This window comes from Elaeis guineensis, chromosome 2 (assembly GCF_000442705.2).
Source record: "Elaeis guineensis isolate ETL-2024a chromosome 2, EG11, whole genome shotgun sequence".
Lineage (NCBI taxonomy): Eukaryota > Viridiplantae > Streptophyta > Magnoliopsida > Arecales > Arecaceae > Elaeis > Elaeis guineensis.
Window position 1 is genome coordinate 70,777,368 of NC_025994.2, and position 72,089 is coordinate 70,849,456.

The following is a 72,089-nucleotide window of genomic DNA, read 5'->3' on the forward strand; positions in this document are numbered from 1 at the left end:
CAATTCATGAAAGCATGGATCCTGGGGTGTAAGTGATGCATTGAAGTATAATCAATCTCTTGCTACATATTTGGTAAATACGTTTTTTAGGGTTATCTTATAAATGTCCATTGATATACAAATGCATATAAGTAGCTTGATACTTTGCTATCACATTCTAAAACTATATAGTTTGTTGCCAATACAAAACAGACTGCTTACGACATTGACAGGAAGAATTGAAATATCATATATGGGAATCTTAAAGGTGGAAAACATAAGAAGCAAAGTAGAGGGGTTGATTTCCATTGCAGTGATTACTTTTTGACCTTAATTATGCTTTCTTTCTTGGTGTCAGCTTACTCAAATATGGACATGTCCTAGGTCAGCCTCCATAATGTCGGTACAACTCAAGATGTATATGTGACTATGTTATTGGCACTATGGCTCTCCTTCACCTTTGATTTCTTTCTAAGATCAAATGCTCAATATTTTTATGATTATTACTATCATTCTCATTGTCATTATATCCATAAAGGTCAAATGCTCACTTTCTACATGTATGAATTTTGGGTCAACTCCTTTTCTTTGCGAACATGACCTGGATACAAGACTGCCTCATTATTGTGAGGTAGCATTTGGCTCTTTGAACATCTCTCTATTGCCGAGCTAGTTCGCTCATGGTAAAGTTCATGTATGTTCTGTTTAAGTTATCACAAAGAGTTTCCAGTTTCTTCCTGTAGTGTGATAACTAACAATTTTTTTATATCCATTAAGCTTCTTTCCCCTCTCTCTTGTCTCACTTTTGATGTTTGCCTTGCTATTTATCCAACAATATATTAGCTCAGTTGTTAGCACCTCTTCCCTTAGGGCTAGCTCTTGTAGGTGTGTAGGATTCAAATCAATCTTTCTTCATGAGGATCCCAAGAAAAATCTGAGTCTTATGTTGTATTTTCCCTGCTCTTTATTATAGTATGAGGGGTCTTGCAATTCATACTTTCGAAGTTTGGGTATCTGTATCTCTAATTATGGGAAGGTTCTGGCACTTTTTCTAATTCTACTGTTAGGCTAGTAAGAGTTATACCAGTAATTTTTTTAAGTTTTTAGGTTGAGTTCAGGAAGCTTTAAGTTCTGTTTTGCTCTTCACAAAATGAAAGACAGGAAGGAAATTAAAGTGGGAAGAAAGGAAGAGAAAAAAGAAACAAAAGATTTTGAGAAGATTGTGAATTTTTAAGAATGGATGGTTATCTTCATCATTGGCTTTGGATTTTGTTTTTTTAAATTTTATGACTGAACTACTATGTATTAGAGAAAGTTTCTGCCCTTCACTTTCTCCTTGGTTTTTTCTTCTTAAATTGTATTTTATCAATGTACAAAGGTAAGATTCCTTCTAATGAACTTTCTCTACTTTTACTTTCTTGCACACCTAATTAGAGACTTAAATTGGTATTTATTAATGTCAAGTCCACCCAAATCCGAATTTTGCTTCTTTTTAAATCATTGGAGTTTGTTCTTTTTCAATATATGGAAAGTTGTGTTGGTTTATTGTCAGGATTAAGGTTGAGAGTCTACAAAAGTGAGGTAGGTATCATCTAAGGATATCATACAACTAATAAGATCCAAGAATCTTTTTTTTTCTCCCCTTTCTTGAAGAAAGTACTAGTGGAGAAGCCATTGATTATTCTTCTTAGAAACTTCCTGAGAGGCTTATTGCTCCTTTATGATTTGTTTGCTTGTTTTTTATTCAAGCTCTTGAGTTTGGAATTCAAAATTAAGAAGAAAAATTACTTAAAAAGAGTCGAGCATGAATGAGATGTTCTGTAGTGGAACCTGTAAATTAGGAATTGATAGTCAGCATGTGGGAAATTACACCTTTGAGTGGGAAAACCAAGGGGTATCTGAATTTTTATCAAATATTTTAGGGGAAAGTTTGATGTTTTATGACATTGACTTTGGTAGGGGAATTGATAGTATGGCCAAGAAAGAATTCTACTTTTGTCTTGCATGTGATTGAGATGTGGCCAATCATGCAACAAAAGAAGTCAATTAATTTGATTTAACAGCTACTCAACCACATGATATGATATTCATGTGGGGGACCAATTGAAATCTAATGGGGATCAGGATCACATGCTTTACAGGTAAAAAGTATGTTATGTACTTGTGATGTGTTTACTCAAAGTAGATTCTTGTAAGGGCAGCCAGGTATTGGAATGATCGCATAGGATCCATGTCTTAATTTATATCAATTTGCGTAATTTATTTGCAAAAACTCAATTTTTGTTGTGTATACATATGCTTTTAGTGTGGATGTCAGTTTACTTGCCAAAATGGGATCATCAAGTCCACAAACTATCACCTTTGAGTGCAAAATCCAAAACATGCTTAGAGTACTAAACTGAGAAGCATGCTACATGCACACTGATGGATTGCTGTCAATTTCCAAGTGCAGGTACTCTGTGCCTTAAATTTCTGAGGTTGTTGCTATATTTTTTGTCCAGTACATGGCTAACTCTGCCAGTGACTACACTTTCACACACAGAGCTACTATGGTGTCTATGGCTCCTATTAACATTCCTTTACTATTTTCCCTTGTTTTCTATCCTTTTAAGAAACAAAACCTTGATTTTAAATGTTCAATAGAACATTTTTTAGCTTCTACAGCTATATGCTTGATTTATTTGATCGCTACCTGTTCTTCATGTTAGTCAGTGCATTGTATTATTTGAATCTACACATCACTGAAAAACGCTAGTATGCTGTAACCAAAAAGTAAAAAAAGAAACACTTGCATACTTGGATATTAGCAGACCTGATGACCGCCCCTATATTACCATCCATAGTTTTTTAGGTTCCATTTGAAGAGCTAATACATGCTTAGGAAACTTGTGAATGGGAGTAGGAACCTGTGCATCTCAGAATGAATAAAGTTGAAGAGCAAAGATTGAAGAATATCATTTTATCCATAACTATCATAATGTTCTATTTGTCTTCAATTCCTGATATGCCTGTACTGCAGTGCGGTCAGCAAATGTTGAAATCACCTAAATTCTTCACCAATCTGTGTGAAGTATTTATAACTGCACCTGATACAGATGATAGATAAGAAAAGAAATTTAAATTTTACAGCTCAAGTTTTTACAGCCTGACCTGGCATATGTTTCTTGTTTAGGAAACTCGTTAATGGGAGTAGGAACCTGTGCATCTCAGAATGAATAAAGTTAAAGATCAAAGATTGAAGAATATCATTTTACCCATAACTATCATAACGTTCTATTTGTCTTCAATTCCTGATATGCCTGTACTGCAGTGCAGTCAGCAAATGGTGACATCACCTAAATTCTTCATCAATCTGTGTGAAGTATTTATAACTGCACCTGATACAGATGAAGATAACAAAAGAGATTTAAATTTTACAGCTCAAATTTTTACAGCCTGACCTGGCATATGTTTCTTGTTTATACATAGTGATTAGAACATGACCGTTGCTTCATAAAAAACATCTTACTTCTCAAGTTATCAGTGCCTGCCCTATCCCATTATTGTTCATACCTTGGCCCTGGAACATGTGCAATAGCTTATAGAGAATCAAATTATACATCTGAAATTATCATTATTTGACCTGGCATCCATTGCTCATTACTTTCTGCGGTGTCGAATGAAATTGTGTTTTCATGTAGAGCAATGATATGACAATACTCCATCTGATGAATCCTGACATGAAACAACATTATTTCCCAAGTAATTTACATTAGGAATGAAGAGCCATGTGCCTGGGCGATGGGGTCCATCTAGTCCGATTTTAATTGGAGACATTCGCAACAGGGAATGAACATTGCATGTTGTACTCATAGCATTATCGTTTCATATTATACACATCCACCGATTGCTATGGTTGTGCTATTTAACAACAGAATCTCATGTTGATGCAATTTTTTTTCACCCAGCATCAAAGCTTTTGCCTCTCTGACAGTCTTAGTGGTATATATGAATTTATATTGGGAAAATTTGTGCAGTCATTCCTTTTTGGGAGGTCAGTGTTCATGTGCAGGGTATGTATGGTGGCCATCTGCATACCATAAAACGGCGCAATGCAGCCTTGGTGTAAACATGCTAGAAGATGAACCTCCATAAGCAATATACCTTTTTCATGCACATACAATATTCTTTTGTATTGGCGCCAGTCTCTGGCCCTTCGCTACTGCAGGTGCCCCTTCCTTTGGTGTTTCTTTCAGGTTCAGTGCACGTACCACAATTGATTTACTATTACAGAGTCTAGCCATATTTTGATTATGGGAGCTATCAAAAGAACGATTAATGGCTTCCTAAACATAGTCAGATCATCGCAAACCATTTTTCTCAATCTTGTTGCCACACAGTTTTACTTCTGATGTTGAAACTTATGGATGATTCTTGTATTGCTTCGGTCTGTAGTCCATATGCATTGCAATCTTCAAGTTGTGGTTTTGACCATGAATTAAAGAATGTTAGGAGCTATAGAGATGCATGTTGGATAATTTTTCCCAGTTCTACAGGGGGCTAACATATAGGTTATGTCAACAACCTGACCAACTAATGGGAGAAGGCCAAGTAGCTTAGTGGCCTGCTTGACTGTATTGTATGTGCCGGTGATGTTGACATAGCTGGAGGCTTGGGGCATTATAGCAGAGGCAATGAAGATTCTCTAATAAAACTAAAACCATCGAATGGGAAACGACTTGTTTGGTGAAAGGAACACGGCCTACCAGCTTGCAGCATTTAAACAATAACTCAGTTGAGTTCTTTAGTGTGGATCACAAAGATTACTTGCTTATTTTTTTGTGAAGGGTGAATCAAAGATGCTTTTTCTGGTCCTACTTTCTGGAATTCGTGTGGAGAAAAGAAACCGTACACTGACTTGCTTTGTTTTAACTTGCATCTTCTCTATTTATGGCTTTTCAGCATTTTATAAGGTTCTTTTTGAAGGTGGGGATCATGGATCCAATCCAGCACTCATTTCTTTATCATATGTTCTTTATCATATGTGAGGAGAAAAATCATGCACCAGGACTCAGGAGTTCTGCAGTGTGGGCCAGCATTAGAAGCTCATATGTAATCTTTTGAGGTCAACAGGCTACAGGCTTGCAAGTTGGGTAGCGTTCTCCATGGTTGTTTTCCTAATGAGGGTGCAGGCTCTGAGCCTATGACTTCTAGATGAGGCGAAATCTTCAGTTCCTTGGTACAGGGGATCTCCTGGTCAACTAGAGAAAGTCAAACATGTCTTCGCAAATAAAAAAGAAGAAAAACTGAAGTCACACATTTTTAATTGAATCAAACATTTTTCTTTCTCATATCAAAGGAGGAAAACTGAAAGTCAAACATTTACATTTGCTTGAAAAAAAGAGAGAAAGTCACATTTTTAATTAGAACGTGACACCCCCTTCTCAAAATGGGATCTGGAATGTCAAAAATGAGTGAAGATTAATTTTGAATATTCCTAGATGCAACTCAACCTGATTTGGGACCTTAAACACTTCATACTCTAACATCTGCCTTATTGCATGGTCTGCATGAGTGAGTTACATATTTAAGGGCCGCAAACACTGGTTAAACAATCAGATTAAATTGCCATAATTCTTGAAATGGCCAGACTAAAAGCATGAAAGGAGTGTTCTTTGAGAAAGGAAGGAAAATTGATGATTCAACAAAATGTGCTTATTAATTTCTTTTCGATAAATAATTTATTTTTCTTGGGAGAATAGGAATACAATGTATTAATAGGGTTGGTAACTTTATGCATGACTTCAATCTTGTTTGAATCCACATGAAATAAATGGGTTAACATAGAGGTTTCTGATGTCAGTTTGTTTCATGCCTATGCTTGTTGAGGTCCACTTGTTTTAACCTAATGGTATGGTTTCAGGTTTGGGTTTAAAAGATATCAGAAACGAGAAGGTCTGAAGCCCACTCAGATTTTATTAAGTAGATAAAATCTGGTACAAAGGAAAATTTATTGAGAAAAAAAAGTTAAAGTAAGAAATGTATTGAGGATACAATGAATGTCATAAACATCATAATTAAAAAACAAACTATGCAATTGCTGAAAAAATAAATACTGCATCTCTTTTTTTTCTTTTTTTTTTTTTATTTTTTTTGCGGGGATTTTGGTTTGGGGGAGCGTACGGGCATGTGGGGGAGAATGTCCTTTTCTTTTGGTTATCCAAAACAACTTATATCTAATAAAGCCAAGAATAGCAAGTTGGCTAGAAAAAAGCTTAATTAGTTAGGTAATGCTTGATATGTTGTTTAATAATTTATGACTTTAGTTCAACAAAACTCCTGTCTACAAATTTTAATAAAAAAAGTTATTTGTGATAGAACACCCATTATCACATATCTGCACAGACCTCTCACTTTTTTTTTTTTCTGGAAAATGATTGGGAAAATTTTGATATTTAAAATAAAATATCCTTTACTCTAGCCCCATCTCTAATTATATAGAACTTTGCAGACTTGTTTATATTGATAATTGGTGTGAAAAGACAAATTTATCCCTTCTCTAATTTATGTAACCTAATGTAAATAAGCCTGACAGTTTCATAAAACTCCATAGAGGGTTAAGTTTACACAAATAAAATGAACGAAAGCTATTTTTTATGAGTGAGGGATGGTGTACTTTTTTCACATCCATAGTTAGTTAAACCATAGCAGACAATTAAATTCCATGTAACTCAGAGTGTAGCTAAAGATGGTGCGGTGTTTCATTTGTTCTGATTTTTTTTTTCTGGGTTATTATGTAAATATATGAATTAAAAAAAGTAGTTTTGCAAATATGTGATAAGGTAGGTTTGTTATGCATGACTGTATGACTATATGTTATTTATACAAGGAGAATGCTTTGTGCCATTCCTGTGAGTTTTTGGTCATTTTGAAGGCAGGGCATAAGTTTGTGTGTTGTTAGAGATAATTTAAGTACATCCTTATGGTTTTGCACTAGGTCTAGTCATTACTATCTTAAACAGGTAGAAAAATTCTTTAATGTCATTATTGAAGTCACGATGTTCTTAGCCATTCCTTCCTATCAATGGGTGCCTCTACTAGGCTATAAATGTCTCTCTCTTTTATCATCTTCAATTTCTATAATCTTCAACTCTGTACTCTTTACATCAGCTTGTTTATAAAGTGAATGCACAAACTAATCTCATGTATATTGGGATATGTTGCAACTAAAAGTTCATGGTTCAGTATGTGAGGTATTGTCTGCTCTGACGCATGAGTTTTACTGTTTTGTCCTTCAAAAAGTACTTCACGTAGGATGGATGGTCACTTCCTATATAAACCAGAGTCCTCCTTGACTCACAATCAATATGGAACTAATGATGCTCTCCTTCTTACACCACAGCAGAATTCATCTACCATTGTCGTTTGTTTCAACTATTATAGTGCTAGTAACACTGTTAACATTCCCATTAGTGAAAAGCCACGTGTCTCTGGAAACTATTGACACATTGCAAATGTCCATAGTGATAATTTCAAGATAAGCATAATGTTTTGCAGAAAACATGTTCCATATCTAATATCAAATGCACCATGTAACACTTGCTCAAGAATAACCATGCTAACATTCTAATCTAGATTATGAAAGTCAGGAGTTGATTATGAAGGTCCTCATGCCATGTTATTAACTGATTAATTTAGTAAGAACTTGATTTTGTTATTGATTTTCCGCTAATAGACTTCTCTCACCACATGATACATAATTAAATCAGTCCCAAATTTGGCAAATGCAGATCTCGAAGAAAACAGTGGCATCTCTACCACTAGTTATAGAATCCACTGTCTCATCTAAGATATGGACATCTGCGTGTGGCAAAATCATGAGTCCCCACGTGTCGACTTGCAAGGGAGGCCAACAGCTATCATCTATAAAACTAAACACTCCAACTTAATAATTTAACATTGTAGGTAGACTAAATTAATGACTTGCATATTGTTCAAGATATAAAAGGTCTTCAAAATTCTCACACCAATAAAAAATGGTCCTTCGGGTCATTGTTTAAGGAGGCTGCCAAGCCTTTAGCAAAAGGAGACTGCCAAGCGGGTGACAGCTCTCAAATTCTCTGTTATTCCAATGGTCGTGCGCGCCGGTCGGCCAGCCAGTATCAACCTCAACCTCTAGTCCAGTGCTGGAGAGAAAAAAAAGAAAAAGAAAAACACAAACAAGGAAAGACTTCGATTCGTATCCTGTTGTGTGTTTATATTTCTAATGCCATGCTCTTGTTTTGTATTCTAATAAACATCGTGCAATGGCCGGCTAACCATTTGAACCTTCCTCGATTCTCTCTCTCTCTCTGATCTCTAACACAGCTAAATGTAAGAAAAATGAGACCAATCTTATCTGGCTAAATCATGCAGAAATCGGCCCGGAGAAATCACCGGAATCTTAGTTTATCTAACTTGTGACTACCAGTGCTTGTACCCAAAAAAAAAAATGATGATCAGCGAAGAACCAATTTAATCATAAGCTATATGCATCACAAGGCATCTCTAAAATAATGGTCATGGGCAATTTATCAAAGATTAATTGATTCGAAAGCAAAGTTTTAATAAAACTATCCCGATTTTCCATAGAATGGGATATACCGCCTTCCCATCCTATATATCCCAATATCTAAGATGAGATGTCATAAGATGTGCTGATTAGAATGCTGAGATAATAGCAGAACGGTCATATTCTAACACATAGGATAGTATGCTACTTCAGGATTTCAAAGGACATTCTGTCGGACTTAAATCTTGGCTTTTTATATCTTACTCCAGGATTCCAGAGGACACACTGTCGGGATTTGAATCCTTGCTCTTTGTACATTGAGATGTTTACCAAATTTTAGTTTTCACGATGAATGAAACTAGTCATTATTTCCATGATGTTTGCTGGACAAAGATATATTGATTCACTCCCAAAAGCCCTACGTGTGTGAACTGCAATGCATATCCTTTTTGTATTGGATCTCGTGGCATTTTATGTGATCTCACAAGAATCGGGTTAAGGTGTATCTCACCCATTTGGTTAGGGGATGCATTTTTTTTATTTTTTTTATTAAAAAAGGTTACCAATATTTTTACTAGTTAGAGAACGATTAAGGTCCCTTCTGTCCTCTCATTTCTGATGACTTCTTCTTTCTAATGTTATAAGATCCATTGTGCTATAAAAAAAAGGATATCATTAGTCTCATATTGATTAGAGTCAAGAAAAAATCTAGCTTATATAGAAAGGGACCATCCTTCTCACGTGAGACGTTTTTTAAAGGATAAAATTGTGAGGTCCAAAATAATCCATACAATCCCAGACTATAGGCCATAGATCAAAACGGACAATACCTTACGTGCCCAGCTATGAGCTCTTGATTATAATAAAATTAATATTAACTAATTAACTTGTTTATAGAGAAAATACCCTAGCTAGCTTTTTCAAAATGGATTCACAAACATTATAAATTATTCATGCAACAGTGACTACAACATGCCACCCATCCAAGGAATATTGTATATTAATTAACTAAAACTACAATCAGAACTTTCTTTTTATTCATGTATCTGCAAGTGCACGAGAAACAATGACACCGTCAGTGCAGGTTGATTAAGTGATACATAACTCAAAGACCGAGGTGTTATCTTCTAAATGCATCCACGTGTTGGAGTTCTGATCTCTAATCACATCAGTGATAGGACTTCCGGACCTAGAATTATAGCATGGGCTAGTATTCTAAAATGTTCGAAAGCTTTCTGCTAGGCAACAATGTTGAAGTACTACTAAACTCTTTTGGTTGACATGTAGAATGCACCAAAGCCTTTAAGCCCAATTCCTTTAACTGTTTTGACAGAATGTATGCTATGAACTTGGAATCATGAGCATCATTAATCCATTGCAGTAGATTTATCATGTCCATGCATGATCTCTGCTAAGGTTATAAATAGTCAGATTGATCTGTGATCCGATCCACATAGACTTGATTCGAACCATTTTGAAGGACCTGTGGATCCGGATTGGGTTCTAAAATTAGACCTATTCCATTTTTTGGGTCGGATCTGGATTTACTGAATTTTAATCCGACCTGATCCGATCCAATTCGTGGAGACTTTTAGATTGATTTGAGTCTTTAGATAAATGATCCGATCCAACTTCACCCGACCCGACGTGAACACATCCCTTATCTCTCTTTATTCCTATATTACATGAATTTTAATTTTGATCAAACCTGCTTTAATATCTGTTGTTCTTGAAAAAACATTCCACTGATTTTTAGATATTTATCTTTTAAAATTTTATTAAAATATTTTGAATTTGAATTAATCAAGTCAGGAGCAATGGTGAGGAAAATGTGATTAGATTTTTTGGATTTTTGGATGAAGAGTGTGAGACATGGAGGCTCTAATAGTCTCATATATCAATATCAACATTTGTAGTGCAAATAAAGTTTGTTTATAGATCTTCTACTTATTGATCTTGTTATTTATAACTCAAATCCGAATCATTCCAAATCCGGACCTGATTTCATGGATCGGGACAGGGTTATACATGAATTCGATCCGATCAGAATGATCTGTTGGATAAAAAAATTTGATCAGGGATCCAATTTGACCTGACCTAATCTTCTGTTGGGCTGGATTTGGGTATAATATTTAGATCCGATCAAAAAATCAGATCAAATTGGGTCACTCATAATCCAGTCCGACTCATTTGCACCCCTAATCTCTTTAGCTTGGTGATGGCAGGTTGGCTGGTAATATCTGTTTTTGAACATTGAAGTCTCCTGGTCCATCGAGCTGAAAGCATAACTAATTGGTCACTGGGTAGGCAACTAGCCCTCCAGGGGGATAAGGATCGGATTCAGCAGACACCCTATCCTTTTTTTTTTCATCTACTTGAGAATATCATAACCCCTCTTCACGATCATGCCGACCTCTCTCCCAGCGTCCTTTCTTTATTCCTACCAACAAAATTCTGTACACAGTTCATTCAGAATACTCTTCAAAAAACCTCCACCTTCTACTATTGCCAGATCATGGACTTCTCACTCAGTACCATCTCATTCTCTCCCTATAATTTTTGTTCCAACCATGCTAATCACGAGTTGTGATCATTTTTGAATCATGTAACCTACCTTTAATTAGGATCTCCTAATCAACTTCTTAACCAGGATCTTTTGGTAAGTAATCAATTTATCTACCCACAGGCAGCTCCAATTTTTGGCAAGCTTTGGTGCAACAGCAAAATTATTCTATTGTGTCTTGGATATCATGGGTTTGAAATATGAAAATAGTCTGTCTGCATGTGGAGGTAAGCATATTTGAGTCTTCGAAACCCTATAGTGGCAAGAGCCTTGTGCATGTCCTTTTTTAGGGAGCTCCAATTTTTTTAAGCCTATAATTGTCCATGCCTGAGTTGTATCGCTTGGTCGACCCCACCAAGGGCTCATAATTGTTGATGATCATAGACTAAAAAATTTGCAACTGAAGTCAATTCTATGTTGTTCATATTCTTTCCAAATTCTCCCATATATATATAAATACCTTTCAAGCTTTGCTATACCTCGCCATGCTAAGCTCAATTTCTCCTCTGGCCAAACTCCCTCTCCTTCATATCTACCGGTCAATCCTAACGACTTTGGAGCCTACAAAAGTGGTTCCGACGGGGAGTTGGAGTTCATTCAATTCAACAATGCCAATTGAGGAGTCTGAGATAATGGCACAGTTGCTTGGTACCTACCACTTCCCAACCGAGCATGATCGTCATGATCCAAGCTTTGAAAATCCATCAATATCTTGGTCTTCCGATCATGTTTCTGATTTGTACTATTGTCTGGATAGTGCTAATGCTAACACTAACAGCAGCTCTTACTACTGGCCTCAAGGAGATGACAGTAGTATCAGTACTAGTAGCTTCTTTGCTCCCCCTTCCGAATTTGGGGGCTACTATCTGAGTGGATCCAATGAGGTCTGTGGGATCAATACTAGCTTTGCGTCCATGGATTATTGCATGGAGGGGAAGCAACTAACTACCCCATCATTTGAGGTGGTTCCCAACCCCACAAATATAGATCCCATAAGCTTGAATGACATGACTAACAGTGATGCTATGGGAGACTCCTGCATGAATATCTCAGAGTCCACTACTCCTGATCAAATGTCACAACCCAAAAGAAGGCTTCATGTGGGCGAGGATGATAACCCTGCTGAAAGTCCTAAGAAGAAGGTTCAGTCTTCAGTTCAACTGAGTATAAGTTCTTTCAGCTAGTTTTAAGATTCTTTTGGATTGGTAACTATATAGAGTTGCACTTGCTTTTCATTCTGATCAATATAATTCAAATGCAGGTCCATAAGACTTTGAAGAAGGCACAATCAAAGGGAGCTGAGAAGAGTTCTAAAAGTGACGATGAGGAAAAGAGCAATGTTATGGTGAATGGGCAGAGTTCCAGTTGCTGCAGCTTAGATGATGACTTGAATATTTCCCAAGAACCTAATGGAGGGGGCAACACAAGTCCAAGCGCAAAAGGATCTCCTGCTCTCAACCTGAATGGCAAATCAAGAGCTAGTCGGGGGGCAGCAACAGACCCACAAAGCCTCCATGCAAGGGTAACATATTTGTTAGTCTAGTAGATCCATCAACTCGATCTAAATCAACTTGAAAACAACTCCGTCGATCCTTAAAAATAAAATAAAATAAAATAAGACAACAGCTTCATCAGTGTAATATATTTGTCATTTGATTACAGAAAAGGAGAGATAGAATCAATGAGAGGCTGAGGATATTGCAGAATCTTATACCTAATGGAACAGAAGTGAGTGTTTGGATGGCAATGCTTGTTTTCATCTATTGTATTTTTCTTTGTTTTATTAAAAAATCCTCAGGAACAAACTATTGATAGCTAAAGAGTCTTATTGTCATCGTCTGACAGGTAGACATAAGTACCATGCTTGAAGAGGCTGTTCAATATGTGAAGTTCTTGCAGCTCCAGATCAAGGTAAAAATCACATCTGGAGAACAAGTCAATTGAATGACTATTGGTTGGATCTAGATCTGCATCAAACTGTATAATTTAATTCTGTAGTTAATCTACAATTTACTAGTATTCCTATTGAACACTCACCAGAGGCACATGATTAATGATATTTATCTTTGTTGGTTAATCTGTGCAGCTTTTGAGTTCGGATGAACTATGGATGTACGCTCCCATGGCTTACAATAGGATGAACATTGATCTCGATTTCAAAGTCTCTCCTCAGCAACAATGATGCCAGATTTATATGACTCAGATATCAGTTGCTACTAACACTTAAAGGGAGTGGTACTGGAGTTGCTGTTAATAAATCTTCTAATTCTTTATTTCAAGAATCCGTTACCATCCTTTAATAGTTTATTAATCCTAATGAGCCATTGGGATGGTAATCCTCATAAATTATAGCAATGGATATTATGTTCTGAATGCTTTTTCTTTCTTTTCACAACAATTGCTGGAGTTGGTATGTAATTATCAAGTCATAATTTATAGAATGTACATGGGATGAAGTCTCCAATATACAAAAAAAAGGAAAAGAAAAAAAAAAAAGAGAATAAAAGATAAATATAAATGCACTTCATTGAAATAAAATCTTCGTCTAGAATGTTCTCAAAAATTATATATATATATATATATCCAAAAATTATTCTATCCAAAATGCCATCTATCCCTGTGTGCCCTCTTTTTTCTGATGTTGCCACCACCCAAGTGTGATTTGGTGATTCACATGCTAACCAAAACCTTGTAGACTAAATTATCATCCTCATTAAAGATTAAGGTATTGAAATATAGTCAACATTGGGAAGTTGATAGGATATTTAACTAATCTACAGGTTAATTATGAGACTGACAGGGTTGTTAACAAAAGTATTATTGTTATTTGTTAATCTCTGATTTGGTGTCAAAATTATGAGAAAAAAAAAGAATTCAATATATTGATTTAAATTCTCTGTTTACATCGTATAAATAGACTATAGGAAGGAACAAAAAAAAATATACAATGAATCAATTCAGAAAGATTTGAATTATGATTTGATTTTTACCAAATCAGAGATTACTATATCTGACACCCTCCGGCAAACTCAAGATGGATTTCAGTAGAAAATCATATTGAGTTTGAAACAAAAAGTAGAAAGTCGAGAGTCAGGATGTTGCTTCATGAATAGATCAGCAAGTTGATCTGAAGAAGAGATATGGCAGAGCGTGACAGTTTCTTGACAAACATACTGACGAGTGAAGTGGCAATCAATTTCAATATGTTTTGTGCATTTATGAAAAATTTTATTATGAGCAATTTGAATGGTATTCTTGTTATCACAAAATAATGGAGTTGAGCTATCTTGAGGAACCCCCATTTTGGAGATCAGCCAATGAAGCCAGACGAGTTCAGAGATAGTATCAACAAGAGCTTGATATTTTGCTTCGGTGCTTGAGTGAGAGACAATTGCTTGTTTTTACTTCTCCAAAAATTAGAAAATCACCAAGAAGGATGCAAAAGCCGGTTATAGATTGTCGGTCATTAATGTCACCGGCCCAGTCTGCATCACTATAAGCACGCAACTAAAAATTAGAGGTGCATGATAAAAGAATATCCTGAAAAAGATGACTTTTTAAGGAGCGAATGATATGAAGAACTGGTGCATAGTAACCAGTGTGAGGTTTGGCCATAAATTAACTAACAACATGAACTGCATAAGCGATATCAGGTCGAGTTGTAGTTAGATATACTAACCCACCAATAAGTTCTCTGTAGAGTATGGGATTGTTAAGAGGTTTTTCATCATTTGTACCAAGCTAGACATTGACCTCTAAGGATGTTGCAGCAGTTTTATAATTAGTTAACCTTGCACGAGTTATGAGATCAGAAGTATATTTAATCTAAGAAAGAATTAGGCCAGAGGATTGAGTAGTGACTTCAAGACCTAAAAAATAGCCAAGAGAGCTCAGATCTTTCATCTAAAATTTACTATGCAGTGAAGTTTTTAGTTTCAAGATACCCTTAGAGTCATCTCTTGTTATGACCATGTCATCAATATAAAGGAATACTAAGATGATGCCTCTATTAGTTCTTCGAATAAACAATGCAGGATCATATGAGCTTTGAATAAAGCCAAAAGATGAAATGATAAAGCTGAACTTGGAGAACCATGCTCTTGGTGCCTGTTTAAGCCCATACAGTGCTCGACGAAGATGACATACTTCGTTAGGTTGGTGAGATACTCCAGGTGGTGGGTCATATAAATCTTTCCTCAAGATGATCATAAAAAAAGCATTTTTAACATCCATTTAATGAAGCTCTCATTGTCGTATAGAAGCTACTGCAAGGAGGGCTTGAATAAAAGTCGTCGAGCAACTGGAGCAAAAATTTTTTCATAGTCAATGCCATGCTTCTGATTGTAGCCTTTCGTCACTAAACGAGCTTTGTAGCACTCTATAGATCCATTTGAACGAGTTTTAATCTTAAAGATCCACTTACATCCAATAGCTGTCTTATGTGGAGGTAATTCTGTAAGATCTCATGTATGATTTTGAGCAAGGGCATTCAACTCTTTCTTAATTGCTTTCTGTCAAAGAGAATTAATGGATGCTTCTAGGTAGGATTTAGGCTCATGATAAGAATGTAAAGTGGAAATAAAAGAGATTTTATACCCAATGAGATGTACATTAGATGTACGTTGTTGTTGAGGATATCGCCGTTCAATTGTCAAAGCTAGAGGTACTGGTGCAACAGTCGTGAGGGGCTCAGTAGGATTAGCTTGTAGTAGATCATCATCTATAAAAATATTGTTATCTACTTCTAGTATTGTAGGCTGAGATGGTTGTTGAGAGTTGAAATCAAAGAATTTTGTGAAAGGAATGTGTTTCAAAATACCATATTTCGTGAGATGCGCAAGTGATTGGCTTTGGGATCGAAACATCGATAACCTTTTTATTCTATTCCATAACCTAAGAAGACACATAAGCTGAAGTGAGCAGAAAGTTTATCTTTTTTATTTGGAGGAAGTAGAACAAAACAAGCGCATCCAAAGAATTTAAGATGATTGTATGTTGGATATTTGCCAAATAACTTAAAGAAAAGAGAGATCATTCCTATACTAGTATTAAGGAGTCGATTGATAATATAAACACGGTTAGAATAGCTTCTCCCCAAAAGCATTTAGGAAGTCCAGAGGATAAAAGAAGGATGCGAGTGATTTCAAGAATGTGTCTATATTTTCTTTCTGCTAGACCATTTTTTACAAAGATTGTCCCTTCTAAAGACAGAAAGTTACGGAACTCATTTGACATGTATTCTTCCCAGAATCTAAGTGAAAGACTTTGATCCTTTTTAAAAATTGGGTATAGACCATTTTTGCAAAGTGTTTATATTTGAGAATTACTTCTGAATGAGATTTAAGCAAGTAGATCCATGTATAGCGAGAAAAATCATCAATGAAGATAATATAATATCTAGATCCACCTATAGTAGGATCACGAGATGGTCCCCAAACATCTGAGTGCATGAGATCAAAAGGAGCAGAAAAACTGTGAATGCTATTATTAAAAGGTAACGTAGATAATTTTCTAAGTTTGCAATGGATACAATCAATATTTTTGTTTGCAACATGGCCTAACAATCCATTTGAAATGAGTTTATTTAAATAATAAATTGAGACGTGACCTAATCTAAGATGCCAAAGATGAGAAGTTGTTATGATAAAGTGACCATTGAAAATTAAGGAGTATAGAGCCAAACAATCTCGAAGAGGCGATTCACTTTACGGCCAATCCCAATGACCTTCTTCAATTGTTGCTCCCAATAGTTAGAGAAAATGCATTCAAGATCATTTTCAACAAGTTGATCGATAGATAATAAGTTCACAGATAGGTTAGGAACATAGTAAACATTACGTATAGATAGGTGTGAAGGTATGTTGGCATGTCCTATGTGACTAGGAGCAAGAGTATTTCCACAAGCAGTAAGTATATTGGTTAATGAGAAATGGATGCTTTAATAGAAAGATAAGAGGCATCAAAGGTCATATGATTAGAAGCACCACTATCAAGAATCCAAGTAGAAGAGTTACCTGAGGTGGCGGATAAGGCAGAAGCAGAGGAAGAGGTAATATTACCCTGACGAGCAAGGGCTTTAACAAGAATGTCCTCCACTTCAGTAGCTGTGAATATAGAAGTAGATCCCTTATGATCAGACTCGTTCACCAAGTCAGTTGTGGTACCTACAGCAGTAGTTGGTCGTGATGGTGTAAGTCTTCTATTTTTTTTAGGACATTTGGTTGCAGTATGCCCAAACTCATGGCAAAAATGGCATTGAACTTTGCTCCAGTCTATTTTGCCATCTATAATGAGGAAAGGAGCAGTGCCTTTTGATGAAGGGGTAATGTCTTTATTCTTAGCAAACAATATCGCTTCTTGATGATGTTGTTTTGTTGTCAGAAGTCCCTTGCATATTTCTTCAGAAAGAAGTTCATTCAATGCACTGGATAGAGATGGCAGAGAATCTCTATGAAGAATTGAGGCACAGACAGACTCGAATTTAGGAGAAAGCATTGTCAAGAGTTCGAGAAGTCTGTCAATGTCTCGATGTTTTTCATACTCCATCATATCTTCCTTATTTTTGAGTTTTGAACCTATCTGATCCAGTTGTTGCCATAGCACGGACATACGAGAGTAAAAATCTGCTACCGATTGATCAGTAGTTTGTCGAAGGGAAAGCAACTCTTGTTTTAACTTATATTCATGAGCTGGATCTGGGGCAATATACCTTATATGAAGATGATCCCAAACTTCTTTTGATGTTTCATATTTGCCAAATTCCATGACAATATTGATACTCGATGTATTTGAGATTTATGTGATAATTTTGTGATTGTTACTATCTCAGTCATCAAGTCGAGCAGTAAAGGCTTCATCAATTTCATTATCTTTCTTTGTTGGGAGAGGTATGTCACCTGTCACATATCTCCATAGTTTCTTTCTCTTTAAAAAACTAGTCATCTGTTGAGAGTAAAATGAATAATTGGTCTCATCAAGAATGACTTTCACAGGTTGAGAGGATTCTCTCAAATCTTCGTTAGCCATGGAGAAGTAGTCAAGGCTAACAACAGGGAGAAGCAATGGTAGAGGAGGAGAAGAAGATGCTCAAGAGCCTGTCATCACCAGTAGCGCCGTCTGCAATCTAGATCTGTGATCCCAGAATTGATGCCAGATATCTTCAAGATCTAGAGATGACACAGGAAGATGGCAAAACAGTAGTAATGACGTAAGATCAAAGCTGGGGCAATGCGGAATTGAGGGAGGAGCACCGAACAGAAACAGCAGCGTGCTGGAAAGGTCATGCAAATGAGGATCACAATCAAAAAGAAAAATAATTCCACAGCTGGAAAAAAAGGAGAAGAAGAGGAGAGATGAATCCCACGGCTGAGATTAGATGGAATATGGAATGAATGGCTCTGATACCATGTCAAAATTATGAGAAAAAAGAGGAATTCAATATATTGATTTAAATTCTCTGTACATGGTTTACATCGTATAAATAGACTATAGGAAGAAACAAAAAAAGAAATTATAATGAATCAATTCATGAAGGTTTGAATTATGATTTGGTTTTCACCAAATCAGAGATTACTATATCTGACAATCAGTTTAGGAAGGTTTGAATTGTGATTTAATTTTCACTAAATCAGAGATTACTATATCTGACGATCAATTCAGGAAGGTTTGAATTATGATTTAGTTTTCACCAAATCAGCGATTACTATATCTGATATTATTAACTAATTCATGCATTATCCATGCATGTGCACCTTGAGATAACCTTCCTGTCAGAGCCTGGAGGTGAGTCAAGATCATGGTTTGAAAAATGTGCTTTGTTCATGCTGTCTCTAATTTAGAGATCTAACAAATATCTATATATTGCTTATGTTATAGTTCAAATGCCCAGTATTCTTATGAAATAAGATAGAAACTAGCCTTTGAACTAAGTTATTGGAAAGGAGTCCTTGCATGAGATGCGGCTAAAGAAAAAAGAAGCACTAATCCAAATTAGTAACCTAGATAAGAGATTGTGCTGTGCTAATGCATCAAAAACTTATAATCTGCTTCCTGTACATATCTATCGCATTTCATTTCATGATCTGACCAAGCTTGGCATCTTTATTGGTATAGAAGAGTTGAGTTTGATATTGCTATCACTTTGATATTCCATTCGGATTTCACCTATCCTAGTTCTCAATAAAGAAGAAGAAGAAGAAGAGGAGGAAGAAGAGGAATTCAAATGCTTATATCTTGATCACTCCTTATGTAGGGTTGTAACCAATCCGAACCGCTCATTGCATTACTTGATTGACTACAGTTCGTTCAAGCTCCAGTCAGTTAGCAAATGAGTCAGTCTGAATGACATGAGCCTGTAGCCAAACTATAGGAAACTCAGCTTGGTTGAGTAAAAGTTGAGCTAAGAGATCATATAAATAAAGCTCGAACAATTAAGGACTCATTAGGTTTGTAGAAAGAATTTTACCTCATTGGAATAATTTTTTAGAAAGCTAATGCTTGACTATATGATAACTGAAAAAGTAGCTTTTACATATTTAGTTGATCATAGAAAAATAATATAGAAAATATACTCTCCAAAATGACTTATATTTGGTTGGGCATCTACTTTAAAATATTTGTTATGCCTTTAATAAAGTTGTGTAAAATCTCTATAAAACATCACATACATAATTTTTAATAATTTTTAAAATATTTTTAAATCTAAAATATTTAAAAATATTTTTTATATATTTAAAAGTATCTATTAAAAATATTTATTGGGTTGAGTTTTAGAGTTCTAACCATTTTTAATAGTTAGGCAACTCTTTATATTGTGGTAAATTTTAATAGTTTAAGATTAACTATTAAATATAACTATTTAGAAGATCATAGTGCCTTAAGGATATTTTTTTATAAAAAAATTATTGTTAGTTCTAGCCCATGGAAAACTATTATTTTTAATGCTTTGAGTTCTATAATTGTAAAAATGGGCAACCAAACCATTCTTCTTGTGATTGAGTGAGGATAGCCCAGGGAAGATAATCTTGAGAGGAGCATCCCAAATCCAAGGATCTTTCTAGAATAAAGTGTCTCCCATTTTCAATTTGAAAGAAGATGCGATTTTAGAACGATGCATGGTAAAGCATTAACCACATCATGCCACAAGCTGGAGCACTTTCTAGGGGATCTCCAACAAATGAACAAACGAACCCTCTTGTAGCAAGCAAGGTTGATTTGTTTCTTCCAAAGACCATTGTCATCAAGAAGCATCCTCCAACCCATTTAGCAAGTAGTGCGCAATTCAACATCTGAATATCCTTAATATACCAAGGCCTCCCTCCTCCTACTGTAGACATACGGTTTTCCAACTAACTTTGCAAAATAATTCACTAGTGGATGAAGATCCAGATCAAAGAAAGGCTCTTCGTAGTTGATCTATTCTTTTGATAACCCAAGATAGCATGAAGAGCGACAAGTAATAGATAGGTAAAGAAGCGAGAATTGAGTTAATCAAAGTAAGCCGATTGGCAAAGGATAAGAATGTGCTCTTCCAAGTGGATAGTCGGGACTCAACACGTTGAATAAGAGGCACCTAGTCACTCTTGGAGGATCTCTTACCACTCAGAGATAATCTCAAATATTTGAAAGGGGTTGGTACCAAAGAGCAATTAAGCCACCATATACAAGTCAATGCGGATGAGATGTTGTCACTGACTATTGATATAGAGTTTTTATGGTAGTTGATGGAGAGACCAGAATCCATTTTAAAGGAGTATAGGATAAGTTTCAAGAATGTAATGTGATCTTTTTTAGCTTGAGCGAAGATGATGGTGTCGTCTGCATACTGGAGTATCCTGATACCCCCATAAATCTATCCATTAAAGATCCGAGTAGAAGAAGCAAAGCTTAACATTATAATGAAGTGGATCCACTACAAGAAGAAAGAGGGAGGGGGATAGAGGGTCTCCCTGTCTAACGCCACGATGACACACAATCCAATCACCATTCAAATCATTAATAATGGCCACAATTTTGGTGGAGAGGAGGATATTTTGAATCTAGTTGATCCATTTCATTGGGAAGCGACAATGGTGCAAGACGTCAATCAAATAAGATGAAATGATCCGATCAAAAAGTTTGGAGAAATCAAGCTTGTAAACAATACCATCCACCTTTGATTTTCTAGATAAATGAAGAATTTTATTAGCACAAAGAAAATTATTAAGGATGTACCTGCCTCTTATGTAGGCCATCTATGCTGGGTCAATAAGAGCCTTCAAGAAAGATTGAAGTCGATTTGCCAAGATATTGGTGAAGATTTTAATATAATTATGAATTAGACTTATAGGACAGAACTTAGATGGAGCTCTGGCATCTTCTTTCTTTGGGATGAGTGTGAGGGTTACATAATTGATTCTAAAGATGTTTAAGTTGGAGGTGTGGAGTTGGTGGAAGAACTGCAGAAGATCTGACTAAATGAGGTTCCAAAAATGTTGGAAGAAGCACATGATAAAACCATCTGGTCTGGGGCTTCGATCCTCTTTGAAGCCAAAGATAGTTTTTTTGATTTCCTCAAGTAAAAAAGGTATGTCTAGGCTATTAAGATCAATATCAAAGTGGGGGTAAATCAGATTCAAATCAAGATGAATCTGTGAGGAAGATTGCATATCAAAGATATTACAAAAATATTCTTTGAAGGCCTTCTGGATTGCTGCCGCATCTATGACCTCCAAACTTCATTTTGTGCAAGGGATCCAATTATACTTTCTTCTCAAGCCAACATATTTGTGAAAGAATAAAGTATTATTGTCACCTTCAATCAGTGACTTTATTTTTGACTTTTATTTCCAATAGATTTTCTCAGCATGATAAATTTGCTTCAACTGGTTTCTGCAAAGGTCCCTCGCATTCCTCTTATTGTTGGTAATGAAAGAGCTTTCTTCATTTTTGTCAAGGTCATGAAGCATATCAAAAAATGAGTTTTTCCTCTCCTTGGCCGCCAATTTCATCTTTCTGGACCAATATTTGAGAACAACCTGAGTGTCTTGCAATTTCAACACTAGGTTAGCAACTGAATCATCCAACTAGCCAAAACATCTCCAAGCATTCTCAACTATTTTTGTTATACCTTCAAAGTTGAGTCAACTTCTATCAAATTGAAACTGGAGGGTGGCACCATGGATAGCAGCAAATTTCAGCAATATTGACACATGATCAGAGGATGGGTTAGGACAAGCGATCTGGACTACATGTAAGTAAAGTTTATCCCATTCAGTGAAGATAAAAATTCTATCTAGCGTGACAAAAATTGGGTTATCTCTGCGATTACTTTAAGTATAGTCATGGCCTTTGTGGGGGAGATCAAGAAATTGATAAGATCTAATAAAGATTCAGAAGGTTTTAGAGAGTTTTGAGGTTTGTGGAAACCCACTTCACTTATTAAGCCTATATGTGGCATTGAAATCGCCACCAATGATCCAAGGTCCAAGCAAGGTTGATCTAATTTCTAAGAGTCCATTCTAGAGCGGTCCTTTCAAAGGTTGGTCGATTGGCCAAAAAAATACACAATAAGATTCAAGAAATTAAATACAAATTGGGATTTAAGGAGTTCATCTACTCCTCCGAGGATTAAGAGTTTAACTGCTCATGGGTTGGATCTTGCTCGCCGCTAAAGGCTCCATCTTCTTAGTTGGAGAAGAATATGAAGAAAAAGAAGAACCAGAACCTCCTTATATCGCCACAAACTCTCTCCCAAAACTCTAAAATCTGGCAGCCTCCCTCTCTTCCTCTCTCTTTACTTCTCTATAATTTTTCTTTCTTCTCTTGGGCAGTCCACACCTCTTTTTATAGCTCTCAAGACCTCCTAAAACCTAAGCACCCTAAGGTCTTGGTTTCTCTCACGCCTCCTTTCTTTCCTTGTTAAGCTTTGGCACCCCAAATCCTAGCCTCTTCATAAACCCTAGCCACCCCACATTTCTTAAAACCCTAACCGCCCCTCTCTTTCCTTCTTTGGCTCTTGGCGCTCCAAACCCTGGCTTTTCTTTTGCTCTCTTGTTTGGGTAGCATCTCTTGATGGATGATGGAGATTTAGGGACCTTGCTTCGCTCGTGGTTGCTTGTGCTTTGCTAATGGTTATTTGTTGCAGCCACACACCTCTTTCCATATTTGCTCTACACCTAAATTTGTTATGAATCTTCTCCATTCATCAAGCATTATGATCCTCAGGCTTGGATGTGCACATGACAGGCTTGGGCTTAGACTCGAGCTTCATCTTGGATTTGGTAACTGTTGGGGGTCTTTGCTAGTTGGTGTGTGATTAAATCTTGATAATTAATAATTTTTAAAAATATATATATAAAGTATCTAATACTAAATAGTAGATATTAAATATCAAAGATTTTAATATACTTTTTATATCATATTAATGCATTGATCACACTCCCTAACTTGAACTTTATTTATCCTCGAGTAAGAAAAAAAATCAGTATCATGTACTTTCTTACTTAGAGATGAGTGTTTTGTCAGGCAATTTTAAAGGTAAATGATATTCAGTCAGAAAATTAGTGAAGTATGTCATCGAGGTATTAATACTATCTAATCAAGTGGTTAAGCAGAGAACATAAAATTTTTTAGAGCCTTTTCTAGACTGACTCCCCTCTCCAAGATGGGCTGATGTATTATCTTCATGCACTTTCATTCCTTCATTTTTTCAAAATATACAGTCAGTGCAATGCCTTAACCCCTTACATTTTCTCTTTGATTTTTATAATAAGTTTTAGGCCAATGACTCCCAAATCAGTTGGCTCTAGGGCATTAGGTGTAGAACACTCCTCGAACTTACTAACTCGAATCAAACAAGCTATGGATTAAAACTGACTGTACAATAAGGTTTCTTCATATTTCTCACTTTTTGATGTGAACATCAATGCTTACTTAAGTAAAGAAGTCTGGTTACTTGGTGAAAAATGCTCAAGACAAAATTTATTTTTTTATATTCTATGAAGAAACTTTTGCATACATCAATGTTTTCCATTCATTCCCATAAAAAATATATTCTTCATTGATGCTAATAGGGAGGGTTAGGAATGCTCAGAAATTGATTTTCATTCTAGACCTAACCATTTATTGAGTTTCTTAATATTTGATTCCTCAATATTTCAAAAATCTTCTAAATTGTGTATTAATTGTTTCTTAAAATACATGATTAATCTCAAGTCCAAAGCATAATTAGGTACATAATCACAAACATATTTGAAGATTTATTAATTTATCCCTTCTCCAAACTTAAATGATATTGAGTAAGAAAAATAAAGTATGACAAATAAAAGAAAAGAAAAAGAAGAGATGTCACCTGGGATAAGTATGCTTTTGAGTTGATAGGTGCCTTCATAATTTCAACCCAATCCCTACAAGTAAATATAACTTAGTCAATTTATTATTATTTTTAAATCTAAAACAATTAAGATGAAGAAATTGGGTTATCTCCCAAAAAATACTAAGTTTAGAGTTTTTAACCAGACTTCATGAATTTTAACGTGTCTCGTATATCGAATCCACCAAGTTGATGGTGTCAATTTGTCCTTCGTTGCTAGTTCCAGCTATGTATGGCTTTAAATGTTGACCATTGACTTTAAAAGTGATGCCATTTTAGGGATCCTGAATTTCAATCGCTCCATGAGGGAATATCTGGGTGACAATTAACGATCCATCTCCAACAAGAGTGAAATTTATCGAAAAAGAGGTGTAACTTCTAATTGAAGAGCCATACTTTTTGATTGGGCTCGAAAGATGTTCTTGAAATATATTTGTTGTAGAATGTCTTGGTTTGAGCCTTGTAAATACAGGAACTTTCATTGGCATCATTACGTAATTCTTCTAGTTTATCATTAGAACCCACATTCATCATGTCAAAATTGAACATCCTTATAGCCCAAAATATGCAATGTTCTAATTCAACTGATAAATGACATACTTTCCCAAAAACTAATTGGTAAGGAGACATACCAATAGGGGTTATTGACATCTTGAATGTAGTATGATAAGCCTATAATGCATAATCTAATCGAAAGGACCAGTCTTTTCTATTGGGCCTAACTGTTTTCTCTAGAATGCTCTCAATTTTCTTATTGGATACTTCTACCTGACCACTGGTTTGGGGGTGGTAAGGAGTGGCTACTTTGTGCGTGATACAATATTTTCTTACTAATGCTTCAAAGTGCCGGTTCATAAAGTTTGCACCCCCATCACTAATGATAACCCTTGAGAAGCTGAATCAATTGAAAATATTACTTTGAATGAATTTGATCACAACCTTGTGATCATTGATCCTTGTGGCTATAGCCTCTACCCATTTGGATACATAGTCTACAGCCATTAGAATGTATATGAGGTTGGAAAGGATCTAATGAAGTCAATCCCCCAAACATCAAAAATTTTAACTATTAAGATAGGGGTTAGCGGCATCATATCCTTCTTACATATATTTCCTATTTGTTGGCACCCTAGGCAATTATGGCCAAATTCGTATGCATCTTTAAAGAGTGTTGGTCAGTAAAATTCACTTTACAATACTTTTATTGTAATTTTTCTCCCACTAAAATATCCCCCATATGCAAGAGAGTGGCAAAAAGTAAGAATGCTTTGAAATTCACTCTCAAGGATACATCGACGAATTACTTGGTCAGGACAACACTTGAATAGCTCAGGTTCTTCCCAAAAATAATACTTGACCTGTGAAAAAAATTGATCCTTTTCGTACTTCGATCAGTAAGAAGAAATCTATCCTATAGCCAAGTAATTAACAATATAGACAAACCAAAGAGGATGATTGGAGGAGAGTGCAAAGAGTTGTTCATCCAAAAATCCTTCTTTGACCATGTCAGTACCTTGCGTGTGTTCAACTAAGATTCTAGAGATATGGTCTGCTACCATATTTTTAGAATTCTTCTTATTTTAGATTTTCAAATCAAATTCTTGTAGCAGAAGAATCCATCTAATTAATCGAGGCTTGGTATCTTTCTTAGAAAGTAAATGCCTTAAAGCAACATGATCAGAATATACGAGAACCTTGGATCCTAAAAGATATGATTGAAATTTATCTAGGGCAAACACTACCGCTAGCAACTCTTTTTCAATGATAGTATAATTGAGCTGGATATCACAAAGAGTTTTACTAGCATAATATATCGTATGTAGTTTCTTATTTACTCTCTATCCTAAGACTGCGTTTATTACAAAATCAGATGCATCACACACAATTTCAAAAGGAATCGACCAATCAAGAGGCATAATAATCGATGTTGTTGTCAAGAAAGCATGAAGTTTTTAGAAGACTTTGAGACAATCATCATCAAAGACAAATAGAATATCTTTGGCAAGCAAGTTGCACAAGGGTCCAGAAATTTTACTGAAGTCTTTAATAAATCGTCTATAGAATCCGACATGACCAAGAAAGGAACGTATTTATCGGATTGAGGTTGGAGATAAAAATTTTGAAATTATATCAACTTTGGCCTTATCTACCTTAATCCGCCTCTCGGATATGATGTGTTCGAGCATAATCCCTTCTTGAACCATAAAATAGCTCTTTTTCCAATTTAAAACTAGATTTGTCTCCATACAACATTCTAGCACTTTGAAAAGATTTTAAGATAGTCCTAAAAAAAAGTATCAAATATAAAAAAAATCATTCATGAATACCTCTAAAAATTTATCTACCATATCAGAGAAGATAGACAGTATGCATCACTATAATGTAGCAGGTGCATTATAGAGTCTAAAAGGCATGCGTTGAAAAGTGAAAGTGCCATAGGGGTAGATGAAGGTGATTTTCTCTTGATCATTCGGGAATACAGGTACTTGGTTATATCTTGAATAACCATCCAGGAAGCAAAAGATGCTTTGACCCGCTAACCATTCTAGAAATTGGTCAACGGATGGTAATTGAAAATGATCTTTTCTAGTAATGGTATTAAGTCTCCTGTAATCTATGCATACTCGCCAACCTGATGCTATGTGAGTAGAGAGTAGTTCACCTTCTTCATTTTTCACGACAGTAATACCTGATTTTTTAGGTACTACTTGGATGGAACTGACCCATTTACTATCTGATATGGGGTAGATGATTTCTGCATCTAACCACTTTACCACTTCTTTCTTAACCATCTCCCACATATTAAGTTCAACCTCCTCTGCATATCCCTATATGATTTGGCATCTGTCTTATAATTAATATGATGCATGCAGATGGAGGGATCAATGCCTTTCAGATCGGGAATAGTCCATCCAATAGCTTCTTTATATTTTTTTAAAATATTTAGAAGTTAAGCTTCCTAGTTAAAGGTCAAATCTGATGCAATTATCATCGGACGGATGTCATTGAATCCTAAGAACACATACTTGAGTGTGACAGGAAGTAGCTTCAGTTCTAAAGTAGGTGGTGCTTCTAACGAGGAAACTATCAGAGTGCTAGATATAGTGGATTATGGCTCGTATTTTATAGTCCATGGAGTGGTAGTTTTGGAGTAGGGTGTATCTAATAAGACATTCACTTCTTCAACATATCCATATACATCAAAGTCATCCACCCTAAAATGAGCCAGACAGGTGTGTAAAGGGTCCTAAGAAAGAATTGTGGGAGTAGTTTCCTTCATTATATCCTCAAGTATATCTACTTCAAAACAACTATTAGTTTGTGGTCTTTAGGGAAGCATTGAACGCATTCACTCTCAACTTCTTGTTCTCAAAAGAAACATCTATGACTCCTATCCTACAATTGATACATGCATAGGTTGTAACTAGGAAGGGTCGGCATAAAATGATGGGAATTTATCTAGGATTGCTGCATAGTTTCATGTCAAGGATAAGAAAATTAACAGAAAAGTAAAATTCATCTATATTGACTAAGACATTTTCAACCATCCCATATGGTACCTTAATAGATCTATCAGCTAGCTGCAAGATAACAGAGGTGGATTTTAACTCTCCAAATTCAAAAAATTTATACATCGAGCTAGAAAGAAGATTAACACTTACCCCCAAATCTAGAAATACTTTTTCAATGTGAAGGTCCCCTATAACATAGAAAATGATAAGGGTACTGATAAACACTTAATTTAAGTATTTTAAATTAAAAAATTATATTTAATTTATCTTATTTATTAAGAATTTGATGTTTCTTTCTATGTTTTACAGGAAAGGTGATCGCCGATACAAAGAGTCCGATTCATAGATCAAAAAGACTCAAGATTGAAGAAAATTGGACTTAAAATAAAATTAAAATAAAAGAAAGATGCATCCGGTATTATAGAAAATGAAGATACTATGCAAGGAATCCAAAAAAAATATAGATGTCATTATGAAGGAACTTTTGTTTCTTTTTGGAATATAAAAAAAAAAAAAGAAAAGGGTTTCACGTGAATTCTTTGGCTCCTGGGCGCGCGTGAATTTTTTTGGCTCCTGGGCACGCGTGACTCCTTTGGCGCGTGAATGCGTGTGAACACGCGGGAAGCTGGCGCGTGAACGCGGTTTGGATGCGGGGCGCGGACGCAGGACGCGGTGCTGACGCGGGCATGGGTGCACATCTCGCGGGTGTGGGCGCACTGCAGACAAGTTCAAAATAAGGAAAAAAATAATATTTAGAAATGTTTTGAAAGATTTGTATTTTTTTAGTCCCACATCGGAAAATCATATAAAACTCCTCCCTCCTAACACCTATAAAAATACTTTTGTACTCCCATTAGAGGGGGAGCCCAGAAATTCTTCTAAAGCCTTGCATAGAGGAATAGAAAGGGACTACTTCATGAGCAGCTAGGCTAGCAGTCTCGAGAGTGGAGAAGAAATTTTGTAACGACATAGAGATGGTTTATTGTTCTAAACTTTTCTGTATTTCTTTATATGCAATAAAGATTATGCTTTTTATTTAAATTGTCATGAGTTCTTTATTTGCTCCCTATCATATGCTTTTATTTATGCTTTCTTGTTAGATTAATATTAGGAACAACTTTTACTTTTCGGAGACGCGTCGTGATCTACGGATACGGGGCGTGCCGAGGAAAGAAGAGTTATGTACCTAGTCTTTCCGGAGACGCACCGTGATCTACGGGTACGGAGCGTGCCGAGGAAAGACAGATATTTTTTCTAAGATTAATCACATCTATTTAGTTAAAAAAGAGATACAACTCTGCTAGTGCAAATTAATTCAAAACTCCCGAGCTCTTTTTATTTTTTAATTACCTCAATTTTACGATAATTTATTTTCTAAATCAAAAACAACGCTTCTTTCTTTTATCTTGCAATCTCAACTTAGCCCAAGGTCCCTGAGGATACGATCTCGACTCATCCTACCTACGTAGTGAGTAGAGTTATTTTTGGTGCTATCAACGACTACGCATCAGGTACCTAGGTCCTTAAGTTTAGGATGGTTAGCATGCTAGAAAACTGAACTAGATTGTTTGGTGAGATAAACTTTCTTTAGGGTTTATGATCTAGATTTGTGTTTTTGTATGCACAAATCTTTCAAAAATTTGACATAAGTTAGGACCTGTTTGATTACATCTAGAAGGAGAAGATTAATATGAACTTGTTTGAATAATTCCAACATTTCATCTATCTTTCCTCCCTTCTTATTAAAAAGAATAGGAGATTCTAGAGTACTTAAAAATGGGGCCTTAGGCAAATAAAGAAGTACTGATCAAGTTGGTTCGTCCCTCAATTTCAGTTCTTCCTTATCTTTGAGCAATTCTGACTTAGTTAAAGTTTCATTTTTGGTCTCATTGGTTTTGCTAGGTTACTCTATGACCTTTCTATTCCTGAGAGTCATAACAGATTTGGCATTTCTAAAAAAATTTCAGGAGTATTGAAACTCTCAGTCATATATTGTCCCTTCGGATTACTCTTAGATTGACTAAGTAACTTTTCTCCTTCTCTCCTGCCGAATGTAGTAGCTAGTTGGCCGATTTGGGTCTTTAGCTTAGCTATAGATTGCGTATAGAAGTGAAGGATCTGGGTGTTGTTTTCTAGCCTGTTTAATGCTTATAAAACCTTCTCTTCAAAAGCCAAATTATGGGTAATTGGAGTGGGTTAAGGAATATTTTGAAACTGTAGGTAGGTCGTATGCCTATAGGCCGCATCTAGGTGACTTGGTCTTTGCATAGCCGGATTACCCACTAGTTATGATTTTCATGAAAAGTTTGGATGGTTTCTCTAGCCTTGATTGTAAGTATCAAAAATGAGGTTATTATCTAATCTATAAGCAGTTTGAGCTTGCTAAACTTGCTCTTGTACGAACTCAAAAAATTAAGATGTGATTGGGCATTCACTCACAAAGTGGGTGTGATCCGAACATAAAGCACAAACATCTTGAGCAGAAAAGATGGAGCAGGCGAGTGCCAACATTCAGTAAATGATCTAGTTTTTAAGATAACTCATCCATTTTACTGTGGATATCTATGAAATTTCCAACTTCATAGATTTCACCTCTTTTTTGGGCAAACATGGGTATATCTCTACAAGAGACAGACATGTTATGCAAGAATTTTTTTCTAGGAGTTTCAAATAATTGTCATACCTCATCCTCACTTTTTAACATAAATGTCTCTTCACATGAGGCGTCGATTATTTGTTGGTGTTTCTCTGATAATCTATCATAGAAACACTGAACGAATTACCATTTAGGGATTGCATAGGATGAGCATTTACAAATGAGGTCCCTAAGTCTCTTCCATGTTTCATGAAATAATTCTTCATCCATTTGATAAAAACTAGTGATGGCTTTTTTAATTTGATTAATTTTTTCAATTAAAAAGTATTTCATAAGAAATTCTCTTTGGAGTTGATGTCAGATTGAAATGGTCACTGAGTCTAACGAATTTAGCCAATGTTTTGCCTTATCTTTGAGTGAAAAGAAAAATAATTTCTATCTAAGAGCATCATTAAAAAAATTTTGGATTTTAATAGTAGCACATATCTCAAAAAATTCATCTAGATATTTGTATGGGTCCTTATTAGTAAGTCCATAGAAAGAAGGTGGCATTTGAATGACACTGGACTTAATCTCATATTGGGAGGCCTTTATAGGAGGCACTTGAATACAAGGAGAATATTTATATAAGGATGGGTAAAATACTCTTTTAATTGATGATGAGGGTTGGCTTCACCGCGTGCAGCCATATTTCTAGAATGGATATTTCTAATAGTCTTTTCAATTTTTTCATCTAATAGCTATAGTTCTGATTATAAAGATCGATGATCAAGCATGCAACCAAGAGTTCTAGATCAAAAAAATTCTATATTTTTTTTAATGATTTTAATTGCAAATAAGTTTTACACAAAAGATAAACTTTAGCTAAGATTTAATCTAAATCTAGACAGCTCCTAGCTATTCCAATTTACCTTTAAGCCTTCAAAGTTCAAAGTTAACCAACCAAATTGATCAGGTAAATGTAAGATTGGTGGGAGGCTTCTTGTGCTTTCGCGATGATCTTAATTAAATAACCATCACTCTTTAGGATTGTATATCCCTGAAACACTTTTCTTAGACCCCAATCAATGGATCAATTGCAAATTCGATCCAACTTTTAGATTCTTTTATCCTAATGAGCTCGAATTCCTTAGAGGCTAATGTTTAATTAATTTTATTTAGGATTAAATTAATGCAAAATGAAAGAAACTTATTTATGGGCCAAGGATGATGAAATTTCTATCTTATCTTGTGTTAGGGTTTGTGTCCTTAAGATTGATTTGAGAATGATATGCAACAAACAAGATATCCAACCAAATAAGTTCTTCTTTTTATTTTTATTTTTATTTTTATTTCTTTTATCACTATATATATTATGATATTATTTTTTTATATTGAAACAATCATGCCAATTATCTTCGATAATGATACCAAAATTTGATATTATCACAAGTACCAACAATAATAATTTAATCTGATTCAACTATTATGTAGAATAGTGTGAGTTCAGGTATCGAATCCTCAGAGACCAATGGGCTAATTTATCTCCAATTAGGGAATATAATGAAGAAATGAGAATTTTAGGATTTAAAAAGGGCAAAAGAAATAAGTTGATAGAGATAAAGTTTTAAAAAAATTAAGTTGAAGAAAATATCTCAAAATTTTTGAATCTATCCTTAATCATAGATTTATATTTAATTAAAGCAATCTAGATCACTAAAAACTACAAGCCTTAGTAATGATTAAAAGATAAATTTATGGTTTAGTACTCAATATAGTTTATCTCAAAGAGCATGAGTCGTATCTTCAGATTACGACTCATCTCTATGTAGTCATAAATTATTTGAGAACAACTATCATAAAATAAAAAATACTACTACTTAAATATATGAATAAAATTACATAAACTATTCATGTTTACAAAATATTCAATACTATTTAAAAAAAAGATGCCTTACAATGTTTAAGTAGTTGATTGCATAAGAAGAAAAAATACACAATAAGTTCAAGAAATCAAATACAAATCTGAATTTAAAGAGTTTATCTACTTCTCCGAGGATGAAGAGTTTAGCTACTCATGGGTTGGATCTTGCCCATCGCCAAAGGCTCCATCTACTTTGAAAGTTAGGGAGGAACTTGAAGAAGAAGAAGAATCAGATGTTAGATGTATACCTTAGAAGTCAATCTTGACCGATACATCTTTTTTTTAGGATATATTTTGTACTTGACGGACAGTCTTATAACCAATCATGTCACATGTATCCATGATTTGTCCTAAAAATTAACAAAGATAATTTTATATATTTTCAAGATTTTGAGAATTTGAGACATGCATCATTAGTGGTTAATTTCTAAATGCTCCCGATCGAAGAATCGTCATAGAGGATAGTGATCAATCCATTCAAGATCGATGCATGGATCACCTCCCTTTAAGGCAGATAAGTCTTAAGTCTGCAGTGTAGAGACACTAGGGTGAGAGTGCAAGTAGTTGTTAGAGAACAACTTGAACTGAGCGTGACCAACACGAAAAATCACTTGGATGTCTACTCACTCATTAGTGATTTTTTCGATGCTGCAGTGGTGTGACTAGTCCTTTGACCTACGGTGTGTTGGCTATTCGCAGTGAAACTATTTAGTTTGACTGCAAGTTTTCTTGATCCCTAACTATTTAGATCTTTGTTGTGTATGTTGGCTATTGTAGGTTCATATTCGCTGTTTGGAGTAGGATACATCAAGATAGAATCTATTGACTTTGGTAGAAAAGAAGAAGTCCTATACCATTCGCATGACTGAGTTCAAAAAATCTTTAGCTAGAGTTAGTGTGAATACTGAAAAAGAATTTCTATGGAATTCACAAATAAACTGGAGTCGAGCCAATCTAATATATGACTGACGATGGAGTTTGACGAGTTCTCTATGACCTCCGTCTAGTCCAAACTCACGATAAAAAGATTGTATCATACAATAACTGTGCCTAGAGATTCATCTTTTTTATTTTACTGAGTTGCCGTTATATGCTGCTAGACATCATTGGTGGATCGTGAGAACTCACTAGAATCATTTTCGGATCAACAATTCTTGTTGAGGTGAGTTGAAATCATTCTAGATCATCAAAAAGAGTTTCGATGATACTGTGATGGAGATCGCGATATATCTCACTATCAAACAGAATAGAATCTGAGGGATCACACACAAAAGGAGCATGACCTGATCAATGGTTTGAATCATATTTGAATTATTAATTGGATTGATAGTTTAAATTTTAGAAACTGCTAATTTGTAAACGTTACAGTTTTGGCAGCTGTTAATCGTTAGCATAGGGATTTAATTATAAATGTTATAATTTTATTAAAGTTGATTAAATTAATAGATTAAGTCATAATTAATTTAAATTAAATTAAATTATACTTAATTTAATTTAATATCAATTGAATTTAATTATCCAAATCAGATTTGGATTTCAAGCTTGATTGGATCAGGCTTGACAGCCTTTCGAATTTGATTCGATTCGGACTCGATTCGAACCGATTAAGATCCAACTTGAACCAAAAGAATCATAACTCAGAGAGCTCAGATTGTCTGAGACTCTCTCTCTCCAGATTTCATGCCAAGAAGGAGAGGACACGCATTGAGATCTGTCCCTTATTTTCTTGCGCATGTGAAGAGAAGAGGGGCGCCAACCATTCTTTTGGGACTCTCTCTCTTCAAGACAACTATCCAAATATGATTTGAATAGATGCTTTATCAAGAGGACTTTCTAATCAGATTAGATTGGGGTGTGGAATAATTTTTTATGCGACAAAAACTTTGAAAAAGTGGGACGTGCACTAAGAAATTGTGTGAGAGATCTCATGCGGTTCTTCTTGGTCACACAACTTATTTCCTTCCATTATTATACGCCACACGTACCCTATTTTGATAAAGATCTAATCTTATCACTTTTGGGGTGTGAGGGATTTCTTTATGTGTGACAAAAAATTAAGAGAAAAGAAGGTGGCGTGCACTAAGGTTATGGGTCTTCTTTCTTGCCGCATAACTTTCATCGCAATGCCTCCTTTCTTTCTCCCCTTCATCTCCAACGTCCAGATCTGATAGAGATCAGATCTAAGAGAGAAAAAGAGAGAGAAGAAGAGAAGAAGAAAGATTCTTCTTTCCTTCTTGGTGATTTGGTTCAGATCCTGTCGAATCTGCATAAAAGAGTTCACGCAGTGATCTTCTTCTTCAAGATCTAGAAGAAGAGATGTAGATCCAAGGCTAAAGAGCAAGATCTGCAAGGTACTAGTACATCGATAATCTCGATGCTCTAATCAGACATCTCTATATATATACTAGCAGAGGTCGAACATGTTTGCGGCTGCGATCAGAATTCGGGACATTCGCAGGATCCGATGGTATGGAGATCTTATCTCCAATTTGATTTTGCTAACGTTTGTTTTCTTTTAGATTTCAGATCAAGGTAACATATTCGTGTCAAGATCCTAGCTATAGTTTTCAGATCAAATCTGATACGTATTTAAATTAAAAATATTTTGATTTATTTATTTTCACTACATAAGGTTTAAAAAAAAATTTAAACTACACGTACGAAACCATAGTATTTTCTAATAGTCGTATCAGAGCACTGGTTCTGATACGAACATGAAAACCTCTTAGATCTGAAATCTAATTTATAAAAATTAGATTTGAAGGTTAGTCTGATGACCAACATAGTTTTGAAATAAGATTATCCTGGTACAATCCTATTATACTGAATGGTTGTCCTAGAACAATGTAGAACATCAATCAATATTAGATCTGAATTTTTTACATGTTGTAATGTGATTATAGGATTATTTCAGATTAAAAATAAATTATGAATTATTCAGACTTAAAATTAGTTTTAGATCTGAATATATTAATTAGGGTTTAATTTCGAACTAGTATGATTGCTAAATTTTTTTCTACATGCATAGATTCAAAATTATTATTCATATGTTCAACATGTGAAAGATAATTAGATCTTATTTTTTAATTGATTACATATATGATATATTAGAATAAACTTTTAGTAGCTTAATAATTGGATTGGAATAATCATCATGGCCGTCCGATCATAAGAAGATGAAGAGATTAAAGTTCCTCTCTTGCCCATTCGATGGATTTTCTCTTATGACGTATAAGAGTGCCGACTATGATATTTTTCATGAAGATGAATAGCGAATGAAAAATTATATATACTACATATTTTAGATTTAAATCAGATTATGCATATATTTTTATGTATTTTAGATCGCTAAATATTATATGTGATATATTATTTTGATACACGATCTAAAACTTAATTTCTGTAAAATTCTAGATTTAAAACCTTAGGTTCTGTTTGCATGAAATTATAAAATTGTGACTAACATATCTGTGGAGTCGACTCGATTCTCAATTGGGTTGACTCGAGTACTTGGAGAGCCGACTTAATTTATTGGAGTCAACTTGAGACCCTAGTAGGTCGGCTCATTTGCTGATGAGCCAACTCAATTGTGCAGGTTAGGTCTATAGATTTTTGTTTGTCTTAGTGTTATGCCGATTCACTGTGATAAGTCGATTCGTGTACTAGGATGAATCGACTAGATTCTGCAGACAATCATATTGTATGAGATATAATATAAATTATTTAGATCAAAAATTATTTTGAGATTTAAACTTAAATCTATGTACATAATGTACTTAATTGAGAATTAAGATTTGAAATTATAAGACCTAAAATTACGAATTTAAGATCTAAATTTTAATGCACAAAATATGGACTTTAAGTATGGGTTGAATAAATTAGGTTTAGAGACTAAACTACAACTAAGATTATTGATTAGATCAAGTTAGAACCCTTTCTGATTTTGAGCAGTTGATTAAACCTAATCAAAAATTGATTGGGATTAGGTTAAAGGGGTTCAAAATTAAATTTAGTTGTAGTTGATCAAATTGATTCATATTTGATGTGAATTGATTAAGTTAAGACCGAATTTGACTCAGCAATTCGAACCCGGATCTATAGGTTAACCTAATTAATTCTAATCAATCAATTTGGTGTCTAAGGTAAGTCTTAGATGGTGGTTCTTTAATTAATTGCGTTGTCTAACCTGGCCAATTCGTTGGTGTCTAAAAAAAGCAACGGGAGGACCCCCACTCATCTTCACTTATCTGGCCATTTTGAGAGATTATATTTTGTATTAGGTTACTTGTTGATTCGAGTTCACCTATGCCAACTAGATTGGTCAGACATAAAATATGCTGATCCAAACCAGATTAATCATTACATCAGATGTATGTAACTAATTAGAAGAGATCTGAACCTAAATATTCTCACTAAATATTAAGTCTAGTGCTCTTTCACCATTGTAGAGATACAGGAGTCTTTTCCGACGTTGATCATTCTCGACTAGTTATAGTGGTTCAGTTGCATCGGAAAAGCATAATCACTCTATTGGCATTAAATATCTCGGGGTAAAGATGGGGTTGGGCCTAATAACTGTTAGGTGAGGGATCCAATGATGGCCTTGCACTCGCTGGCGAACAATGGGTGAGACTTAACTAAGAAATATGTCAATAACTATTAGGTGAGGCCATAGGACTTAGAGACCAAGTCGCTGCAACATGCTTGGAGAAGCATCTGAATAAAGAGTTATCCATGCATTGATATATGTGTTACCAATAACTGTTAGATGAGGTGTCGTACATCGATGGTGTTGGAAAATGTGTCCCAAAAAGCCAATCGTCAAGCTGTTGACGGTTGAGCAACCAAGTATTATAATTGATTTGTTAATAAATAAAATATATTTGGCATCTTCATCATAAGCTTTCATCTTCTAATGAACTCCGTTGTTATGATGAAGTCCTTAGGACTATTTAAGTTCGATAAAGAGAGGAGTTATCGATTAGTCCTTAAAACTGTTCACGATCAAATGATAAGCTGTTAATAAGGACGACAGCTTCTATCGAGCATAGGTCGCTGTAGACCATATGGGTTGGTTGTCCTCTTAACTAAGGAGTGTGGAGACACTGGTATGGCATACAGGTGAGATGTAAGGGTACATCATCATTGAATGTGACCAACTCCAGAGTATTCTGCTGTCGAGAATGTCTCTGATGGGATATAGGTATAAGTGTCCCTTAGACTTGAGATCGCCTCAGTGACTTGCAAGCAACTCACTGTGCTTTGGTACTGGACTAACTGAATTTCTAATTCAGGGATGGAAGGCTTCTGGGCACAGTCAAGTACTTGCGAAGTCAGAGTGTGATCGAGATGGGATTGACCACTCCAAGAGTTGGAGAAGAATGAGTCGCTGTATTTCAATTTAGCAAAACTTTGGCCAGGGTAATCCATCAGATGGATTTGATATTTTGAAATATAAAGTGGACAACCTGATCAGAGTTGACAGTTGAACTCTGGGGTGTCCTATGATCATTTTGGTCAAGGAGATGAATTATATGAAAACTATATCCGCATGGGTTCTAAGGATATTGTTCTACACATTCGACCTATCCGATCGTCGGGTACCATTGCTAGATGGTCACTTCGATTGGTACAAAAATTTATTTCTGTACTACCGACTTAGGTTCGGATCTATGAGATCACACACATTAGAGTTCATGATCCGATCGGATGGTTGATCAATGATTAAGAATCGTTCTAGGGTTAAATGATCAATACGATTGACATTTAACCCAGTGCAAGTATTGCAGGAGGATCGATTAGCAATTCGATTGCTAATTGGCTTAATTTGATTAAGCCAATGGGCTGAGATTAAATCTAATTAAATATAATTTAATTAGATTTATTTTGGGCTTGATTGGATCAAGTTCAATTGGTTTATTGGATAAGCCAAGTGCAAGGAAAAACTAATCCAAGTTCAACTAGGACTTGGGTCAATCTAATTTCTAATTTGATTAAAAAATTAAATCAGATTTAAATCTAATTTAATCTGATTAAATTAGGTTCTTAATTGGGTTAAGACCTATTTTAATTAGGTTGATCTAATTTTGGTTTGATTTAGTTTGGGAAACCAAATTAAAACAAGTCATAAGATAGAATCCTAGTAAGACTAGGATTCCTCCTTGCGCCACATAAGCCTTCCCCACGCCCTCTCTCTTATTCAACATCAATCTCCACTTATTTTGTGCGACAAAAGCCCTCTCCCAGGTCTCTCCCACGTTCACAAAAGGTTTCCTCTCTTCTTTCTTACATAGAAGGTGGTTTGGATCAAATCAAAAAGGAATAAGTTTGGATTTCGAATTCTATGAGATAGAGTTTTAGAAATCCAAAATTCTTTCAATTTTGCACTGAATTTATCCAAAATTTTTTTGAAATTTTTATGACTTTTAGGGTACATATTTTGCACCTTTTGCTAGTGATCCATGCATGAAAATATGGAGGAGGTGCTCAAGAGTTGGGCGCCCCTTAACTTGTCATGTTTGGATAAGCCTTGACTAGGTATTTGACCTAGACAAGGACTCTATCATAAATCTCTGTATAAAATAAGTTTCTTCATGAAATTTTAGAAAAAGATAGAGATTTGAGAGACCTTTGTGCCATCCAAAAATCAGAGTGAAAGACCTTTGGGTCGTGGAGATATAAAAGATGCAAGTTAGGGTGTCTAGAGAGAAAAACGTGAAGAAGAAGAGGGTCTTCTTCTAGGATTTTTTGTTTTCATATCTTTCCTCCCTCCATCTTAAGTTTCCTGAGAGCGTCTCAGATCTGAAACTTCTCCTTCTACTTTTCATCTTTGGAAGAGTCTAAATCAAGAAGAAGGAGGCACCTGATCAACCATCAAAGAAGGATCAGCGCAGTACTAGCATACTGTGCTGATTTCCTGAAGCAGGACTTCTGATCGAGATTCATGGGCTCATGTAGACGACTCCTAGAGGCCGGATGCATGTACGGCTTGCAACATCATCCTCAAGCCCGGATCAGCGAGGTTAGAACGTCTAACTTGCAAGGTAATAGATCTGATCTATTGTTTAATACATACATTAGATGTAGTATAGAAACATGTTGATATGATCAACATGTAGTTCATGCTATATTTATATATTTTAGTTTTTGATTTAATACTATATAATAATCATATAATAGGATCTTAGATCTAGGAATTCTCTGGTTTTAGAAAATAAATTTTGATTTATTTTAGTCTTCCGCTGTATGATCTTGAAAAAGTTTCAAGATCTAACCCTGAAACCCTAGATCTGGTTCCTACAATTGGTATCAGAGCCTAGGTTCTTTATTATATGATTATTTATACATGCTTAGATTATTTTTTAGATTAGATCTAATTTATAATCTAATTATTAAATCTAAAATTAAAATTTTAGATCAATCACAAACTGCAAGGTTGTCCTGCTGTAAGATTTACCTCTTACAGTGCAAAGGTTGTCCTAGTTTGTGTAGATCTATCTTTAATCATAAATTTATTAGATATGATCTAGATTAAATTTATGATTTACTAGATTTAAAAGATGTTTAAATCTGAAATAAAATCTCTTTGTTAATAATTTTTGTACAAAAAAATTATTTAAAGTTAAAATTATTTCAATTACATGAACCTGTTTAGATTAGATCTAAAGTAGTTTCATGTTTAATTCACTTGTATCTTGATTATGAATCAAACATGCAATATGGTTGGTAGAATCATATTGTAAAATTATTTTACAAATATGAAAATTATTTTTTGAAAAGCTGAACCCAACCCTCAGCCCAAAACTTAATTAAGAATTAAGAAGTTGTTTGATTAGGTTCTAGGATTGTGAATTGAAGAACCTAAGACACAAATCATAACACATTGGGTTAATGGGTTAGTGGGAATTAGGTCTATTAATTGGGTTAGACCTATGGTTAGATTAAAGATGGACTTAATTAGAGAATTGACTAAATCTAATCAATTATTGTCTTAGATTAGGTCAAGGATTCTCTAGATCAATTACAATAGTTGTAGTTGGTGAAGTCCATATCTTTAACGAGAACCAAATGGACTTGATTCTTGGCTAAGCGGTCTAGCATGAACTGTTAGGTTGATCTAATCGAAACTAATTAAATCAGTTGGTGTCTAAGGTAAACCAGACCAGTGGTTTTTAATTGGGAGCCCGCTTACCTGGCCATTTCTGATGGTGTCTAAGGCAAGCTTTGACAGACCCTCCCACTGATCGAACTTACCTGGCCTCTTGGTGAAATTATCTTTTGATCGGATCACTTGACTATTCGAGCTGACCCATGTCAGCTAGGTAAATCAGTGTGACTGATTTAGGTGCTCCTAGACCAGCCCTTTTAATGGTCTCCCTTAAGCTGACTTGGTGAAGCCAGTGGGAGGATTATGATAAGCTGGTTCATCTGACCTCATCCTCTAAATTATTTAAATCCTCTAAAATTATTAGGTCTTTAAAATGATAAAGTTATGGAGATAACTGAGTCATAGCCTCCCATTAAGGTGTTTGATAATGAGTCCATTAACTCAATAATCATTGCAGACCCAAAGGCCTGGTGCTTGTTGACTAATGAAATTATCACTCATCATATGATGACTTGGAAGTGTCTCTCTAATGGTGGTTAGGTGAGCCAACCAAAGTTGGGCTTAATCATTCGTTGGTTAGATACACCAAGTATGATCATGTTAATGATTGGACCTAACTGGATCCTTACAGTGGAGGCCAAAGTCTACTGATTAGGTTTCTGGGGCAAAATTAAAATTACTAAAAATTATTTAGAGAAACAATTTGTTATGAACCTACCCTTAGATGTACATGGGTTGACCAACCAAAGTTGGGCTTGTGTGCAGTCTAAGTGGATTCTAGTACCCGCTAAGGAATTAGGGTAATTCCTCGAGTTGGAGGTAGAGGCTACCAATTTGAATAAAATAGTGGGAGAAACTTTTTGATTAAAGTCCAAATCCTTAGGTTTAATGAATCAATTACTAATTAGGTTATGGTTTTCTTTTGTGCAGATATGGCCACTTCCCTATCGCTCCGATCATTGTTGGACAATGATAAGTTGGTGGGACACAACTTCGGTAGCTGGTACCGAAAGTTGAAGATAGTCCTGGAGCATGAACGGATCCTATATGTGATAATGGATCCTGCACCTGAGGAGCCAGCTGTCAATGCACGTGGAACATTCAGAGACACTTACCAGAAGTGGCTCAGTGATCGGACCACGGTGCGTTGTATCATGCTGGCTGCTATGAGCGACGAGTTCAGTCAAAGATTCGAGACGGCTCAGCCAAAAGACATGCTTCAAGTGTTGGAGGATGCCTTTGGCACACCCGATGACGTGGAAAGGCACAAGACTAGTTGTGCCATCTTCAACGCCAAAATGCGGGATGGTGCCTCTGTCACTGATCATGTATTGTACATGATCGAGCTGATGGAACGATTGAGCAAGCTCGGCTTTTCCTTGCATGAGCAGCTTGGGAAAGATGCAATACTGAACTCACTGCCCAAGTCTTATCTCCCATTCCTCACTCATTATAGAATGACAAAGCCTGAAGAGAACTACCATGGATTACTGGGGTTGCTTCAGAACTTTGAGAAGGATCACCAACTTCACAAGGAGTCAGTGAACTTAGTGGGAGGTTCGTCTTCTGGTTCTCGACCTTTTAAGAAAGGAAAGAAGAACAAGAAGAAGAAAGTGAAGAAGGTGCAAGTTCAGGCTGGGACATCAGTGCAGAGCCAGACCAAAAAGATCAAGCCTGATAAGAGTCTATTCTACTGGCAAGCACCCTAGATTAGATAGTGTGTCAGATATCTACTTATGGCACTATAGGCTAGGTCATATAAACAAGAACAGAATAAACAGGTTGACTTAAGAGAAATTTTCGAAGTTAGTGATTGTGAATCACTTCCAACCTGTGAGTCCTGTCTTCTTGGTAAAATGACCAAGTCACCTTTTACTAGAAAATGTGAGAGAGCTACTGAGCTCTTGGGCCTAGTACATACTGATGTATGCGGGCCCATGAGCACCAGTGCTAGAGGTGGATATTTCTACTTCATAACTTTCACGGATGACCTATCCCGATATGGATATGTCTATCTGATGAAACATAAGTCGGATTCATTTGAAATATTCAAACGATTCTGAAGTGAAGTAGAAAAATAAACTGGGAAGAGTATTAAAACTCTTCGATCTGATCGAGGAGGAGAATACCTTTCTAGTGAGTTTCTCACATATCTAGGAGAGAATGAGATTCTCTCCCAATGGACTCCTCCAGGAACACCACAGTATAATGGTGTGTCTGAAAGGAGGAATCGGACTCTATTAGACATGGTCCGACCCATGATGGGTTTTGCTAGCTTGCCGATATCCTTCTAGGGATATGCACTCGAATCAGCCTGTTATTTGTTAAATAGGGTTCCAAGTAAGTCTGTAATTAAGACTCCATATGAGATATGGATGGGACGTAAGCCAGCACTTTCACACCCTAGGGTTTGGGGGTGCTCGGCCTATGTCAAACGATTAGTCACAGACAAACTTGGACCTAGGTCTGACAAATGCTCATTCATAGGGTACCCCAAAGAGAAAAAGATATTTTTTCTACCATGCTGATGAACAAAAAGTGTTCGTCAGTCTTAAGGCAATCTTTTTAGAAAAGGAGTTCCTTGGTGAAGGAACCGTTGCCTCTAAGGTTTAACTTGATGAAATTCAACAGGTAAAAGAACTGACACCAATAGCTGAACCTGAGTCGGATATGATTAGATCAGATCCGAAGCCCAATGTACCTGCACCATTAAGATGATCCGATAGAGTACCGCGTCAGTCGGACAGATACTACGATTTCTTGGTCCGGGACGGTGATCCCATCGAACTTGATGAGAATAATGAGGATCCGATCACCCATATGGATGCAATGCAGAGATCTGATTCTGAGAAATGGCTTGAAGCCATGAAATTCGAAATGGAGTCCATGAAGATCAACGATGTATGGACATTGGTTGACCCACCTGAAGGGGTTAAACCCATTGGGTGTAAATGGGTCTTCAAAAGGAAGAGGGGTGCAGACGGAAAGGTGGAGACCTATAAAGCCTGTTTGGTCATCAAGGGGTATCGTCAACGTTATGGTATTGACTATGACGAAATATTTTTTCCTGTGGCAATGCTCAAATCCATTCGGATAATGCTTGCAATAGCTGCCCATCTGGATTATGAGATCTGACAGATGGATGTAAAGATAGCTTTCCTGAATGGAGAGCTGACCGAAAAGGTGTATATGATACAACTTGAGGGGTTTACATCCACAGATGAGTCCAAGGTGTGCAAGCTTTAGAGATCCATTTATGGATTGAAGCAAGCTTCTCGGAGTTGGAACATGCATTTTGATAAGGTGATCAAAATGTATGGCTTCATTAAGAATAGAGAAGAGCCCTGCATCTATAAATGGGCAAATGGTCCAGTTGTGGTATTCCTTGTCTTGTACGTGGATGATATTCTCTTAATCGGGAATGACATCTCCGGACTACAGGGAATAAAAGTTTGTTTGTCATCACAGTTCTCCATGAAGGACTTGGGTGAAGCATCCTACATCCTAGGGATGAAGATCTATAGGGATAGATCTAAAAGGATGCTTGGGTTATCCCAGTCCATGGACATAGACACTGTGCTGAAGAGGTTCAGCATGGAGAATTTCAAGAAGGACTATCTACCGATAGGCCATGGAATTTCTCTCTCTAAGAAGGATTGTCCAACAACTCCTGAAGAGAGAGAGCGTATAAGTAGAGTCCCATATGCTTCAGCCGTGGGATCTATCATATACGCCATGACATGTACAAGACCAGATGTGGCATACTCACTAGGAGTAGTGAGTAGATACCAATCTGATCCTGGAGAAAATCATTGAAAAGTGGTTAAAGCCATCCTTAAGTATCTAAGAAATACTAAGGACCAATGGTTGGTTTATGGCGAGTCAGATCTGAAACTTGTGGGGTTCACAGACTCCAGCTTCCAATCTGACCATGATGACAGCAGGAGCGTGTCGGGTTATATCTTTACTCTGAATGGTGGAGCCATCTGCTGGAAGAGTTTCAAGCAGCATACTGTGGCAGATTCTGTTTGTGAAGCAGAGTACATCGCAGCATCGGATGCCGCGAAAAAAACTGTGTGGCTGAGGAAATTCATCAACGAGCTCGGAGTAGCACCCTCCCTCGATGGTCTGGTCCTGCTCTACTGCGACAGCACTAGTGCCATAGCTCAGGCGAAGGAACCCAAAGCACATCAGCGAATGAAGCACATCTTGCGCCGCTTCCACTTGGTCCGGGAGATCGTGGATCGAGGTGACGTCGACCTTCAGAAGATCGACGGAAAGGAGAATCTAGCCGACCCCTTCACTAAAGTCCTGGCAATAAAGGAGTTCGACAACCACAAGTCGAAGATGGGTATTAGATACTGTGCCGAGTGGCTTTAGGATAAGTGAGAGTTGTTGGAAAATATGTTCCAAAAAGTCAATCTTAAGCTGTTGACGGTTGAGCAACCAAGTATTGTAATTGATTTGTTAAAAAATAAAATATATTTGGCATCTTCATCATAAGCTTTCATTTTCTAATGAACTCCGTTGTTATGATGAAGTCCTTAGGACTATTTAAGTTCGATAAAGAGAGGATTTATCGATTAGTCCTTAAAACTGTTCACGACCAAATGATAAGCTGTTAATAAGGACGACAGCTTCTATCGAGCATAGGTCGCTATAGGCCATATGGGTTGGTTGTCCTCTTAATCAAGGAGTGTGGAGATACTGGTATGGCATACAGGTGAGATGTAAGGGTACATCATCATTGAACGTGACCAACTCTAGAGTATTCTGCTATCGAGAATGTCTCTGATGGGATATAGGTATAAGTGTCTCTTAGACTTGAGATCGCCTCAGTGACTTGCAAGCAACTCACTGTGCTTTGGTACTAGACTAACTAAATTTTTAATTCAGGGACGGAAGGCTTCTGGGCATAGTCAAGTACTTGCGAAGTCAGAGTGTGATCGAGATGGGATTGACCACTCTAAGAGTTGGAGAAGAATGAGTCGCTGTATTTCAATTTAGCAAAACCTTGACCAGGGTAATCCATCAGATGGATTTGATATTTTGAAATACAATGTGGACAACCTGATCAGAGTTGACAGTTGAACTTTGGGGTGTCCCATGATCATTTTGGTCAAGGAGATGAATTATATGAAAACTATATCCGTATGGGTTCTAAGGATGTTGTTCTACACATTCGACCTATCCGGTCGTCGGGTACCATTGCTAGATGGTCACTTCGATTGGTACAGAAATTTATTTCTATACTACCGACTTAGGTTCGGACCTATGAGATCACACACATTAGAGTTCATGATCCGATCGGATGGTTGATCAATGATTAAGAATCGTTCTAGGGTTAAATGATCAATACGATTGACATTTAACCCAGTGCAAGTATTGCAGGAGGATCGATTAGCAATTCGATTGCTAAGTGGCTTAATTTGATTAAGCCAATGGGCTGAGATTAAGTCTAATTAAATATGATTTAATTAGATTTATTTTGAGCTTGATTGGATCAAGTCCAATTAGTTTATTGGATAAGCCAAGTGCAAGGAAAAACTAATCCTAGTTCAATTAGGACTTGGGTCAATCTAATTTCTAATTTGATTAGAAAATTAAATCAGATTTAAATCTAATTTAATCTGATTAAATTAGGTTCTTAATTGGGTTAAGATCTATTTTAATTAGGTTGATCTAATTTTGGTTTAATTTGGTTTGGAAAACCAAATTAAAACAAGTCATAAGATAGAATCCTAGTAAGACTGGGATTCCTCCTTGCGCCACATAAGCCTTCCCCACGCCCTCTCTCTTATTCAACGCCAATCTCCACTTATTTTGTGCGACAAAAGCCCTCTCCCAAGTCTCTCCCACGTTTACAAAAGGTTTCCTCTCTTCTTTCTTACATGGAAGGTGGTTTGGATCAAATCAAAAAGGAATAAGTTTGGATTTCGAATTCTATGAGATAGAGTTTTAGAAATCCAAAACTCTTTCAATTTTGCACTGAATTTATCCAAATTTTTTTTGAAATTTTTATGGCTTTTAGGGTACACATTGTGCACCCTTTTCTGATGATCCATGCACGAAAATATGGAGGAGGTGCTCAAGAGTTGGGCGCCCCTTAACTTGCCATGTTTGGATAAGCCTTGACTAGGTATTTGACCTAGACAAGGACTCTATCATAACTCTTTGTATAAAATGAGTTTCTTCATGAAATTTTAGGAGAAGATAGAGATTTGAATCCTTTGTGTCATCTAAAAATCAGAGAGAAAGACCTTTGGGTCGTGGAGATATAAAAGATGCAAGTTAGGGTGTCTAGAGAGAAAAATGTGAAGAAGAAGAGGGTCTTCTTCTAGGGTTTTTTGTTTTCATATCTTTTCTCCCTCCATCTTAAGTTTCCTGAGAGCGTCTCAGATCTAAAACTCCTCCTTATACTTTTCATCTTTGGAAGAGTCCAAATCAAGAAGAAGGAGGCACCTGATCAACCATCAAAGAAGGATCAGCGCAGTACTAGCATACTGTGTTGATTTTCTGAAGCAGGACTTCTGATCGAGATTCGTGGGCTCGTGTGGATGACTCCTAGAGGCCGAACGCGTGTGCGGCTTGCAACATCATTCTCAAGCCCGGATCGGCGAGGTTAGAACGTCTAACTTGCAAGGTAATAGATCTGATCTATTGTTTAATACATACATTAGATGTAGTATAGAAACATGTTGATATGATCAACATGTAGTTCATGCTATATTTATATATTTTAATTTTTAATTTAATACTATATAATAATCATGTAATAGGATCTTAGATCTAGGAATTTTTTAATTTTAAAAAATAAATTTCCATTTATTTTAGTCTTCCGCTGTATGATCTTGAAAAAGTTTCAAGATCTAACCCTGAAACCCTAGATCTGGTTCCTACAGATGGGACCGCAGCACTCACTAGAACCACTTATTGCATTAGAATTTTTATTTCTCCACTCGAGGAGTGTGAGAGACTCAAAAAATTAGTGAAAACTTTTATTTATTTTTAAACTCTCTAAAGCAAAGTATTATAAGTACATTCATCTAATTAAATCTTTACTCTCTATGGTCAATTCTGTCAGCTTCCAACTCTCTAGCTCGAATCTTAGATATCAACCACTTAATCAAAATCAATTACATATTCTGACTCAAAAATCTAAAAATAGTTCTTAGCTTTTAAAAATTAAGTTATATTCTTAATCAGGTTAACCCAATATCATCAGCTTGTCGAATTCATGGTCAGCGAGCTATACTTGACAAATGGTTGGACATTGACAATTAGGTTAGGCACTATAAATTGGATTCTATAGTTGATAAAATTTAATATATGCATAAAGACATATAGACTGCCAATGATATGCTGATTCATACAATAGTTATGAGATGATTAGAGTTGCACAGTGCATGAGATGCGTGATGGGCAATTTATCCATGATCGATGATCAAAGACATTGAAGAGCTCAAGAAGCTCGACATGACTATGCATAAGAAATTACTAATAGATTTGATCCTATAATTTTTGATTCATACGGATAGTTTGTGAAACTATTATATGAATAAATATTATAGTACCTTAACTGAATTGATCAATATGCTGGCAACTAAGGGATTTTGAAAAATTCAGAGGTACATACCTGGAGAATCTAAAAAAATATTGACACGCTTTTGGAAGATATGTCAAATTGCTCAAATTTGATCTTACAATTTTTTTTTCATTAAACTCTTGTGCATATTACGCATTTTAGTATAAGGTCTAAGGAAGGAAGAGGACTAAAAAAAGGTGAAATGACTCTTTTGAGTCGGCAATGGTGCAAAAGTTATACTGTGGCCATGGGCACCTAACCTCGATGATTATTGTTTTAGATTTAGTTTTTTATCATTTGCATGGTGATACATTTGTGAACTTATTTGAACAAATAGTGAATGCCATTGGATCTGAGAGATCTAAAATCAAATAACCTGAAGTATACAGATGGTTCTTTTGGCTAGATCATATATGAGAAGAAATGATTTGTCGACTAGAAAAAATAGACTTTTGGGCTCATTGACTATTAAAGTCATATCTAGTCTGTGAATCATCTCTTTGAGGATTAATGACCAAACTATCCTTTATGGGTCAAAGGGATAGGATCACTGAGATACTCACCCTAGTACACATACGATGTGCATGGCCCATTTGATGAGCCAGATTAGGAGGTTATCACTACTTCATCACCTTTATCAATGAACAATCATGGTATAGTTATATGTATGTGAGATACAAATATGAAGATTTTGAAAGGTTCAAAGAATTCAGATGAGAAGTAGAAAAGTAAATCGAAAAAATCTTAAAGGTACTTCGATCAGATCGAGGATGCAATATCAAATAAAAAATTTATCGATTATCTAGAGAGAATGACATAGTTTCATAATGAAATTCTCCTTATACACTTCAGCTCAGCAGAGTATTTTGAGGAGCATTGGCATTATATAAGATATGGTCTGGTCCATCATGAATATCACTAACTTAACTATTATTTCTTTAGAAACAATATTGAATTTTTGAAATTTAAATTAGGTTCTCTCTAAAGTTGGTTTCACCACATCATATGAGATATGATATGATGGACAGGTTAGAGGATAGATCTATGAGAACTTGCTTATAGGATATTCTAAAAAGATTTAGAATGTTATTTTTCTTTTCAGTGATTCACAATGTGATTGTGAGCAATTATACCATTTTCTTAAAAATAGTGGGAGGATGAACTCAAAGAGAAGATCTCTAAAGAATAATGAGTCACAGGACCTATACAACCTATTTAAGATGAGCCAGTATATGTAATACTTTCTCCACCTCATAGACCTAGTAGAATCTCTCATCCTTTAGAAAGATACTTGGTATTCTTACAAAGGATTTAGAGAAAGTATTTCTTGAGGGAGATTAGGAATATAGGAATGATCCCAAAACTTACAACGAGATGATGTTGTATATCGATCTCAAAAAATGGATGTGTAGATAGCCCTACTAAATAGATATCTTTGAAAGGTATCTATTTACAGTGGCCTATAGATTTCACTTATAGTGATAGAGATCACACTGCGAAAATCTATTTATAGATTTAAGCGAAAATCTCGAAGTTAGAATTGTTGTAATCAAATTATTTGATTTCATCAAAAATAAGGAGGAATCATATAGTTACATGAAGGTCAGTTGAAGGGTCCCATACTGACATTGATTATGATGTGGTTACATATAAAATTTTTTTATCAAAGACCTAAGTTAAATATTCTGAAAATAAAAATCTATAGAGATAGATCTTGAAAAGATATTTATTTTTCACGGACAAGTATAAAGAAGAGGTGCTGCAAGAGTTCAGTATTGAAATTCTCAAAGAGAGATCTGTTATCCTCTTAGACATAGGTGTATACCATGCTATGTACTCGACTTAGTATATCTTGCTGTAAAAGTCATGAGCTGATATTAGTCGAATCCAAACTGAGAGTATTAGAATGCTGTGAAAAATATCTCTAAGTACTTGAGAAGCACTAAGGGATTATTCTTCATCTTTGAAGAAGGGTTAGAGCTAAGAGTGAGAGGATATACTGATACTGATAGTAGAATATCTATATTAGTATGTATTCTTAAGTTATGTTGGTTTAGTATAGTGGAAGGATTTTAGGCAATCGACCAATGGAAGCTGAATATGCTATAAGTGTGTAGGATGCATTCTGATTCTTATGATAGTTGCAGAACTAGATGTCATAACATTATATGCTTTGACATTATACTGCAAAGATAATAGTCCATAATCTTTACTAAGGAGCCAAGATCTCACCAGAAGTCCATGCATATAGAGCAGGGATATACACGATTACCTCAAGTAGAAATACATAGAGATATAGAGAGTAGACTCCACATAGGATGTGATAGGCCCGAGTCACTTAGCCAGCTAAACATAAAAGTCTGTCTTCAGAAGATGGAGCTCAAGTATATGGTAGATTGACTTTAGTGTAAGTGCGAGTTTATTAGATGTATGTCCTAGAAGCCAATCTTAGCCGACACATATCTTTCTCTAAGGTATATTTTGTACTTGACGAGCAGTCTTTATAATCAATCATGTCATATATGTCTATGATTTGTCCTAGAAATTAATAAAGATGATTTTGTATATTCTCAAGATGTTGAGAATTTGAGACATACATCATTAGTGGTTAATTTCTAAATATTTTTGATCGAAGGATCGTTGTAGAGGACAGTGATCAATCCATTCAAGATCGGTGCATGGATCATCTCTCTTTAAGATAGATGAATCTCGAGTCTGCAGTGTGAGACACTGGGGTGAGAGTGCATGTGGTTGTTAGAAAATAACTTGCATTGAGCATGACCAATATGAGAAACTACTTGAATGTCTACTCACTCGTCAGTGATTTTTTCGATACTGTAGTAGTATGACTAGTTCTTTGACATGTGGTATGTTGGTTATTCATAGTGAGGCTACTTAATTTGACTACATATTCTCTTGGTCCCTAGCCATTCGGATCTTTGCTATATATGTTGGTTATTGTAGGTTCATGTTCGCTGTTTGGATTAGGATGCACCTAGATGAAATCTATCAATCTTGGTAGAAAAGAAGAAGTCTTATGCGATTCACAAGACTGAGTTCAAAAAATCTCTAGCCAGAGTAAGTGTGAATACTAAAAAAAAATTCATGAAATTCACAAATGAACTCGAGTCGAGCCAATCTAGCATATGACTGATGATGGAATTTGACGAGTTTTCCATGACCTCCATCTAGTCGGAACTCACGATAAAGGGATTATATCACACAATAACTGCACCTAGAAATTCATCTTTTTTATTTTGCTGGATTGTCATTACATACTGCTAGGCATCACTGGTGGATCGTGAGAACTCACTAGGATCATTTTCGGATCAACGATCCTTATTGAGGTGAGTTGGAATCGTTCCAGTCCATCAAAAGAAATTTTGATGATACTGTAGTGGAGATCATGGTATATCTCATTGCCAGACAGAATAAAATCCGAGGGGTCACACACAAAAAGAGCATGACCTGATTAATGGCTTAAGTCATATTCAAATTATCAATCGGATTGATAGTTTAAATTTTAGAAACTACTAATTTGTAAGCGTTACAGTTTTGACAGCTACTAATTATTAGTGCAGGGACTTAATTATAAATATTATAATTTTATTGAGATTGATTAAATTATGAATTAAGTCTTAATTAATTTAAATCAGATTTAATTTAATTAGATTTAATTTAATTTAATGTTAATTGGGTTCAATTATCCAAATCAGATTTGGATTTCAAGTTTGATTGGTCAGGCTTAACAGTCTTTCGAATTCGACTTGATTCGGATTTGATTTGAATCTGATTAAGATCTAACTTGAACCAGAAGAACCATGACTTAGAGAGTTCAGATTTCTTAGGACTCTCTCTCTAAACTTCATGCCAAGAAGGGAAGGGCGCGTGTTGAGATGCATTCCTTATTTTCTTGCGCGCATGAAGAGAAGAGGGGCGCCAACCATCCTTCTGGGACTCTCTCTCTTTAAGACAACTATCCAAATATGATTTGAATAGATACTTTATCAAGAGAACTTTCTAATTAGATTAGATTAGAGTATGGAATAATTTTTTGTATGACAAAAACTTTGGAAAAGGGGGGCGTGCACTAAGAAATTGCGTGAGAGATCTCACGCAGTTCTTCTTGGTTGCACAACTTATTTCTTTTCATTATTACACACCACACATACCCTATTTTGATAAAGATCTGATCTTATCCCTTTTAGGGCATGAGGGATTTCTTTGTGTGCGACAAAAAATTAAGAGAAAAGAAGATGGCGTGTGCTAAGGTTATGGGTCTTCTTTCTTACTGCATAACTTTCATCCCAGCGCCTCCTTTCTTTCTCTCCTTCATCTCCAACATCCAGATCTAATAGAGATCAGATCTAAGAGAGAAAAAGAGAGAGAAAAAGAAAAGAAGAAAAATTCTTCTTTCTTTCTTGGTGATCTGATTCAGATCCCATCGGATCTGCACGAAAGAATTTGTGCAACGATCTTCTTCTTCAAGATCTAGAAGAAGAGATGTAGATCCAAGGCTGAAGAGTGAGATCTGCAAGGTACTAGCATATCAGTGATCTCGATGCTTCGATCAAGCATTTCTGTGTGGATATCAGTAGAGGTCGGATGCATACATGGCTGCGATCTGGAACATCTACAGGATCTGAAGGTATGGAGATCTGATCTCCGATTTGATTTTGCTAACTATTATTTTTTTTAGATTTCAGATCAAGATAGCATATTCATGTCAAGATCCTAGCTATGATTTTCAGATCAGATCTAGTATGTATTTAAATTAAAAATATTTTAATTTATTTATTTTTATTGCATAAGATTTAGAAAAAATTTTTAAACTACACGTTCGAAACTATAGCATTTTCTAATACCAGAACCTCCTTATGTCGCCACAAACTCTCTTCCAAAATTTCAAAACCTGACAACCTCCCTCTCTTCCTCTCTCTTACTTCTCTACAATTTTTTTTCCCTTGGGCCACTCGCACCTCTTTTTATAGCCCTCAAGACCTCTTAAAGCCTAGCCGCCCAAAGGTCTTGGTTTCTCTCACGCCTCCCTTCTTTCCTTTCTACGCTTTGGCGCCCCAAACCCTAGCCTCTTCACAAACCCTAGTCGCCCCACATTTCTCAAAACCCTAGCCACCCTTCTCTTTCCTTCTTTGGCTCTTAGTGCTCCAAACCCTGGACTTTCTTTGGCTCTCCTATTTGGTCAACATCTCTTGACGGACGATGGAGATTTATGGACCTTATTTCGCTTGTAGTTGCTTGTTACAACTACACACCTCTTTTCATGTTTGCTCTACATCCAAATTTGCTTTGAAATCTTCTCCATTCATCAAGCATTGTGATCTTCGGGCTTGGATGTGCACATGACAAGCTAGGGCTTGGACTCGAGCTTCATCTTGGGCTTGGTAACTATAAATATTGGGACCTTTGCTAGTTGGTATGTGTTTAAGTCTTCATAACTAATGATTCCTGAAAAAAAATATAAGAAGTATCAAATACTAAATAATAGAGATTAAATATCAAAAATTTTAATACTTCTTATGTTATATTAATGCATTGATCAAAAATCACCCCTTAATCAATCATGATCATTATTACTTTCCTTTGTGTTGATATTGTGGATGATAATTCTCATAATGTCTTATGTGAAACTGATATGTTTCATCAGGCTATCCTTTTAAGTTTCATAGTGTAATTATTTTGTGGAAGTCATCTTCCCATTAAGTTTGTTAAAATTATGAACTTCATGTATGTTTGATTTAGGCCCAAATTATTCTTTGCTATATTCTCAACTAGAGTTTAGTTGTTCATCATTTTTTCACAGAAATATAATGCAGCAAATGCTTGATGGTTAGATACTAGAGCCTACGGTTGGGTGCGACATACGAGCCCATTTATACCCCATGAGCAAGTAGTAAGGTCATTTTAGGCTCCACCAAGATCTACTACTGCAATGGATCATATTTGGAAAAGCTTTGCAAACCAGTTGTATAGGCTTCTTGTTCGAATGTGTACACTTTCTCCATGTCCCCCCAAAATATCTCAAATATGTTATTATTTAGTTTTACTATGACTCATCGAGATGGACTATTTAAATTAAGTGCCAAAGTACCAATTTTACCATTGATGCTTCCTTGGTTCTCATGAGTGATTGTGTGTTGCCTTTCCGTAGTACCACCATTGCCACTTGGACATTTTCAAGGAAAATGTGGCTGTTTAAATTGTCCTCGAGGGGGAGAGGAGGAGTGGGTGGGTTGTTGGGTTTGGTTGGAATTAAATGTATTATTTGCTTAATTCTTTGAGGCTCCATTTGAGTGCTAAAAAATTATTCTATAATATTTTCTGATAAGACTTTTAGTTAAACGCACACTAGAGGGGAGGTGATTGCAACAAATTTCAGCAACTAGCAACTTTTTTAAGATGATTTATATTATTCTTAGAAAATAAAAAAAAATGTATCCAAACTAGCATGGGATTGTTTAGCAACAACAGTATGCTGGATGTTATGGCAAGAGCAAAGTTAAAGAATCTTTCGCTTCGAGAAGTTGGTACAAAGTGAGGTTTTGTAGAGATGCATCATCCTTTTTAATAGTCAGACAACTTATTGCAATGGCAAATTGAAATTATCTTAAAAATAGCAAAAGTTTTGAATATAAAATTCAGAAAATTAGTGAACAAAATAATCCAAAAAGGTAATTATTTGTTAGATGGTAAGAAAAAAATAGTTGGTTGAAAGCACCTTACATGGTCCGATCATCTTTCCTACCTAGGGAGACACATGGTCTTGTAGAACCTGATCAACCTAAAACTTATTTGTACATTTTTTGTAACACAACCTCATTCAATAAATTATTAATATAAATAAAAGGTGGGTAAAAATCATCTCATTTCATTCGAAACAAAAAAAAAAGATATATTGTCAATACAATTTTAAATTGATATTTTGGGAATATCTTATTCCTCTAATGAGATCTTCTGGTATTTAAGAGGGCCCTAACAACTTAAGCTCAAGTTATTAGTTATTATTTCTCCCCATGTATGAATGAAAATTACTCCATTTTGTATCCATGCTACAACTATGAATGTCTTGTTTGATCATCCTTACTTTCTTTTTTGTTGATGCAGTGGATAGTAATCCTTACAATGATTTATGTGAAAGTTATATATTTCATTAGGCTATTCTTTTAAGTTTCATAGTGTAATTATTATGTACAAGTCATCTTTCTTCTAAGTGTGTTAAAATTTGTACTTTGTATAGGCTCAGTTTATTTTTTGCTACATTCTCCACCAAAACTTAGTTCATCATTTTCTTAGAAACATAATCCACTAAGTGTGTGATGGCCAAATATTAATGTGCCGGCCTATTTATATCCTATAAGTAATTAATAGAGCAATTTTAGGCTCCATTAAGATCTACTACTGTGAATCTTACAAAACCAACAGCACGGACTTCTTATCCGAATATGTACTCTTTCTCTTTGTTTCTCTTAAGATGTCCCAAATATGTTATAAGCTGGTTTTGCTATGATTCGTGGGAATAAATTGATGTAATTAAGCTTCCAACTACCAATTTTATCCTTGATATTTTTTTATAGAAGGTGTTTGGTTGGGGAAAGTCAAGCCTAGAACAGGAATGGGACTGGATTCTAATTTTAGACAGAATGAGAATGGCTCGATCCTCCTAAAAACCTAATCATAACTCTCTCCTAAGGATTCACATTTCAATTTTGATTTCAATTCCGATTCTAATTTCAATTATAATCACGAGTCAAATACTTTGAGGGATATGGCCATTTCAATTCCTATTCCAATTCATTCCAATTTCGATTGTGATCCTGATTCTGATTTCCATTTGGGCTTTTTTTTAGGATAGAGTACTCACACAACATGAGTATTAATACAATCAAGAAGGTCAAAGAAGAGAATATCCCTAAAAGAGTGGGGCAAAGTAGCAGCATCCATCCAAAGAGCTCCTCCGGAGTGCTTACCAATGAAGTTGGTAACCCAGTCTAAAGCACTATTTATCTCTTGATAGACATGCCTAATACCCACAAAGGTGCAACCCCCAAAAGCCTCTTGATGTTGGAAATGAGTGGGTGCTCTGAGGCAGGGTCCACCTGCCTCCGAACCAGCTCACCACTATGGTAGCCCCCCTCAATAACCAGCCTATCAACCTCAAGTACTAACTACACATATCCGGTGCCCTCTCAAGCTGCATGCAACTCTGCATAAGGGATAGTGGGCTCGAAGATATGGATCCCATTAGCAATAATAAGCCCAGAGTTAGGGCTCTGAATCATGAAGCCAACACCACCACTACTATACCAAACATGTTGCCATCGAAGTTGACCTTGAACCAACTCTGAGGGGTGGAGCTTCAAGGTAATAAGACTCGATGAGGCGTTGCATGAGCAAAGGGGGAGTCCTAGATGTCCTGAGTTAGTAAGGTCGAACCAACAGCTAGGTAGTCAATGATCTAGCGGATTGATGATAGCCCACTCCAAAATAAATCTTAACGATTGCCATCTCGTCTGGAATACATCACTACTCTGGGCCAACCAAATATGATAGGCGATATAGATCGCCCTAATATCAGAAAGTCTAAAGGCCTCAACCATAGTGCTTTATCTTAGGACCTCCATGAAGGTCTGAATCGACTCACGAGACTGAAATATCGCAGGGAGGAAGGTGGCCTGCCTCCAAACATGAGTAGGTCTCGAGTAGAGAAGAAAGACATGCTCCATCGTCTCATTAGCCAAACTATACTCGAGATAGGAGGGCAGAATGTCCATGCCCAAGTCTCTCAATAAGGCATGGATAGGAAGGTGACTCCAGGTGACCTTCCAAAGAAACAAGTTTACTCTCGAATGAACCCTAAGTCTTTAGATCCAAGCACATCCAGCCTCTTAGATGGCTCACCCTGTAGTTATCATAAAGCTCAGCCACCACCCGTGAGGTACACTAAGTCCTCCAAACCCTAATGTTTGAGGCCACCATGGCTAAGTATCACTAGGGAAAGCACCTTTTATGCTACCTGATCCCTAAAATAGTGGGCCACCTGCTCCCTATCCCATCCTCTCCTCCCTACCCAGAGTAAGTCCTGAACCACCTCAACTCTCTAACCTCTATGCTGATGAAAGTCAACCAACGGCACAACAGTAGGTTGGCTACCCAACTATCCCTAATGATGTCCACGGACTACCCATCACCCATCTACCAAATGGTCAGGGCCAAAATCTTTGGTGCATGAGAGCAGATCTCCTTCCATATAAAGGAGCAACGTCGAGTAATATGAATATCCTCCTCAGTGGTCCATGCACCATACCTCGCATGCATCATGATACTCCAAAAACTATTTGGTTGAAGAAGAAATCTAGTGACATGTCAGACTATCAGAGCCTCCCAATGCACAAAGACTATATGCCAAGCCTCTCTTACTAATCGACTGATAGATAACCTCCCAAGCTAGAAGATGTACCCCTTGCTTGTCGGAGTGCGAGCCCCATAGGAAGGTCCTAACCGCTCGAGCTTTTGAAGGAAAGCCCTTGGGACAATGGTGTTAGACAAGAGATACATAAGGATAGACCTGAGAACAGACATAATCAATATCATCCTTGCCATCATGGATAGTGCTTTGGCCTGTCAACCCTTTATCTGCTACTGGATCGATACATATGTCAATACATAGCCCTTCGAACTCTCCATCTAGTGATCAGGACATCCAGATAGTGCATGGCCCTTGTGCCCTCCATGATCCTCAAAATCTTCCTAATCGTCTGCCTGTGTCGAGCATTGGTCCTAGGGCTGAAATAAACTACTAACTTGAAAAGGTTTACCTTCTGCCTAGAGTCAGCACAATACTCCTTCAAAATTCTCTTGAACACATTGCATTCTAGATAGAGGCCGAGCCCAATAGAAGGTAGTTATCTATAAATAATAAGTGCAAAAATTGGCACAGGGATCCAGCACTCGTCCTAGAGATAAGGTCGCAAGGCACAAGCGAGGGCATCGGCACTAATAATGAACAGGTAGGGGGACAAGGGACAACCTTGATGAAGGTCCATGGTGGAGTGGAAGAAGTCCATTAGCATGTCATTGATCGAGATAGAGGAGGGTGATGCTTGAATGCAACCCATGATTCAATTGATCCAGCAGTTGTGAAATCAAAGCTCAGTAAGGCACAGTAGAGAAAATTCCAACACATCTGATCGTAGGCTCTCTTCATATCAAGCTTGATAGCTATGAGATTGTGTTGGACTGGGACTCTCTGGTCATACATAAATCTCTGGATAATTAGAATATTATCAGAGATACTGTGGCCATCCACAAATACCCCTTGCTCAAGGTTGATCAGACGGAGCAAGATAGGCTTCATCCTGCCCACCAAAATCTTCGTATATATCTTATAGAGGATGTTGCAAAGACTAATATGCCTGAAGTGATCAGGCTCCAAAGCATCCTATCTCCTCGATAATAAAGTGATGAAGATTTGCTTTCAACAAGCTGGCATCGAAGTAGTGGCGAAGAACTACTAGATCATCTCCACTACCTCATCCCAAATAATAGCCTAATAGTGCCCGAAGAAAAGAGAAGGAAAGCCATTAGGATCGGATGCATTGTCCTCAACTAAAGCCCAGAGCGCCTCCCAGATCTCATCCCTAGATATTGCAGCAGTCATGGCAACATTTTCCAAAGTGGAGACCCAAAGACCGGATGGAGAGTCAAGAACGACCCAATACCTCCAGCCCCACTATCCATCTCAATTCGAAGAAGCTGAGGATCTTCTGCCTGATATCATCCTCACTATCAATCCACTAGCTCTTAGCATCTCTCAGAGACCGAACGTGGTCTTTGTGCCTCTTGATAATCTTCGATTGATGAAAGAGTCTGGTGTTCCTATCACCCCCTTTGATCCATTAAATCCTCAACTTTTACCACCACAAGACCTCTTGTTACCGCAGTAGGGAGTGGAGCAAGGAGAGCCTACTCTAGAGCTCAATAAGGTCGTTAGATGATAGACCCACCAACCTTCTCTTTCTTGAGCTCAAGCTCGATAATAGAAGCCTCAATCTCCTAAAAATGTCACCCACCTCCATCTAGTTCTACATTCGAAGTCTGCGCCCTGTTAACTTTAACTTATAGGTGATCGGATACATAGAACCTCTCCGAACTAAGAGCCTCCAAACCTTCCAAATAATATTCTAGAAGCACGGATATGATAACTAGAACTTCTCGAACTGAAAAGGACAACGATAAGAGAGAATAAAATCTATGGCAATTAAAATTAGATAATGATGGCTTGAGAATCGTTGATAACTCCCAGACCCTAGCTCTATCAGTTCATTTCTTACAATAAAAACTTTGGATTTTCTGGATTGCATATTATTAGAGAAGGATCTATCTCTCCTCTTCTCTTGCGGCTTATTAATGTAATTAAAATCATCCGCAATTAAAGAAGAAAGGTCTAAATCAACCCGTCTGGATACCTCCTCCCACAACGCGCTTTACCCGGTGCTAGCATAGACTCCCGATGACGGCCAAACACACCCGTTATTGCCTTTCCGCGGAACCACCGTGGCCACTTGGATATTTACAGGGAAAACGTGGCCGCTTAAACTCGTCCTGGCGAAGCATCGGAAATCCGCCCGGAATAAAAAGCCCTAGAGCGAGGCTGCGGCCACCACCCCTCGCCTCGCAACCCTCGCTCCTGCCCCACCCCCCCAACCCCCGCGATGGCGTCCGCCGAGCAGCCCCCGAAGAAGCGCAAGCACTACGACGCCTTCTCGGAGCCTCCGAACCCTTCCCCACCTTCCCCCACCAGAGCTTCGCCTCTCCGCCCCCTCCTTCTCCCGCTCGTCCTCCTCCGCCAGTGGCTCCGCCGCCTCCCCCGTCTCAGGAGGAGATTCTCCGGAAGCGGAGGAATAGGGAGGAGATACGGAAGCTATACGAGTGCTATCGCCGGATCACGTTCTGCGTCGCCCAGAAGGACCCCCGTCTCATGCCTGACCTCGAACAGGCCTACCTCTCTCTCATCACCGCCTCTAGAGGTTAGATCTCTCCTCTTTGTTCTCGTTCTCTCTATTTCTTGCTGTACTAAACAAACCGTAAAGCAACTAAGGATTGGTTATGGCACTACGCGAACGTGATGGGAAGACAAGAATCGGTGAGACCTTACTGGGCGCAGGAATAATTCATGGAATCTGGAATAGGATGTTGATAGGAATCAATTTTCTTTTGATTGCATTGGTGTTCCGCTCCCTGTTGCAGTGTCTGGGATATGCCTTTTTTCTGGAACATCCTTGGCCTACTTCTGAGAGAGGTCCGTAAAAGTAGATTTTTTGCTGGTGTGGGAGTGAAAATTCCCTCATTCGGGTGCTGAACTGGTGGCTTTGGCAGGGTGGAGCTTTTTGTGCCCTTAATTATAAGTGCCCTAACATCTTGACCAGGCGGTGGATTTCTGGAGGTCTATTATGATTGTTACCGGTACGGTGATTCTGAGAACACCTATATTTACTGGCCTTAGTGCTTAGTGCTTGATCAGAGTGGATGTTAAGCGAGATAATGCTAATTGCTGCAAGCTGATGGGCAAGTTCTCTAATATATCTGATAACTGATTTCCTAGCTTACTATTTTCCACTTAGTAGAAGTGATTCATGCCTCCAATGGACACTGTTGTTTTCTTGTTAAATTAAAGAGATCATTGACAATGCTTGCAGTTGTGGCCCTTGAAACCACGTGAGGATCATTCTCCAAGATTTGTGCTTGGATGCCAAGGTGAAAGGACTTGGGGTTTTTACTAATGGCAATCAGAAATAGAATATAAAATAATGGAACAAAGGAGGGAAAGGGATATTCCATAGCTTTTGGGGTTCAAACCTCTAAAGCCTTAGGCTATGTCTTAAATGATTTCTTGAATATATGTCCTGTAGGACATTGCAGTATCTAGGGTTTATAGCTCTCTGTCTTACAAAGATAAGGGAAAAAATAATTAGGAAACATTGTTAATCACTCTTGCACTTAAAACGTAAAGAAGCATTTGTGAGCGAATTTTTAATGGATTGGAATTCTGAAACAAGACAACTCCTTCCATAAATCAGATCCAGAATAAGAAAACCAGATACTAAACCGATCAGGTTGTTGGATAGGCCTAGATAGAGGAAATAGTTTGTCCATAGATGAGTTTTTAACTACCGTTAAGAAAAATGAGGTTGTTCATTCATTTTTAACGGAAATACCACTTTCATTTGAGACTATTGATATGTTAAAGGCCTTTACATATTTTTCAGAAGATGAAGCAATGTTGTGGTGACTAATGTAATGGTAGACAATCATAATAATTAATCCGAGTTTGATAGAAATGTCAACCCTGGTGGGTATGCTACCAAGCACATGTTTGTTTGTTTTTTTTTTTTTTGAATAAGGAAAGTTCTGAGGGCCTTAGTTTTTGTAATTGTGCTATTGCTTTATATAAACAAATAATTTGAAGAGAATTTGGTCTCAATTCATTCAGTTTGGCCACACAAATGGTGTTCTAGTTGACATATTTATTTTAGTGACTTTGGTGTATGTGTGAATCATTAGTAGTTGCATATAGGTGCTAATAGTTATAAACAAAGTGAGGACCATTAATAATATTCATAATAATTGCTATTTTGGATTGAGTGTTGGTGCAATGGTAAAGTTGCTCCATTGTGACCTAGGTGTCGTGTGTTCGAAAATCTAGAAGTAACCTCTTTGCATGCAGAGGCAAGGTTGTGTACATCTGACCCTTTTTAGACCTTGCAGTGGTGGGAGCCTCATGCATTGGGATGGTCTTTTATAATTATTGCTATATTCTTTGGTGTCTTTTTGATTTGGACTGGTTACCTTTACATCTGAAACTTACATCTTTTGTGTTTAAAGGGATTCTCCGAAATCCTGGCTTGAGTAAGATCATTTACTTGCTGATCCATGAGTTGACATCATTTGCTATTAATCAGGACTATAAAAATCATTACTTGTATTGCTGAATGTGGTTACATCCTTGACTAATATGTTCTGCTCTTGCTGTATGACATGAATTTCTTTTATTTAGTATGTAATATGAAAATATATGGTTTAAAGATGATGCTTGTGAAAAAACAAGGGCGGCCCAATGCATAAGGCTCTTGCCATTGTAGGGTCTGGGGCAACCTTACTCTTGTGTGTGGAGGGATTGTTTTCATGTCTCGAACCTGTGACCTTTAGATTTCAATGGAGTACTGTTGCACCAAGGCTCACCCACTATTATTGTAAGATGTGTGATAGTGTGCCACGTACTCTTGAGAGCCTTTTTTTGGCTTGTTCAATGGCTTATATTGGGAAGTTAGTGATCAGAGAATTGAAGCAATTGATTCTACTTTCAGTTTTTTAAAGTTATTTAAGGTAAAGCTGGAAGCTTATTATTGGACTTCCATGACATAGGTGCTCTAGGAATTGAAATTTTGAACTTAATAATTTAGGGGACAATATATATCCATTTTTGTGTGCCATCTCAAATTTTTGTAACTTCTTGCTAGGCCCTTGGATGCTCATTGAAATGTGATGTTTGGAGTTACATTGGATAGAAAGGCATTGTGCAAGCTGAGGTTTGATATAGTTTTATGATTAAAGCATTAAGCAAAGTCACTAGTGATCTGTTTAACTTGCCACTTTATGTGAGTTGGGTTGAATATTTTTTGTTGATTGTAATGGTGGCCTGCATGTGCTTGAACATAAATGGTCGATAAGAGCCAATAAATAGCCACCGATAGCTGAACTTGGGAAAGGGACGGCTAGACTAGAGTTTAGGAAAGGTGTGATCAGACCTAAGTTTGGCTCTTTACTAACCTAAGAGAGAGAAACCATTTTGGTGGTTGAGATAAAAGATCAAAGGTCTTTACTTTATTTCTCTCCCTCCCTCCCTCCATCTTCAAGATTAGAACAGGGAGAATCCTGGAATGAGGGTAGAACTGAACCCACATCTTTAGTATTAAAGCAAAGACTTTACCAATTAGGCCAGTTGGCACCCTTTGATCAATGATCTTTATAAAATATCTTAAAATAACTTTTATAAAATATCTTAAAATAACTTTTTTTTTTTTGAAATGCAGGGAGCTAATATGTAAAGACCACAAGGCCCTCAAAAGAATGAAAGCTCATTAAAATTGATGGTAAAAAAAAAAAAATACTACTTGTCACCATATTTTTTAAGCAATAGAATTGTTGTCAAATGGAGAAGGTGTGTAGGTATTTAAAAGGTATTGGATGATTTACTTATGTCTTGAAATTTTTAGAGAAGTTTCATGTAGGTGTATGGTTTATGAAGTTGGATAGTAAGGAAAGTTCAAAAACAAAAAAATTACCATGATGAGGATGAGGGTGCTTGACATATTTGTCATAAAAATAGGCACAAGATGAAGAATAGTATATTAGAGAAAGTATAGAAGTTGCATTGATTGAGGAGAAAGAGGGGAGAATTGATTTAGATGGTATATGTGCATGAAGACAAAAACAAATGCCATAATAATAGGAGATGCATGGAATTCCCTAAGGGCCATGAAAGAGCATGGGAACCTAAAATAACATGGTGAAAGTTGTAATGATAGATTTTGAATTGCTTGCCGTGAGAACAAGTGCAATTCTAATGGAGGTGCTTGTAGGAGAAGGATTTTTAGAGCTGACTTGGAGTAGTCGGGGCAATGCTTGAGGGCTAAGTTTTATGGTTTCACTCTTGAGATATGGAACTCAAAGCCTAGAATGTTACCCTGGCATGTTATAGAATTTTTTGGCAAAATATCATGGTATGATGGAAATCCTCAAGGAAGTTGACAGCAGGTTGTTATTGGACAGCTTGACAAAGAGAACTGTAATTTTGTAGGTGGAAAAATTAATCATTCAGCTTTCTTAGGGTTCCCAGCTGCTCAACAATTAATAATAAAAAGTGCCTGTTGCTTTCAGAAGTTCAAGTATATACATACATATGCGTGCGCACACACAGACACACACACACACACATATTAACTTCTACTAAGTTACTAAGTTCACAGGGTGAATCATTTGCATTACCTTTTTAAATGGTTTTCAAAGTTGTCTGATGTTCCGCTGACCATTTTTGGCTATGTGCTCTACTGTTTTTCTGGCTTTTTAGGTTGCACAAGTGTACAACGTATTGTAGCTGAGCTTATTCCTCGATATGCTTCATACTGCCCTACTGCTCTTGAAGCAGCAGTTAAAGTGTCCATCAATATGTATAATTGGAGCTTGGCTATAATAATGAGAGGAGAGGATGTAGATGGGGTGGCATTCCAGACTGCTAAGGCATGCATTTTTGGGTTAGTTGATATATGTTGCACAGCATCATATGAGGCACCAACGTCATCTGTCATCCGGGGCATCTGCAATGCAGTTTTCCTAAATGTTCTTTCCTTTTTCACTTCAACTTTTGAGGGGAAGGATATCTATCAAATAGGTAGTAAGGAAATTCTAAAGCTGCAAGAACCGATGGAATTCTTTTATGAGCTGAAGCAGGAGCAAATAGATGATAAAGAACGTGCTTTACATAACTTATTGGAACTTCGAGCACTTAGCTTGCTCTCCATATTTTTTGCTTTTCCAAAGAATTTACTTGCAGCTTGTTTTGAGCTCTTTGTTTCTGGTAAAACTGATGTTGTCCTTCATCAAAGAGGGCACTATTTTCTAAGGCAGGTGACAACACATCTAAATGTTGATGAGATGAATCATGACTTGGAGAAGACACTTGAAGGGACTTCACTATGCACAGATTCAGCAGAGCCTGGCACAAATTGCAATGCAAAATCTGTAGCAAACGAGAATACCATGCCAGAAAAGTCATTGCAACAATCTAGCAGCTCATTTATGGGAATGGTAATGCCTGAACAGTGTTGATTATCTTCACAAAACCTATGGATTACCTGTCTTCTTGTTCTTGGTTTACAGGAGGTATCTGTGCCTATCATTCTGACCATTCAACCAGCCAACTTCAACTTGGGGACTCTTACCTCAGACTAGCTCGTGTTTTCGTTTTCATGATTTACGCTACTAATTGATTGAATGAAACATTAAAAAATTCATATTTTGCTTTACAGTCTATTTGGCATGGATCACGATCATGGTAATTTGCTTAGAATTTAGTTCTCTGTTCTGTTATAAGTGTGTGTGCATGCATGCCTGCACATGCAGGCATGAGCATGGGCATGCATGTAGTTGGGCATGAGCATGCGCACGTACTTATGCATGTCATGTGTATTAATTTTAGATGATATAAATGAACCAATTGTTTAAATCTGACATATTTCATCTGGGTGTTAATAGTACTCATGATATAGTTTATTGGAGTTGTAACTAACCATGAAGCTTTTTTCTGGACAAGTTGCTCGTATGTGCTTAAGAAATTTATGTAATTATCGACTTCTGGAATTTGATATTTTATTATATTCTTTGATGTATGTATTTTAGTGATGAAGTCTCATCATGCATCTATTAGTGTTGCCAATCAACCTTCACTAAGAGTTAAATTTCATATTATATCAATCTACTTTTCTTGCAAGCACTATGATTTCCAGTCAAAATCACATTGCATGAACAATTAATAAATTCATTTCCTGTTAAATAGATCTTTATTCAAGAAGCTAAGGTATGTATATTCTTCTATGTCATATCTGACATTGGTAAAAGTTACTATTTTCTTTCTTTCTTTTTTCCTTTTAGTGTATTGGCATGAGATGATTCATCTACTTGGCTTTCTTTACTTCCTGTTATTCAATTGGGTGAAGACCGAGCTTCAACTGTTGCGTTCTTTTGTGTGCTGTTCAGAAATACATCTCCTTGTTGTCCTTAAGAAGGCTTCATATCTCTTGATACATGAAGCATAAGAGCCCTTCTGTTGCACATTTGTGTTTTGCTAGGCATGGGGAGAGTTCTGCAAATCCATGTTTAGTTTTTCTCTTTGGCCATCAAGATAGATCTGCAGCATTTCTGTGCTCAAGGAAAATAGAATATCATCTGTTGAATTTTAGACCTCTTTGTTTCAAAATCAGATTTTTTAGTTATAAGTTTTTTCCCCCAAGTGTGTTCAAATGTTTCGGGAAGCATTACATGCATCATCATTCTCAGAGTAATGGTTAAGCAGCATTATTTTAATTTGATGGCTTGCTTAGTTGTTCATGTCGATACATCAAGCTAGAGTGGAGGGGCTCCCAAACCTGAGTCTATTGATAAGGTCCTACATGCTTCGACTCAGGGATAACCTGTTGATTGCACTAAGCATCTAAAGAGTCCAAGTTGTTTCCAGGTTGTCAGGTTCAATTAGCAAAGCCAATGCTATGTACATAAAGGAAATACAGTGGTTAGATACTATCTTGAAAGTCTGCTTTTTCCAACCCCTTCCCAAGTGGTATCTTGTTATTTGGTAGGACTTACCTATCATAATTTGAGCACAAAAATGATGTTGTTACAATATAGCAAAGTCAAGTTGGTATCAGTTATTGTATGTATTTTTCTTTTTTTAACCATATTTGCACACATATTTCATTTAAAAAGTGTTATGCCGATTATTGTTTAAAAGCCGATCATTTAGGATTATCTGTTAATGGGAACTAATGCCTATCAGTATGGAGGCCTCAATGTGCCCTAATATTTTCATCTTTTTTAATCAATTAGGTTGATATCTAGGACTAATTGGAACTGCTGTTAACAAAAAAAGAAAAAAGATCACTGCATTCCTTCGTAACAGGATATGAAGCTTACTCAATTACTCGGTAATGTACAATTTAAACAATGTTCTTTAAAGAATTATTTTTTATTTAGGGTTTGAATCTGTAACTTAAAACCAGAAGTGGCCCTAAATTGGAATACTTGGTGAATGAGAATCTAGAGAGTCTGACTCCAAATAGTTTGGACAAGGCTTGATGGTTATGTTTATGCCTGAATCTGTAACTCTTTTGTTTAGGAATTATCCTTTTGTTGAATTTTATTCATAGTCATATCATCATTTAATGCTCTACCTTGATGAATAAAGCCAGCATATACCATATATCTGATGGTGGCTTTTCATATGCAGGCAATTAATAGGGATCCATCCTTGAGAAGCTGGATTCTTTTGAGATATAAAAAATTAAGCGAATCACTTACACAGCAAGCTATATCAGAAATATCATTCTCTTTGGAAAAAGTTTTGGGTTCTTTGGCAGAACTAGTAAGAGAAGTAGACTGTGAAGAGAATGATGAGGATAGTTTTGATCCATCAAAATATATCAACCATCCATATTTGATCCATAAGATCCAGCATGATAGCCATGTTGATGTGTCTAAGAGGGGCCATTCTTGGAGAGTGCATGAAGCATCTATTCTTAATGTAGTACCCAAGAATAATGATTCTGCTGAAAAAAGTGCGGCTCAAAATATGAAGCCTCTCCACTCAGTGTTTCCGCATGAGATTAACATACAATCAGTAAATGAGAATTCTACTAATGAAGGTGAAAGGGTGGTCCCTGCAAGTACTTTGAAGTCGGAAGGCCATGAAGACATATGTCTGGAGAAAATCTCTGCTCTAAAGGAATCAACGACCAATCAGTTTCTTTGTTCAGGCATCAGGAAGCAGCCAGATCTCAGAAATGATGATTCTAGGGACGAAACCCATGTTGGGAACCAAAGTTTGGATGTTGATCTTGGCATGCCAGCAACTATATCTGCTCCTGGAGGTGAAGCTGGAATTTTGCCATCTCCTAAACCAAATTTAGTTGTACAAAATCATGTCTCCAATCAATATCTTTTGCACTATGATGGGGATCCTGCATCTCTGGATGTGTTCTCAGCTTCTAAGCAACTGTGGTTAGGTTCCCTCGGCCGTGATGCTTCTGAAACATTAGTTAGGTTGCAGTTTGAGGATTTTGGTCCCTTGGATAATTTTTCATTTTTTTCTGGTAAAGATTTTGCTTTGCTTGAATACAGAAACATACTGGATGCTGTGAAGGCACGGGAGTATATGCAGGGTTCCTCTCTGTGGGGTGGCTACCTTCATATTAAATTTTTGGACAAAGGATTAGGTAGCAGGGTTGTTAATGGTATGGCTGTCAGTGACAGCTGTCATGTTTATATTGGGAAGGTGTTAACTCAATGGGCAAAAGATGAGATAATGCATGAGTTGATGGCAGTGGGATTGAGGAACCCCCATGTGGTTACTGATCTTGCGAGTGAGCATGGCTTGCTGTTGGAGTTTAGGACTGCAGAAGAAGCAGCTCATGCAATTGCACACATCAGGTATCAGCGTAGGGAGAGTGGATCTCATTTGTATCCACATAAAAGCTTAACACTGAATGCATGTACAGGAGATAAGCTTGTTTCTGGCTGTCAGCTTTTTGTGAGGCAAATAGATGCTTCTGTCCCTGATGTAGAATTGATCAATGCATTTTCAAGATTTGGACAGGTTACTGGTTGGCATTTTGATAGACCAAGTGGCAGCTGCTATATAGATTTCCGTTCATGTGAAGTTGCAGACCTTGCAAAGTCCCATTTGCATGGTGCAAGGTTTGGGCCTACAACAATTCATGTTGAATTTAGGAAAGATAGCTCTACTGACAGCAGCAGGACCAGAATATCTCAGTTATCTTCTTTATTTTCATCTCTTTGTGCTAAATACAAAATCAATCAGAGTATAAGTTTCTCTGACAGTCATAAATTAAAAAAATGCTATCCATCTGCCTTGAGAGATGAAAAACCAACAAGCACTCTTTTGATTGGTTTACCAGATATTACTTCACCAATCTTTGCAGATGATGATTTGATGGCATTGTGCAATGTTGCTGTTGGAAATGTTGGGTCTGTAGTTGGATTGGCACGAGCAGGAATGCAAAGTTCTAGCTGGTATGTTGAGTTCAGCAGTGTGGATGCCGCAGCTACAGCTTTGAAAAATATCCGGAATTGTCCAGGCATCTTCCTTCAAACTGAGTTCAGGTCTGAATCAATACTTGTTTTCTCTGGTATATGTGTGTGTGTGTGTACATGGTATCCTCTTTTAATTACTTTGTTATGAACTGTCTGAAGTCGAGAAAGGCATACATTATGCATAAAACACTTGAATGAGCTGACACCGGCAAATATCATTTCTCAGTATGGCTCAAAAATATTTCTGCCTTCTTCCTACTTGCGTATGAGGAAGATCCTACATATTTTTGTTTGTCCACGTTAGTGTGAGAAATTGACATGTCTAATTCTTTAAATATGCAAGTTTTTGTGCCATTGTTCCCAAATAGCTAACCATTGGAAAAGAAATCTTCACTAATAATTAAACCTAGTGACTTGAGGGAAATCAAAAGCATAGAACAAGAGCAAGCAGTCGACAATGGTTTTCTTTGATGCCTTGGAAGGGCTCATATGAGTCTCAATTAAGGCCAAGAGCAATGTTTGAAATTTCACCAAAACATGCTTGATAGGCACAATAAGGAAGGATAAGCAAGAGAAGTTGAGCGAGTTAAAGTTTTGGGATCTTGGAAAATGTGTTTGGCCTTTCAGACTCTTAATTAAGATTTAGAACTTTCTTATGTTACCTGTCTTTCGGAGTTTGGGGTCAGGTTTAAGAGTGCTGATCTGGGAGAGTTTGAGTGAGTAAAAGAAGAATTGAACTACTAATATATGCCCATGCCTGCAGAGGAGAATCTCAGTGTGCATCAAAGAAGAATTTTAATGTACAATTGTACATGTTCATATATTTGAGTTTCTTGGTGCTATCAATATTTTCCACATGCCATTATGGTTGCATGTTTTGCCTTCATCACATTTTCTTAAATAACTAACAGATATATTTCTTTACTTTCCGTGTTCATATTGATATATTTATAGTCTTCCTCATTGGATACCATTCTAAGCTGTGTTCCAACAGTGTGCCCTGTAACCTTCATATTCTTTCCGGTTCCAGAAGGAATCTTCTAAAATTGGGATGAGGTTTGCTGCTGATTACACAAACACACATATCCACACACATTCACTGATTTGTGACCCATGGATCATAGTTCTTCATTCTTCTTGTGCGAAGAAGTATGCACTATGACATGTTTGTGTGATGGACAAAGGGTATATAAATATTGTTACTGTTTTGATTAAGTTAAACAAAAGTTGGTCATACCTGCTCTGTTAAATATCCGGTGAACAGCCGTGCGGTACATTATAAATTCTTATCCTGATTTCAAGATGATGCAATTTATTCACATTCATGATCGTCATCTCAGTAGTTAATCACTGGCACCTTGGCTATATATCCTGTGGCTTATTTGGAGGGATCTTTATAGTCTGTACACCGAATTTTGGAAAAACGATTTACTTGAGTTGCTTCAAATTTTAGCAATAACTTTGTCTTTTGCATAAATTGTAATCTACTGGAATTGATCATCTACAAACCCTTTTGCTGTTAATTTAATGTCGTACAGGAACTCCAAAGCTGGCTTTTATCATGATGAACGACAATCAACGCCAAGGAAATTGAATGCTTCAGGATACTTTTCATCCCAGGGGGAACTCTGCTCTGCTGGTTTGGAAGGTAAATCAGGGAACCCCTGTGCTGGTCCTTTCACAATTAAACCTGATAGTGGCATCCATGAACTCGTATCCCCAAGAGTAAATGTGGAAAAGCTAGGCACTCAAGCAAAGAGTGGGCAAGCATTTCAGTCAAAGTGGACTGTGACAGGCAATGCGGATACACTGGAAGTCGGGTCAAGAAAGGTAGATGATTTTGGCAGCAGTGTGCCGATGGATTTATCATTTGCTGGTAAGACAGTAGTAGGAATAGCTAATTTTTCCATTTCTCGAGGCTAAATGTATTGCATTCTCATCAGTTTTTGTGATGATTTGTCAAAAGGTCCTTCCACTTCTCATGCTGGTGAACAAATCTGGCAGTACAAGAAGCAGGAGATAGAGCCACAAATATTGGCGCAGGGAAGCTTACCATGCCCACCCATTGCTTCGCATGGCATCTCTATAGTACCACCACCAGTTCAAACAACATCTTTTGTTCGTCCATTTTATCATACTCCAAGCAATTCATGGGACAATTCTGGTCTAAATCCTCTGAATCAAATTTCTGCTGGCATGATGCCTAATGACAATCGTCATGTTACTACACGCCCTGCTGTTCCTTTTATACCTTCTTCAATAACTCCACTTTCACAGCTGCCTGGAGGTCCCATTCAACATTTGGACCAAATGGTTACTGTTCCAGGTTTACCAAGTGTGGCTCCCCCACCTCCTTCAGCTCCTGATGTGCCACCTCCATTACCTTCTTCTCCACCTCCATTACCTCTCTCTCAGCCCCCCTCCATTCCACCTCCTCCAAGTTCTCCTCCACCACATCAACTTGCTGCTGAATTTTCCAAGTTGCAAACAGGTATGCCATGTTTACATCATCAGTGGCAAGGTGCGCTTTCAAAAAGTGGGGTTCACTACTGTATGGTCTATGCAACTAGAGAGGACTCTGTTGCTTGCAAATATTTAAATGCTCTATCCGAACCAGCTGAGTATGTACTTTACCCTTTTGTGCTAAAGTTTACATTGTGACATATTTTTGAATTCCTAAGTGGTGTTTTCACATAATATTGCAGCTGGCCTTCTAGATTAGATGTAACAAAAAGGACAGACTTTCGGCATGTGAAAACAACCTTTGCTAACACTCCAGCTAGTAAAGTGAGTTCTTAACGAGTCTTGCTATGAACTTATTGCAGTTTTTAATATTAGTTTAGTCCATTTATTGCTACTCTCTGATTTTGGACGGTGTCTATAACTGTAGCTTCTGATTTATTTTTTCAAATGTCCTCAACCATGCACGCATTCTTAACATGATTTTTGCTTTGTCAACAGTGATTTGATCACTAGAAACTAGACTAGGTAGTGATTTTCTTAATAATGAAAAATTTTATAGGAGTTGCTTGTAAGAGATGCTGAAAAGACAGTAGAAGAAGGAT

The 72,089-nt window shown here is 36.6% G+C and overlaps 2 protein-coding genes, 1 long non-coding RNA gene and 1 other non-coding gene across 4 annotated transcripts in view; all 4 read left to right on the forward strand.

Moving 5' to 3' along the window:
• Positions 1–23: 23 nt before the first annotated feature.
• Positions 24–4,476, forward strand: LOC140855630 (uncharacterized). Its single transcript, XR_012138579.1, has 2 exons — positions 24–73; positions 3,996–4,476. It is a non-coding gene; the product is annotated as an uncharacterized lncRNA (long non-coding RNA).
• A 7,228-nt stretch (positions 4,477–11,704) lies between these two features.
• On the forward strand, positions 11,705–13,254 carry LOC140855265 (uncharacterized). The gene is made up of 5 exons (XM_073251134.1): positions 11,705–12,214; positions 12,334–12,594; positions 12,735–12,800; positions 12,918–12,983; positions 13,159–13,254. Exons 1-5 carry the CDS (start codon positions 11,705–11,707, stop codon positions 13,252–13,254), a joined length of 999 nt encoding a protein of 332 aa, XP_073107235.1.
• Positions 13,255–30,729: 17,475 nt separating this feature from the next.
• On the forward strand, positions 30,730–30,834 carry LOC114913600 (small nucleolar RNA R71). Its single transcript, XR_003799525.1, has one exon. It is a non-coding gene; the product is annotated as a small nucleolar RNA R71 (small nucleolar RNA).
• A 29,006-nt stretch (positions 30,835–59,840) lies between these two features.
• Positions 59,841–72,089, forward strand: part of LOC140850979 (uncharacterized) — a gene marked incomplete at its 3' end in the record, with an annotated part of 13,594 nt that continues 1,345 nt past the window's right edge. Inside the window, 7 exon segments of the mRNA XM_073251826.1 lie at positions 59,841–59,927; positions 59,930–60,170; positions 64,271–65,007; positions 67,202–69,093; positions 70,563–70,900; positions 70,991–71,645; positions 71,730–71,811. Coding sequence (XP_073107927.1) covers positions 59,856–59,927; positions 59,930–60,170; positions 64,271–65,007; positions 67,202–69,093; positions 70,563–70,900; positions 70,991–71,645; positions 71,730–71,811 — 4,017 coding nt within the window.

Excerpts from the sequence above, each read along its gene's own strand:
- LOC140855265 (XM_073251134.1), top strand. The coding sequence starts at position 11,705 with ATGGCACAGTTGCTTGGTACCTACCACTTCCCAACCGAGCATGATCGT. Across the intron at positions 12,595-12,734 it reads CACAAAGCCTCCATGCAAGG|AAAAGGAGAGATAGAATCAA; the intron begins GTAACATATTTG and ends ATTTGATTACAG. Across the intron at positions 12,984-13,158 it reads TCTTGCAGCTCCAGATCAAG|CTTTTGAGTTCGGATGAACT; the intron begins GTAAAAATCACA and ends TAATCTGTGCAG.